At 31.8% G+C, this 72,089-nt stretch overlaps 4 protein-coding genes and 1 long non-coding RNA gene across 5 annotated transcripts; 2 read left to right on the top strand and 3 right to left on the bottom strand.

Moving 5' to 3' along the window:
* Positions 1-27,883: 27,883 nt before the first annotated feature.
* LOC131656078 (protein phosphatase PP2A regulatory subunit A-like) lies at positions 27,884-31,776 on the top strand. Its single transcript, XM_058925856.1, has 9 exons — positions 27,884-28,348; positions 28,746-28,843; positions 29,007-30,035; positions 30,180-30,321; positions 30,432-30,512; positions 30,646-30,750; positions 30,872-31,054; positions 31,131-31,223; positions 31,534-31,776. The coding sequence occupies exons 3-9, from the start codon at positions 29,950-29,952 to the stop codon at positions 31,633-31,635; spliced, it is 792 nt and encodes a 263-aa protein (XP_058781839.1). The 5' UTR covers positions 27,884-28,348; positions 28,746-28,843; positions 29,007-29,949; the 3' UTR covers positions 31,636-31,776.
* A 2,530-nt stretch (positions 31,777-34,306) lies between these two features.
* On the bottom strand, positions 34,307-35,651 carry LOC131656077 (uncharacterized). Its single transcript, XM_058925854.1, has one exon. It carries the CDS (start codon positions 35,597-35,599, stop codon positions 34,307-34,309), a length of 1,293 nt encoding a protein of 430 aa, XP_058781837.1. The 5' UTR covers positions 35,600-35,651.
* Positions 35,652-36,188: 537 nt separating this feature from the next.
* LOC131656076 (glutathione S-transferase T3-like) lies at positions 36,189-37,412 on the bottom strand. Its single transcript, XM_058925853.1, has one exon. The coding sequence runs from the start codon at positions 37,410-37,412 to the stop codon at positions 36,189-36,191; it is 1,224 nt and encodes a 407-aa protein (XP_058781836.1).
* Positions 37,413-45,965: 8,553 nt separating this feature from the next.
* On the top strand, positions 45,966-46,818 carry LOC131658306 (uncharacterized). The gene is made up of 3 exons (XM_058927614.1): positions 45,966-46,366; positions 46,435-46,495; positions 46,585-46,818. The coding sequence occupies exons 1-3, from the start codon at positions 45,966-45,968 to the stop codon at positions 46,816-46,818; spliced, it is 696 nt and encodes a 231-aa protein (XP_058783597.1).
* A 4,609-nt stretch (positions 46,819-51,427) lies between these two features.
* LOC131656075 (uncharacterized) lies at positions 51,428-55,782 on the bottom strand. The gene is made up of 8 exons (XR_009299963.1): positions 55,339-55,782; positions 54,329-54,394; positions 54,108-54,211; positions 53,586-53,615; positions 53,025-53,152; positions 52,302-52,394; positions 52,012-52,062; positions 51,428-51,644 (listed from the first exon to the last, which is right to left on the bottom strand). It is a non-coding gene; the product is annotated as an uncharacterized LOC131656075 (long non-coding RNA).
* Between the last annotated feature and the right edge of the window lie 16,307 nt (positions 55,783-72,089).

Raw genomic sequence — 72,089 nt, 5'->3', positions numbered from 1 at the left:
TCATCAGCACCTTTTTGAACTTCATCAGATCTTCTGGACAACTCCCTGTAAGCAATATGTCATCAACATAAAGACACAACAAAATCATATTGCTTCCAGAATGTTGTACATAAACTCCATATTCCATCTCATACTTCTGAAACTCTTGCTTCTTAAAAAATGAATCAGTCTTCATATTCCAAGCTCGGGGCGCTTGCTTCAATCCATATAGAGCTTTGTGTAGCTTGTAAACCATCCCTTCCTGATTCTTTTTCACAAAGCCAGGGGGTTGTGACACGTATACCTCCTCTTGTAATGGACCGTTCAGAAATGCAGACTTTACATCCAGATGCATCAAGGACCAACCTCTGTTTGCAGCTAAAATAATCACCAGTCTGATTGTTTCATGTCTAGCTACAGGAGCAAACACCTCAAAGTAATCTAGCCCAGGTTTTTGAAGAAAACCTCTTGCCACTAGCCTTGCTTTGTGTTTACCAATTGATCCATCTGGCTTCAGCTTTACCTTGAAAACCCATCTGACGCTGATGGCTTTCTTCTTTTCTGGAAGTTCTGTCAGCTTCCAAGTCTTGTTTCTTTCTATAGCCTCAAGTTCTTCTTTCATGGCATTCAGCCAGACTTTGTTCTTGAGCGCTTCTTCAATACCCACTGGTTTATAATCTACTAACATGGCACACTGAATGACATCTCCTTCTGAGTCAACTTCTGTGTCTTGCAACATGTCAAAATCTGCAAACCTTCTAGGTATAGTTCTGACTCTTTGTGGTCTTTGAGCTACTTCAGAGTCACCTACTCCAGAGTCACCACCTCCAAAGTCACCACCTCCAGAGTCATCCCTTCCAGAATCATGACTACCACCAGACTCTGGATCATCATCAGAGTCTGGATCAGAATCTGGATCAGAATCTGATTCACCATCTGACTTATCTTTAGAAGATTCTTCATCTTCTGACTCTAACTGTTCTTCAAAAGTTATCTCTATATCGGAAGTTGGTTGAGACTCTCTCCAATCCCAAACTTCTGATTCTTTCACAATGACGTCTTTGCTGACTTCAACTTTGTTAGTCTCTGGACAATAGAGCTTGTATGCACCTGTACTGTGGTACCCCACCAATAACATCACTCTGCTCTTATCATCTAACTTCCTCCTTCTAGCTTTTGGAACGTGTTTGTAACACACAGAACCAAAAACCTTCAGATGACTAACACTTTGCTTCTCTTTAGTCCACTTCTCCAAAGGAACAATTTCCTTCAGCCTCTTTGTTGGACACCTGTTGAGCACATATGCTGCAGTAGCAACAACTTCTCCTCAGAGGTTGTGAGGAAGCTTCTTCTCTTTTAGCATACCTCTCGTCATATCAAGCAAAGTAAGGTTTCTTCGTTCAGCCAGACCGTTGTGTTGAGGAGTATAAGGAGCAGTAACCTCATGCTCAATTCCCTTATCATCACAGAACTTCTGGAATTCTATAGAGTTATACTCACCTCCACCATCCGTTCTGAGAATCATTATCTTCTGACCATTCTGCTTCTCAGCCTTCACCTTGAACTTCTGGAATTCTGTGAACACCTCAGTCTTAAACTTGATAAGTGTTACCCACGTCATTCTTGTGAACTCATCCACAAAAGACACAAAATACCTATTTCCTCCGAGTGAAGGTTCTGGAAATGGTTCACACACATCATAGTGCACTACTCCCAGAGCATGCTTTGCTCTTGGAGCAACTTTTGATACAAATGGCAATCTGGGTTGTTTGCCTTTCATGCATACCTCACATGACTTCTCAGGCTTCACAATCTTAGGAATTCCACGTACGAGCTTCTTAGAACTTAGATGCCCCAGACTTCTATAGTTCAGATGCCCCAACCTCTTATGCCACAGCTTACTATCACCTTCTGAGCCTTTTGCTCCCAGACACTCTATTTCAGCTGTTTCTACATTCAGTTGAATGTTATGTTGCTTCCATGTTCAGATTGCATAATCAACTTCTGATTGGAATCATACAACTTCAAGAGGTTGTCCTTCATAACAACTGAGAAACCTTTCTCAATGAGCTGACGTACACTCATCAGATTGCTTCTGATTCCAGGAACATACCAAACATCCTTGATCAGAACAATCTTCCTATTCTTCACTTTGAATTTGACATTTCCCATACCTTCTGCATTAAGGTACTTATCATCAGCACATCTGATCTTTGTCCTCCTTTTGGAGTCAAAGTCTATCAGCCAAAGTTTGTTTCCAGTCAAGTGATTTGAACACCCAGTGCCCAAATACCACCAATCAGATGAATATCTTCCATCAGACTCAGAAGCCATCAATAACACAGGTTCATTATCTGAATCACCTCTAGTTATATTTGCTTCTTCTGATTTCCTTCCTTTGTTTGCCAAACAGTCTCTAGAAAAATGGCTAAATTGTTTGCAACATTAACATTGAACTTTCTTCTTCTCCTTTCCCTTCTGATATTTCTTCTCATCAGAAATTGAGGCTTCCTTCTGGAATCTATCACCACGTCTTTTCTTGGCCTCTGACCAAGAATGCTTCTGGTCCTTATTGACAAAAGAGGCTTTCAGAGCTTGCTTAACTTCCCTTTCAGAAGTTCTCTCAGCCAGACGCAACTCTTGTGCTTCTAGACTGCTTTGCAACTCTTCCATTTTCATGGTTTCCAGATCTTTAGAATGTTAAATAGATACAACAATATAATCAAATAGAGGAGTAAGTGACCTCCATACCTTCTCTATGATTACTTGTTCAGAAAGAGTTTCTCCACAAGCCTTCATCTCGTTAGTGATCAAAATCACTTTAGGGATATACTCTGAAACTTTCTCATTGTTCTTCATGTTGAGATTCTCATATTGCTTTCTCAGAGATTAAAGCTTCACCTTCTTCACTGATGCATCACCACTGTAACACCTGACCAGTATATCCCACGCCTCCTTTGACGTCATAGAATCAGCAATCTTCTCAAACACATTCACATCCACACACTGATGGATGAAGAACAACGCCTTCTGATCTCTCTTCCTCGTTTCTCTCTGCGCTTCTCTTTGTTCTTCCGTTGCATCCGCTGCAACCAGAACATATCCTTCAGTAACAAGATCTAGAACATCTTGAGCACCAAATAATACACGCATTTGAATCATCCATCTATTCCAGTTTTTACCATCAAGAACTGGAAGTTTGGTATTCAAGTTGCTTCCACTCATCTTCAAACTTGTGCAGAAAAACAGATCTCACTCACACTCACACAATGTTTCCCAACCCACAAACAACCAAGAAAAATGTGATTAAACACAACTTTGTTTCCCAGAAATAAAATCAATCACACAGTCACACAAACTCACGTTCACTCGTGTTTCCCTGTGTTTGGAATCGGAGCTCTAGATACCAAATGTTGGTGCACAAAAATCAATGATGATAGCAAAGAGAAAAGAATAACGGCGCAAAGAAAGAGGGAGAATAAATGTGTTGTTGTATTTAATGACAGCTACTACAAGGCTATTTATACAAAAGAAAATTGCCACCTCAGCCCTAATAAAGCTAACTTAGTGACCAAGATAAAAGATACAAATAGTACAAAACAAACAAATACTAAAATACCCTTAAATAAATAAACAGCTACGCTATCTGGAGCCAGAAGGTAGAACTTCTGGTCAACACTATCTTCTGAGTAACCATGCATCAGAAGATCAGCCCACATCAGAACTTCTGATGCTCATCTTCTGAATATTGAATTACTCTTCAATACTGCTCACTCAAGCCCTAGTAAAAATTATACATTGTTGCAAAGACCTTAAATCATCTCATAATTTAGGTCTTGAGATGAAATATAAATAAACTCTATATAGAGAAAAATTACCGGCATTGTGCCTATTAATAAACTATTTTGCATCAATAAAATAGCGAAAAGTTTTATTTAGAACGATAGTGATTTTGAAAGATGAAAGAGCGATCAGTTCTTAAAATAGTAATGATTTCGATTATGTAAACAGTAATGATTTCGATTCAGAATGATAATGATCTTAAACTAGCGATTCATAACCAGGGTTTTTGATTTCACAATTTCTAGTAGCTTGTTTTTCTTATAGAAGAGTTTTTTAATAAAAGAATATGTTTTTTTTTATAAAAAGCTAGACTAAAACTTTAAATGAGTCGTAAATTATTATAATTTATGAAATTAAAGTTAAATGGTTGTTCTAAAATTGAACTAAAAGAAGAGAATTTTTTTATAAATAAAAAATTAAAAAGGACTAAATATATATAGTTGATAGAAAAGAAAACTAGGACTCTGTTTGGTAAAATTAGCTGGTAGCTTATAGCTGATGATTGATAGCTGATAAGCTAACATGAGTGTTTGGTAAATTAGCTGTTTCATTAACTAATAGATATAAAATGACACAAAAGATCATTTTGATTAATAAGGGTAATAATATTTTGGTAAAAGTAAGGATATAAATGAAAGAAAAAAAGTCACAAGCTAAAAGCTACAAGCTCAAAAGCTACTTCAGATAGCTTTTGAAAAAAAAAACTAAAAGCTAATAAAAAGGCTATAAGTAAAAGCTAAAATAGTGTTACCAAACAGAGCTTTTTTAATTAATGTGAGCTGAAAAGCTAAAAGTTAAAAGCTCTTTTTTGAGTCTTACCTAACAGACCATAAATAAACAAAAAGATATAGAAAATTTATGTTTTGAGGTGCATGTTTTAAAATTAAAACTATAGAAAATTTATTAATACAACTAGAGTAATTTAAATTTTGTATTAAATAAACTTTTTAAATTTACACCCGTTTTTCAAAAATATGGTATCTATTATTATATAATTAAACATAAATTGATATTTTATTTACAACATTGTCCCTGCATTATCTTTTTACTCTTGTTTTTATAAAATACGATGTCTATTGTTATTCACCAAAACATGAATTGACATCTTATTTACAAGATTGTCACAACATTTTCTTTTTACTTCTGTTTTTTTAAAATAGAGTGTCTATTATTATTCACTAAAATATAAATGACATTTTATTTTGCAAAGTTGTCCGTATATTTTCTTTGTACTCCCAATTTTTTTAAAAATAGATTGTCTATTGTTATCTATCATATAAGAAAGTTAAATGTTATTGAAATACCATTTTTATCCTCTTTGCCAATACTACACAATGAAGCTATCCACGTGTCTGCCCTCATCAACCAAATTTCTACTTTCTTTGTTATTCTTCCCATCTTTCATTCTTTATACTTTCTTTTCAGATTCTTGGAAGAATACAATAATAATTTTTACTAACCTGTTTTCACATTAAATGTGTTATAGCAGACTACACACCCTACTTTGCTTGTAATGTTGGTTTTCCTACTTTCAATACAAACCTTATGTTTTGCTTCTCTCTTCAATGTCCTTTTTCAAAACAGAAAATGTGTTGCTTCTCTCTTTTGCCTCAACTCTCATTTTCCTCATTTCAACTACATATTCTTCCGTCACTCCTTCATGGCTAGACCTTTCCATTTACACAGTCATGTATAAATCATCTTGTGATTTGTTTTTATTTTATTGTCTTTTACTTTTTGTTTTACTTTTGGGATATTTTTGATTCAGAAGATGGAATCCTAAAAGGAAGATGTATAACATGAAATCGGACTTAATAAAGTCAAGGTTTAAGATGGAGAAGTTGTTAGAGAGAAACTTGTACTAAAGATGGTTATCACTTCAAAGATCCATGTTTATCAAGGTAAATATCTTACTCAACTTTTCATTTTTGAATCTGAAACATTAAAGCATTATATTTTTGAGAAATTAGATCAGAGTTCTTATTTTAATTTTTATAAACTAACTTTAATTAGAGAATTTCAAAAGTTACATGAAATAATTTTTATTTGTTAGTGTGTCTAACCTCTTAAGTTTTTAGTTGGTACAGGAATTAAGTTTTTATTTGTTTCAGGAGCTAAAGGTTGACTTCAATGAAAAAAGAGTAAGTTAAGTTTTTCTAATTCTCTGATAACTTTTGTTTTGTAAGATAAATTTGTTTTTAAGTTTTCATTCTCTTGATTAGTTTTCTTTTTGTGCAGTTAAGGAGTTATTGTTGCATAGCCCTTTTTCATTTAAATACTAATAAAGGTTGTGTTAAATTCAAATACATTTTTAGATAATTCTAAATTTGTATTGGTTTTGGTTTCGTATTCTATTAAATTTATTTTAACTTGTGATTTGTGTAATTAATGATTTTTATTTCATTCTTAATGTTATTTGATATGCAGTTAATGATTTATTTCAGTTGTAAACTTTTAATTAATTGAATTTATTTCATTTCTAATGTTATTTCACACATATTTCTTAAGAGTTCTATTTTTAATTATAAATCAGAAACAAGGGACTAAAAGCACAAAATTGAAGACCAAAATCATGAATCTGGCCATGGATTTGATTCTGAATCTTTAAGATAGGGTGTAGCAAGTCTCATAAATTATTATTTTGATAATATTTTATCTCTAAATTAGTCTATACTGTTTGAGTTTTAGTTTTTCACATTGATGTCTGTTCTTTAAATTAATTTAAACTTTCATCTTCAATTTTTTTATCTTCATATTCAAAATAGATTTCCTTCAAATTTATATTTATTATATTGTTTGATGCTTTTTATTATGATTTGTTATTATTTATGATAGATTTTTTTTTCTATTTTTAAAAATTCTAATTTATTGTCGACCCATGAGGTTTAATTTTACAAGTTTCCTAAGGCTAAACACAAAATGTATTTTTTTTTTAAATAACATTTCTTCTTTATTAATTGTAAAAAAAACAAATTCACATTTAATTATTTATAAAGTACATTGTACAAAAAAATACTAAGCCTTATTTAATAAAAATTCAGTATACTATAATATATTTACTTTAACATGTCAAATATGATAGTTCGAACTATTATTTTGACTTCTATATAATACTGTAATATTATTTTTTTCACATTTATTTCTATATTAATTTATCGTCAAACTATCATATATGACATGTTAAAGTAGATATATTATAGCATATTAAATTTTTATTAAATAAGGCTTATTATTTTTTATACAATATACTTTATAAATAATTACACCGGTATATTACAGTATTATAAAATATTTTATATAATACTATAATATACTGATGTAATTTTGCATAGGAAGTTGTATAATTTTGCATTTATTAAAGTAAAAAAAAAAATTAATAAATTGAGTTAGCAATAACATATTTATAAAGGCCAACTACTAGCTATAGCAGTCCCTATAGTTGTCATGTCAATATCAATTGCACAAGTTTTGAGCTCTGAATCAGTCTGCACTAATCAGTCTTATCTCTTATTTCTTCTTTTGTCATTTTAATTATACATATTTAACACTTTTCACTTTTTTATTTGAATTCAAATTTTTCCTTCCCCTCTTTACACTCTATTATTTTATACTATTTATAATACTCAATAATAATAATAATAATAATAATAATAATAATAATAATAAATAATAATAATATTCAATACGTTGTTTCATACCCAATAATATTTATATATAGCAAAAAAAAATTGTTAAATATGCAATAATTTCTAATTAAAAAATGAGAATAATTTAAATTGTAATTAAGCTATATTTCTGAGAAGAATAAAGAAAATTTATCATTTTAAATGTATATTTATGAATGATTGATTTCGTAGTGAATTTTTATTCATTTCTGGTTATTATTATTATTATTATTATTATTATTATTATTATTATTATTATTATTAATATTTTGAATTTGAACGGTTACATGTTTATTATTTTTCTTGAGTTTTAACCGGAAATGTTTGTTCTATTTTTTTATGTGTAATTTGAAGGGAAGAACAAACAAGTCTTATGGATGTTGTCCAATGTATGGATGCAAAGGAGTATACTATACTGTCTTGAAAATTGTATTATTATTTGTGAGTTCCAAGAGTAATAGATGCAAAGGAGTATACTATACTGTCTTGAAAATTGTATTATTTTTTGTGAGTTCCAAGAGTAATAGATGAGACGAGACATTATTATAATTATAATGTAAGTAAGTTTATCAACTTTTCATAATAAGTTTGCAGGAGTATAAAAGTGTTTACGTTTATTTTTTTTGGTTAAAAACATTAATGAGATATAAATGCAATTATTTTTCAATTACTCTTTTTTTGTGCATTTAAAATATTGATTTAATTATAATGTTAACTAAATCATTATTACTGTTAAAATATTGATTCAATTACTCATTTTCAAGTTTAACGTTTGTGCATACTTTTTAAAATTTTTTGGTTTTAAATTTCTTCCTATTTTCTATTGGTTAAAAAATTTAAATTTTTTAGATCTCATTTTTTAATTATTTTTTAAACTTTTTTTCTTTCTAAAATAATATTTTTTGTTGTTTTTAAAATGGTTTAAAAATTTTGATTTTGATTATTTTTTATTTACCTTATTTATTGCCTTTATTTTTCTTATGTTATTTCTATTTTTGTTTTCTACCGATCAAATCTTTTTAAATCTATTTATTTGTTTAATCACCTATATATTTTCATCATCTTTTCTTTTCTCTTTCCCAATGTCATACTGCAATTTTCAACCACTCTTCTGCTATCAAATCATTTCATTTATCCTCTTCTCTCTCCTACCATTTAATTATTTTGCAAACAAATTCAAATACCATTCTTCTATCATCAATTTTTTCATGAGACTCCATAATCTTCTTCCTAATATCTAACTTGATTTATTATTTTAATGGTCACTTAATTATGATCATTGCATTTTCTTTATTTGATGGCTTAAAGGGACAAATACAACATATTCATATAATTAAAAGATAAATTTATTAATAATTATATGTTTACAACAAATATTTACGATTTCAAAAGGGAGAAAACTACTTATGAATTATATATAATAAATATGCCTTTTCATATATTATATTTTTAAAAAATTAAAGTACTACATATAATTTATATATTTTACGTTTTGAATCAATTAAATATTACATTAATTATTCCATTATTCAGTATTATTATTAATTATGTTGTTCATTATTTATTACTATTGTTCACTACTATTTATGGAGATTTATGGTGGACTATTATTTTTAATTAGCTAATAAAATTTTGTGATTTGATTATTGATGAATAAAATATCATATATTATTAAACGAAAAATATTGTGTTATTTACTTACATACTTTTTTTTATTAGAAATATTACATATTATAAGACAAATGTATGCATAGTTGTTTTTGTTATAAATAAAAGATAATAATGATATTGGTTAATAAATAATTTGGCTAATTTGTTAGATAGAAAGTGTAGGATAAAAATGTAATAATAGGTAATCATGACATTGTCATGGTATAATCACATCAATATTTTATTTTTAATATCTTCTTAAACCTACTTATAACAACGACAGTCTATAATATAGCTTTTATGTCATATCTTTAACTTTTTTATCTTCGTAATAATATTTTAATATATTTTTTTATTATAATATTATTAAGAATAAAAAATTACTAAAATAACATAGATATACAATGTTAATTTCTTTAATTTACCCAAGACACAAACATAACCTCTAAAATTATATCCATTTCTTCAGTTACCATAATATGAAACAATCAAACCACAATAATCTATACTTTTTTTTAACAAGTCATATTTTTTTCCACCAAGGCAATTAAAATTGTTATAATCTTATCAATTAACGTTACATACCGGGTTAGCATTTTCAAACAAATTCATACATAACATCTCTCGTGCATTTCTTAAATTATAGGCATGTAATGCCATCAGCAATGTGTTTCCGGCACAGTTGAACAATTAAATGACTCCCACATACAAATATTATATAATTGTTTTATTAAATTTAAATTTTCGATGTTGGAAATAGTATTTTACTCCCTCCGTTCCTTTTTAAGTGTCGTTTTAGCAAAAAGCTCTTCAACCAAGATAGTGGATTATTAGAGTTACTTTTTCTATTATACCCTTATTTATTTTTCTCTTTCTAAATAAATTCAATCATACACTCTCTTTTTCCAATAACTAATTGAAAAATTTGAGGTGGAGTTATTGAAAAAATAAGGGTATAAATGACAAATTATAACATTAAATTATAAAACGAAACTTAAACAGGAACAAAAAAATTCTTCTAAAACGACACTTAAAAAGGAACGGAGGGAGTACTAAGATAATAATTTTTATTTTTATAACACCAAATTAAAATAATTATAACGGGAACGTGATATGACTGTTTAAAATATTGAATATTAATGGGACGCTCAAATTATTGATCAAAATATTAAACATTAATGGGAACATGAAGTTATTGATTAAAATTTTTTTTTCACGGGTACCAGATATTTTTCTATACATTCAATTATTATTTTTTCACGGATACCAGACATTTTTCTATACTTTTAATTATTATTTTTTCACGGGTACCAGACATTTTTCTCTACATTTAATTAATATTTTTTCACGGGTACGAGACATTTTTCTATATATTTAATTATTATATTTTTCTATTAAAAAATATACATCTGAAATAAATGTGCGTCCCGTACCAGAACCCGTGCGAACGCATAGGATTACATAATATGTGCTATATAGGATTACATAATATGCGCCACATAGAATATTCTGTATCTGTTAAGTACAAACTGAATCTTTCTTCCAGTTCTGCAGGCGCGATGTCATGAGTTGATGTCATGACATTCTATCATAATTTTTTTTAGCTTTTATTTTTTATTATATTTTTTTATCTTCTATTATTCACATATATTATATTAAAAAAATTTATTGATCTAAATGTTTTTACGGATACCAGACATTTTTCTATACATTTTATTAATTTTTTTACGAGTACCAGACATTTTTCTATTAAAAAATATACATTTAAAACAAATGCGCGTCCCGTACCAGAACCCGTGCGTCCGCACGGGTTTGTTACTAGTTCCCTAAAAAATAAATTGACATTTTATTTATAAGATTGCCAGTAAATTTTCTTTTTTAGTTTAGTTTTTCAAAAATAGGGTGTTTATTTGTACAAACTAAAATATAAATTGGCATTTTAATTAGAAGATTGCCACCAAATTTTCTTTTTACTCCTGTTTTTTAGTAACTAGGTGTCTATTTATACACATTAAAATATAAATTGACATTTGATTTACAAAACTGCCATCAAATTTACATTTTGCACACAATTTTAGTAAAAAGTGTGTAATATCTAAAATCCTATCATATTTTTCACTAGCGTCTCCTAAGATGACTGGTAAAGCAAAAAGAACGAATGGAACTTTTAATGAATTAGTCATTGCTATTATTTTAAATTTTGGTGGTGCATCTTACTGGTGGGGGAAATCTTATTGAATGTTTAATATGTTGTGAATAGAGCTCCCAAATGCAAAAATAATATCTTTCTTTATGTGATATTGAAGAAGAGACAAGAAAACTTGTCATATTGTAGAATAGGGTAAAATCTGATTTTAATGTCAGAATTTTGGTCCTGGAGCGAGTTAAACTTGCTAGTGGAGCATATGATATTCATTGAGCATACAATAAATAGTAAGGCACATAAATTTTATGACCTAAATGATAAAGTGATCATAGAAACAAATTATATTAAATTCTATGAAAACAAACTTCCTTTTAAATAGAGAAATAGCAAGAGCACTGAAACATATCACATTTTTGTGATAAGAAGTAGTGAAAGCAATGATGAAGTAGAAATATAACTTCAAAGAAGTACAATATTAATAGTTGCTATAGAATATGGGCCCAATTATGTGGCCTATACAGTAGAAGAAGATCCAAAAAAACATTAAAGAAATCTTGTCATTTCTCTATGCAAATTTATAGCAAAAAGCTATTCACGATGCAATAGATTCTCTATAAATAGTAGACTTGCCTCCTGGTTGCAAATTAATCAATTATAAATAGGCTTTGAAAAAGAAACTAAAAACTGATGGTACAATTGATAAATACAAGGCTCACCTGGTGGCCAAATGTTTTGGCAAAGAGAAAATATATATTTCTTCCATACTTTTCCTCTGATCACTAGGACTATATCCATTAGGGTACTTATTTCCATCGCTACTATTTATAAACTAACAATAAACCAAATGGATGTTAAAACCATTTTTTTTTTTTAAATAACAACTTAGAAGAAGAAGAAATCTATATGAACCAATTGGAAGGGTTTCTCATTTATAGGAAAAATGAATGTATGTAAGTTAGATAAGTCTCTATATGTCTCTATGTAGATGAATTCTCATATTAGGATCAAACATTAAGGTTATGAATGTTGTGAAATCACTTTTGTGTAACAAATTTGATATGAATGACCTCAGAGAATACTATGTGATTCTTGGAATTAATATCACTAAATTCGAGAAGGAATATCCTTGGATCAATCTCACTATGTGGAGAAGATCTTTAATAAATATAATTACTTTGACTGTAAACCTGCTTGCAAACCATACAATCCTAGTGTTAAACTATTTAAGAATATTGGTGACAATGTTAGACAAGTCAAGTATGCTAGCATCGTTGACAATCTTAGGTATATCATTGATTGTACTAGACCTAACATTTGATATGTCATGGGATTGTTGTGCAGGTTTACTAGTAGAACAAAATATGAGCATCGACAAGCTATTGAGCAGGTTATGTGATACCTTAAAAAGACCATAAATTTTTATCTACATTATCAAAGTTTGTCTAGCGTACTTGAAGGATATAACGATCCAGATTGAAACACCTTATCAAAGGATATATATATATATATATATATATATATATATATATATATATATATATATATATATATATATATATATATATATTCATTATAGCTGGAGGAACTGTATCTTGGAAATCAAATAAATAAATAATCTTGGTTCAGTTCACGGTGGAGTCTAAAATGATAACATTTACAACTGCCAGTGAAGAAGCGAGTTAATTTAAATGCATGCTACCTAAGATCCTTTTGTTGGAAAAACTTATGTCAAATGTGTTAATCCATTGTGAACCGTTGTTATAATGATAAGAGATGTCAAATAAAAAGAAAGCATATAAATGTTACAGAGTGTATCTTTAAAGGAGATGCAAGAGTGAATCATGTAAACGCTATTGAAAATTTAGGAGATCATTTGACGAAATGACTAAATAGAAAGTGCATAATACATTTAGTAGAATGAGACTAATTCCTATGGATAAGAGTTTCTTATGATGGTAACCCGACTCAAAATATCGTAGATCCCAAAAATTATGTTTAATGGAAAAGAACAAGTAATGTCGGAGCCGGGAACCTCAATTAGATGGTGCAAACTTTAAATTTTAAATAATAAATATGATAATATATATTCAAAAAATTATATTTTATTCATAAAATTATGCATACCTTACATTTGTGTTATATGTGTTTTTATGGTACAGTAATTAAATTCACACGATAACAAGTACTCCCTCCGTTTTTTATTATAAGTCGTTTTGGAAAAAAAATTGTATTTAAATATAAGTCGCTTTACAATTCCAATGAATAATTAATGCTATTTTTCCATTATATCCTTAAATATTTATTATTCTCTCTCATTTCAATTATATAAATTTATCTTCCACATGTCATTAATGAAGGATAATTTTGTAAAAACCTTCATAATTTTTCATTTTCTTACAACAATTATTATTTTTCTTAAACTGTGTGAAAAGTCTAAAACAACTTATAATAAAAAACGGAGGGAGTATCAGCTAATGTTAACTGAGTTTAAATCTCGCCAAAAATAACTTTTTAATGATTTAAATTTACAAATATTTAAGTAAAATTGTGTATTTAAATGACTTGTAAGTTCACAAGTAACTTTTTAATATTTTTTTTCCAAAATTTGACCCAGACAAAAAGAAAATTAAACAAAACCTTTTTGAACCTTATTTTCCTTTTTGAACCTTATTATTTATAAATTAAATAATCATGAACAATATACCACTAAACTCAAATTTTTTGATAGAATAAATAAATTTCATAATTTTTTGAAAGCATTTAGAAGTAGAGAGAACATGATATCTAAAAATAAGTAAAACAAAATTTATTTAAACTTTTTGAGTTAATGGTGTAAAATCCTTTTTAAGAGGGTTCAAAAAGCAAATAATATAGGAATGTTGGTCGGTTTTTATAAAAATCAAATGGTTCAATTGAACCCCCTCAACCTACTCCCCATCTACCACTGATAACAAGTTGTGAGCCATATGAGATGACCAAGTTAGTATAAATAGTATATGCATGTATTATGAAGCGATAAGAGGATGATATAATAGAAACTTTTAATAAGATCTATACACTGTATGAATGGAGTACTAAGCTACATAAGTACTCTTCATAGACTCACATGTGTGATTGTTGAACTTAGGTCGGTTTCTATAGAATTTTCGAGACCGAATTCTTAGAGCCTTCACTAACCTCGAGTAGTCGTGCAGGGTCATTAAAGCCTAAGTTTATAGAACACACTCTAAGAAAAAGTTGTGTAAGAGCTTGATGTCTGATATAGTGTTCAAGACAATGAGTCACTCTTCTAAAATAAGAATTTTAATTGGTATGCAAATTTCAAGTCGTAGACACCCTATTTATACGCAATCTTAAAAACGTTTGATATTATTTATAAAATATTTCTTTTTAAACTCAAGTGTAGGATTGTTGAAACATGTCTAAATTCCAATATGACGGTGAATTTGAAAAAAAATATTAAGTCTCACATTCTAATAAAACTATGTGTGTTAGTGTGTTACTTCTATGTCCCCCACCTTGCTTAGCCTACACATTAAAGTTAGTTTCCAACATTATATAAGAAAAAAAAAGAGAAATATCAAGTTTCGCAATGCTTAGATTACATACTTTGACTAACTTACTTAATTATATAATAAATGCATACGTTTCATTCAAAAAAACAAAAAAAAAACTACTTTTGGATTTTTCCTTCCCCATTCTCTTTACTCTGCGTTCTTGAATTGTCGAAGCGGAAACTTCTTCCATTTCCTTTCTACTAGTTGAATTTTCTAGAGTTCTCTTTGAAGAATTATTTGAGCATCTCCTCGTTTGAGAATTTTTTACAGTGGTTAAAACACTATTATTTAACTCTCATTAGAAAATTATTTGAATTTTCCCTTGTTTGAGAAGTTACTTAGAGTTGTCTTTAACCGTAGAGGGTGTATTTCTAGAACAATTACCTAATATGTAGTAGTAATCGTACTATTAAAAATTGAGATGTTTTATCTTAGAGGTGTCGTAGTTGATAGTGTGTCTTGCATAATTTAAGTTACTGTCGTGAAATGTCTTAAAGAGAACGACCTAATCTGCGACTCGACTCATTAATTTCTTTTATATATTTCAAAACTGATTTTTTAAGTTGAAAGTTACAGTATTCATGTAAGTACCGAAAAAATTAAAATCATTTTAAATTGCTAGAACATTGGTTTGAAGGCTATTTTTGAAAACAATTTGAGCGGAAAAAAATAATCTATATGTCAGAGATTTGAAGATATGATTTATTTTATATAACTTGGCCACTTTGCATGCTATACTGTTTAGATCAAGGTCGGACATAGACAAACTAAGATCATATTAAAAGAAGACTTTAAGTTCTTCGATAACCCCTCAACCACGTGTGTCTTTGTTAGTGTGTGAGACACTTTTGTGAGGAGAGGAAGAGATAGAGAGAATAAAATAAATAAGGATTATATTATTGAATTGAATTGTATAAACTGAATTATAAACTATGTCTATTTATATACAATTAACTTGTACCCTAAGTAGGCTAACAAATCCTAATTGGGTATGAGCTTGGATTACTCAACTTGGATTATATCTAATATCTCAACATACCCCCTTATAAGTGAAATCTAGCTAACAAATCCTTAAGAAGTGAAATCTAGCTTCGATATGTTTACTCCTTCCATGCTTAACTGGATTCTTTGCAAGATTAATAGCTTACTTGTTGTCGATCTGCAGATCTAGAGGTTTCTTCACTTCGACCTCGATCTCTTCCAGCACATATCTAATCCAAATTTCTTGACATGTAGCATAATATCGTGCTATATATTCATCCTCACACGATGATAATTCCGCCACAAGTTACTTTCTCGAGCACCATGATATTGGGGCACCAAAGAATTGAAATAAATAACTAGTCGTGCTTCTTTGATCTTCTTTATCTCCACACAAATTAGAATATGAATAACAAGTAATTAAGCTTCTTTACTTTCAGAGTCTCTTCAAAATATAATTCCAAAGTTTATCGATCCTTTTAAGTATCTCAGGATTCTTCTTGCAGCCTTTATATGTGACACCCTTGGTTCACTCATGCATCTGCTCACTAATCCGATTGTAAAACCTATGCCAGGTTGACTATTACACACATACCTTAGAGATCCAACAATTTGTTTGAACAAAGTAAAATCGACTTTGTCTTTCTCTCCATGCTTCTCCAATTTCAAATTTAGTTCGACATGTGAGGATGCATGATTCTAGTCTTTTGTCCTAAATCTCTTGAGTATCTCTTTGACATACTTTCTTTGATGTAGAACCATACCTTGTCTCGGCATTTGAAATTCCATGCTTAGGAAATATGACATGTTTCTCAGATCCGACATTTCAAATTCCCTCTTCATCAGCTATTTGAATTTCGACAGGTTTTTCAAATTATTTACAGTTACCAAGAAGTCATTAACATACAAGCAGATGATTGTTACATCTTGTGCTACAACCTGAACATAAATACCATACTCATATTTTCATATGACAAATCCCAATTCGACCAAGTATGAGTCGGTCTTCTTGTTTCATGCCCTAAGTTCCTGCTTAAGGCCATAATGCGCTTTGTGCAACTTATACACCTTACTCACTTCCTCCTGAATCACAAACCCTAGTGGTTGTGTGACATAGATCTCTTCGTCTAAGTTTCCATTCAAAATGGTGATTTTACATCTAAGTGAAATGTCGACCAACCTTGTTTGTATGCCAAGGTTACTCCTATTCAAACAGTCTCCAATCTTGATACTGGTGGAAATACTTCAGAATAGTCGATTCCTTCTCTCTGAAGAAATCTTCGAGCTACCAATCTCACCTTATGTCCTTATATCGACCCATCAACATTGTGTTTCGACTTAAACAGCCACTTCACTTCGATAGCTTTTGTGTGTGTTGGAAATTTGACTAACTCTCATGTGTTCTTTCTTTGGATAGCTTGCAACTCTTCGAACATAATAGAATTATAGTGTTTATTCTTTAAAACCTCACTATAGTCTATTGGTTCAGCACCTGCGAGTAAAGCAAAGTGAACAAATTCTCTATCTGATGTGACTTCATCATCACCAATCACTTTATAGTCTTGAAGTCTTGTTGGATGAACTCTAGTTCTTTGAGGTCTTTGGCTTGTACCAGCCACATCCTCTTCGGATTTGATTGTGTCAGGAATGTCAACAACTGCTTCAACTAGAATATCTGCATATGTAAGCAGAACTTTGATCTTCTTCTCACTCTGGTTTTCAACAAGTATTTTGAATCACTTAAAGATTTCGAATACTTCGTCCTTCCTCTTGATCACATAGATACAAAGCTTTCGACTAAATTCATCGACATATGAAACAAAATACTCTTTTCCACCAATGGTTTGTTCTTCGAATGGTCCACATACATCTAAATATACAACTTCGAGTATGCATGATGATCACATTGGCATAGTCAAAACGAAGGAATTTATGGACTGCTTTTCGATTAAACAACCTTCACAAAATTTGTCGGGCATCACAAGACTTGGTACACCATTTACCATATCTTGAGTAATCAACTATTTGAGTGACCTAAAATTTAGATAGCCAAACCTCAAATGCCACAACCAACTATCCTTGTGGTCGACAATTGTTTACAAGAATTGTACCTCTGTCGAACTGATCATAGTCTTAAATGTCCAATTCTTCGACAACATATAATTTAAGACTAAATTGTTTTGGGTGTCGAACAATTCTAAAACTCCATCTTTCATGACGAATAGAAAACCTTTTTCGAACAGTTGTCCAACACTTAGTAGATTCTACTTCATATCAGGTACATAAAGTACATCTTTGATAAAAGCATTTGCTCTGTTACTCCGTTGAATAACTATGTTGCTAGTACATTATACTTGCAATGAGTTATTATCAACAAGTTTGACCTTGCTCTTCTTTGAATCGTCGAAATCTACTAACCACTGTTTTCGGCCAGTCATATGATTCGAGTAGCCAGAGTCGAGGAACCAGATCTTTGATTCGACATGGTTGTCTACAACTGCAGCCATAACCATCATATCATCAAAATCGTCTGAATCTTGATGTGCAAAGTTCGCTCCTTCATCCTTGCCTTTTGTCATCCCTTGTCTTTCATGTACCAATAATGCTTGGCCAAGTGACCCCACTTTTCACAGTTATAACACTGCACACCTTTTTTCTCTTCTTTGTCTTTCTAATAGGAATTTTCTCCTTATCTTTTTGAGGATTCAAAATCCCTATCATCGACCTGATGATTATGAGGGTTCGACCAAGACTTTTTCCCCTGAGTCTTGTCTTCATTGCCTTTGAACTTGTTGGAACCAGCATGCTCCTTCCATGCCTGAGCCTGCAGTGCTTGTATCGAGTCTTGAACTCCTTTCCTTTCGACAATCCTAATCTCATGTGCTTCCAACGAACTAACCAAATCTTCCAATTTCAGGATTTGAGGATTGTTGGATTGTTGAATAACTACGATAATGTGATCAAAGTGACAAGTCAATGTACGCATTACCTTCTCAACTATCATCTTATTAGTTAATGTTTCACCACAACCCTTCAAGAGATGGATGAGTTTTTGCATGCACCTTCGATACATAGTCTGCAACCTTTTTCGTCTTCTCCCATCGACAACAATTCATATTGTCATTGCAAGGCTTGCAACTTGACAACCTTAACCTTCTCACCTCCTTCTTAGTACTTGACAAGAATATCTCATGCCTCCTTTGTCGATTCAGCATATGAGATTCTATCGAAATTTGCCGCATCAACCGCCGATTGGATGTAAAACACCGCCTTGTAATCCTTCTTCTTGGCATCCTTGTGGGAGAATCTCTGTGCGTCGGTTGCATCTTCACCAAGTGCAAAAACGCCATTAGTAACCACTTCTAGAGTTTCATGAGACCCAAATAAAGATTGCATCTGTTTTCTTCTTGCCGTCAAGAGTTGGAAGGGAGTTTGGCAAATTTTTGTTACCATTCATCTTCACAACAATAGATTAAGAAAAACCCACGATTCCGAAAACTCAATCTCTGACGTGTGATTCTTGAAAACACGGTCAAGAATCTAACCAGAGCTCTAGATACCAATTTATTGGTGCGCGAAACACTTCTGTAAAGGTAGGAAGAGAGAGAGTAAAGCAAATAACGATTCTCTTATTGAATTGAATTGTATAAACTAAATTAAAAACTTATTTATATACAATTAACTTGTACCTTAGTATGATAACAAATCGTAATTAGATTTAGGTTTGAGTTTTAATTACTCAACTTTGAATTATATCAAATATATTGTTCGTCTTAATAGACACCCTAACAATAAGAGATGACCCTCAAAAGAGACATTTGAAGAAGATAAGAATGTTGATGGTGAGTAAAAAAAAGTGAAGTTTTGATTTAATAAAAATGGTAAAAAGATGTGTGAATAAAGAAAAGGAACTTAGCTATTATTATACACCAATACATAGAGATGGAAAATATTTGGAAAAACATGAATTTGCCATACCATGACACGCTGTATTACTCTTTTGAATTACACACATTCATATTTAAAATTAAGCCTACATTAATCGTCCTTATTCAATTACGTTTGTGCTCAACATTTGAGATATCAATAATGCATTTGATCTATTAACGTTAACTTGGTGTAGTACTCCTAGTTTGTACACGATGAACATTTTGGTGCAAATCAATAAAAAAACTGTCCATGATGGGAAACCTGGTGTGGGTCTCCTTGTAAGCGTACAACAAACATTTGAATGCAAATAAAAAAAACAGTCTCTCCATGATGTGTTTGGTTGGATTGATGCATGAATTCAGTGAAGTGAATCAGAGATGAGTGCATATCTTGAAAAAGATTCCAATCAACTGACATGAACAATGTGGAATCCAATGGCTGTGTGTGTGGTTGAAAAACATGCACGCATTCAGTATGAGATTAGATAAGCTATCAAAGGTCTAATTGAAATGATATGATTTTTGGAACTGTTGATGTCTTGAAATAGATAGTGGGAATGCCTAATGACTTTTGCTAAAACTAGTAAAACAATCAAAGGTGGATGCTCTGTCTGTTTCAGTTCCTGACTCACAGTGAAACCTTTCCAATCCACTATGGGTTTTGCACATCTATCTCATGTCTAAAATTATTTGAAATCAATTATAAAAACAATTGTACTTGCCATCAGATCAATTTAAATAAGAATGAATTATTTAATTGTATGGTTATTTTATTGTGTTGTTGTGTTAAACATTTTCATGTGCTTTGTATATAAAATATTTCCATTAATTTAAATATGTTAGTGTATATTAATTTTTGATATATTTAAATGTATTTTTTTTGTTTATATATGAAGGGACAAATACTTGCCTAAAATGAACACACAACTGCAATGTTTTGATTTTGAACATGTGTAAATGTGTCCAATTTATCAATAGAACTAGAGTTTATGAACAATTAAATATATTATAATAATAAAAATAACATATTTCTTCGATTTTTAAGAATATCGATGAGAAAAATAAACCACGCTTTGAGTCTCAGCTTTTACAGATTATGTTTTTATTTATTTATAAGTGTAAACTAAATGAACTTATCATTCAGTTTTTCGATGTAATCGAGTGGTCAAATAATCAGATTTCACTATAAAAACACTCGTCAAACAGATTTTAACTTTATCCTTATTTATAAGAAGTCGCCTCAAACTCGCATGCATTATTCTTTGAGATGAATTGCAAGACATGAAAAATCTTCAATGTTTTTTTATCTACAACAAAATATTTTTTTTACCCTTACAATCTATTTCACATAATAGTGTTGATGTTGTTGTTGTTGTTGTTGTTGTATTTTTGCTCATTTGATAGATTGAAAGTGCATAAAATCAATCTTTTTTTAAAAATTTGTGTACTTCTCACTCTTCAAACAAACAGACTACTAAATGTGGTGAATTTGAATGCAAAATACATTCAAACATCATTATTTTAGAAGTTGGAACTTAAATAAAGAAGCGGATTTCAACTTATACAAAGATTGAAAAGATTTTTAGAAACATTTTATCTTAATATTCTGTGTAAACAATATAATATTTAAAAAAAAAGAATTATCCACCTCAATTTTAATCCAAAATCGAGTTGATAGTTTAAATGAGATAATAATTTACCTCGGTTTTATAGTTAAATCGAGGGATATAATAATCATATTTTACTATAAAAACACTCGTTAAACAGATTTTACCTTAATCCTTAATAATATGAAGTCGCCTCAAAGAGAGGAAATATTTATCACCGCTGCAACATATCTCTGGGATGGATTGCAAGTGCAGAAAATAAAAATTCTCATTGGTCCTGGAAACAGATCTCTAACATCTTGCATGGAACCTTTAACATCTAAATCTTGATATCATCGAAAATTTGTTGCATACGATATATTTTTAATATTTTGTGAAAATAATGTAATTAAAAAAATTGTGCATTCACCTCGATGATTTGTCATGATCGAGGTGATAGTTAAGCGCTTTTTTCTATCTTATATACATCGGCCATAACAAATCTTTGTCGTTCATTTAATAATTATCAATGCTCTAGATGCTGTCATTAGTGATTTGTGTGAAACCTAAGAACATCTGTTATAAAAGCATGTTGAATATTGAAAATCTAACCTAAATGAAACATATGAAGTGCTTGAAACCTAAAGACGCCTATAAAAGTTCTCTATGATAGATTGCAATAGCAGCAAATTTTCTAGGTTTAAGGTTTATTTTCTTAAATATTTATTTGAAACAAAAATGATTTGATATTTGATATTAGTTATCTTACCCTTTTTTCATCAGATTCAACAAAAGATCTTTCCCAAAATTCAATAATTCAAAGATCTAAAGTCTAAATCTCGAGGGAATTTGATTTTTTCTTGAACTCTAGGGAATTCGACTTTTATTTTAATTTCAATATTCTGTGTAAACAATGTAATATTGGGTAAACAATGTACTATTCTGGATAATCAATGTAACAACTTTAAAAAAATAATAATCATACTCTTCATTTTTTTAATAAACCGAGATAAAATATACATTAGATTTGAAAATAATAAAAATGCAGCTGTTAAGATTCGAACCCGTGTGCACATAACTATACCCCTCAATTTTATAATCACCGAGGTGTTAAAGTAGAAAATTTTTATGTTGCCCTTCGTTACCTCACTATTTTAACCGAAATAAAACACATTTTACATCTGAGATTAAAAACTTTATTTGTTATAGTGTAAGGAACATATGACTAACTCAAAATTTGCATGTGTGCCAATTTCAATAAAAGACTTTTGTTGTTTTTAGCATAAATAAATTCTATATAGTCGACTAACCTGAAGACTGAGATGATGCAATTGAACTAGTAATGAATGTTTATGAATAATGGTCATCATTGCATTGTAAAACATAAAACTAGTATAGTTAATAACCCCGATGGGCTGCCGGGGCTGTTTTTTCAGAAGTACTGGCATATAGTAGGGGAAGATGTCAAGAGGATGGTGCTGGAAATTCTGAATGGTGATAAAGATCCGACTGATATGAACAGAACCTTCATTGCTCTTATTCCGAAATGCAAGAACCCAACGTCCCCAAAGGATTTTAGGCCAATTAGCCTATGTAATGTGGTAATGAAACTTGTCTCGAAGACAATAGCAAATAGGGTGAAAATGGTGCTGCCGAACATTATTGATAAGGAACAGAGCGCTTTCGTCCAAGGAAGACTCATCACTGACAATGCCTTGGTCGCAATGGAATGTTTTCATTGGATGAAAAAGAAAACGAAAGGAAAGAAAGGGATAATGGCGGTTAAACTCGATATGTCTAAAGCGTATGACAGAATGGAGTGGAGATTTGTAGTGGGAGCCCTCGAAGCCATGGGATTTCTTGGAACTTGACTACGCTGATTGAGAAATGCATCTCCACGGTGTCGTTTCAGGTTTTTGTCAACGGGCAGCCCGGCAGAATTTTTTATCCAGAAAGGGGTCTCCGTCAAGGAGACCCCCTCTCACCTTACCTGTTTGTTATTTGTGCAGATGTTCTGTCCGGTTTATTGAAGAAAGGAGTTGCGGAAGGAAGCTTACATGGGATTCATGTTGCGAGAAGAGCCCCAAAGATCTCCCATCTTTTTTTCGCGGACGATAGTATTCTATTTTCAAGAGCTAACATCAATGAAGCAGAGAAAATTCTGGATGTTCTTTCAATCTATCAACAAGCTTCTGGCCAAATGGTGAACCTTGAGAAATCCGAAGCCTCCTTCAGTCGAAATGTGCGTGATGGGGTCAAACAAATAATCTATGATAGGATGGGAGTAAAGACGGTGGTTTCTCAATCGAGATACTTGGGGCTGCCTGTTGTCTTGGGCAGATCCAAAAAGGAGGTTTTCTCTCTTTTGGTGGAGCGAATTTGGAAGAAAGTGAAAGGGTGGAAAGAAGGTTTTCTCTCGAGGGCCGACAAGGAAGTGTTAATCAAAGCGGTGGCACAAGCTATCCCTAGTTACATAATGTCTTGCTACAAGATTCCTACTAGAGTTTGTGAGGAGATAGAGAGGATGCTAGCGAGGTTTTGGTGGGGAGCGAAAAATGGAGAAATAAAAATCCACTGGATGAGCTGGGAGAGGATGTCAAAAGCAAAAGGCATGGGGGGGATGGGCTTTAAAGGAATATCTGATTTCAATACTAGTCTCTTAGGCAAGCATTACTGGAGACTTATGAAGGAAGAAACATCGTTGCTGAGTGAAGTATGGAAGGGCCGTTATTACCCCAATTGTAAAGTGCAGGAGGCTGGAGTGGGGTTCTCCCCTAGCTACGCTTGGCGAAGTGTGCAAAGTTCAAAAGAGTTGGTCTTGGAAGGGTCACGGTGGCGGATTGGGAACGGGAGGAGTGTGAAAATTTGGGAGGATAAGTGGGTTCCTAATGGCAATGGCTACCGAATTTTAGGGCTGGTCAGAGGATTGGACAGAAGTGCAACGGTGGATAACCTCATCGATTCTGATATGTGCACTTGGAATAGAGATAGAGTGCTGCAATGCTTTGATCAAGCTGAAGCAAAACAAGTTCTTAGCATTCCGCTGTCTCTTAGAAGTTCCACGGATTCGCTAATATGGCATAGGGAAGTGAATGGGAATTTCCCCGTTAAATCAGCGTATCATCTATGCAAAAGGATGAAGGCGGCGAAGAAGGCAAGCTCGTCAAATCAACAGAGTGAGAATTTCTGGAAAAAAATCTGGAAAGTTCCCGTTTTGCCAAGAGTACAGAATTTCATTTGGAGGCTTAGTAAGGACATAATCCCAACCAAGACCAATTTACAAAAGAAAGGGTGCTGCTTAGAAACTCTTTGTCCCTTCTGTTCTTTAGTCCTTGAATCCCCTTCCCATATTTTCCTCCACTGCCAATTTGCTAAGCGGGTTTGGTTTGCTCTGCCGACAAGCATTAGAATTCCAGAGGGAGAAGATGTGATAAATTGGCTGAAACAAACGCTGGGTGGAAAAGAGAAAGATGTAGACAGAATCATTTGTATCACACTTTGGAAAATCTGGAAGGCGCGAAATCTAGTGGTTTTTGAAAAGAAAGGTGTGGAACCTTGGTGCATTGGAAAGGAAGTAATGGAAGCAGTGTGGGAGTCCAAGTCTGCCGTGCTGGATAGAAAGAGAACAACGGAGCCTGAGATGGATTGGAACCAAAATTTTGATGAGTTCCACTCTGTTTTTACTGATGCAGGATGCTTCCCGAATGGTTCCATTGTTTTAGGTTGCGTGATCAAGGACAGCAAGAGGGATGTAGTTCTGGCAGCAACAAGCAAACTGGAGAGTGTTGCCAGCCCAAAGGTGGCAGAAGCTCTTGCTCTTAGGTGGGGAATTCAGCAAGCCGCGAATCTGAATTTGCGAAGGGTAGTCTTCCACTCAGATGCTTTATCCGTGGTTGATTGTGTTAATGGAACTCGAGAAAATGCAGTTATCGATCCGGTGATAAAGGACTGTATCTTTTTTCTTAAAAAGTTTGTAGTTTCTGTTGTTGTTTTTATTAGTAGAAGTATCAATGTAGATGCTCACTCTTTGATTAGGATTGGAAATGTAGTAGGGTCAAAGACTTGGCTGGGAGTTATTCCCTCCCCTGATGTAATCTCTTCTGGTTTCTCTTCCTAATTGAATGCATTTGCCATAAAAAAAAAAAAAAACCATATCCTAGACTAAGAAAGAGCAACAATCGCGTAGGCTTGATTTATCCAACTGTCACTTAACTCTTCTAAACTCCTCGTGCAATTAATCTTCCTAATTATTTGGGTTTCCTATAAATAACTTTATTTGAAATCGTTTCTCCTTACTTTGTGTTATTTACCTTTATTTTTCCTACTTCTCTAAACAATGAGATTTTCCCATTCTCTCTGTTATTCCCTTGATTATCTTTATCAAAATAAACAATTCCTTCCAACAATGTCTTCAACTAATTCATTCATTTTTTACATTGTACAGCGCCTAGAAGAGGAGCGGAAATGATACAAAAATTGAACAAAAGATGGAAATTTTCTTAAATCTCCACACGTGTGAATATATATATATATATATATATATATATATATATATATATATATATATATATATATATATATATATATATATATATATATATATATATATATATATATATATATATATATATATATATATATATATATATGGGATATGATCAAATGACACCAAATCTCAACCGTTAAAAGAATTAATCTAACGGTGATACTAAATGACCTATTAATTTTTTAGGAGAAAAATATGCTATGTATTTTTTTATTATGATTTTATTTTATTTAGTATCAATTCTTTTAACGGTTGAGATTTTGGTTTTGAATTAAACTTTGACACCTTGGTGTCATTTGATCCTATATATATATATATATATATAGGGGTGGCCTTGAGCATGGGCTCACGGGGCGGGAGTCCAGGGCCCCATGATTTTAGGGGCACCAAATTTTTTTTTACCCATATATTATATATTAAAAGAAAATTTTCTATTATAAAAAAATTCTTTAGAATTTTTTTAAGAAAACAATGACTAATAAAACTATAGGGGCAATTCAAAGTCAAAATTAATAAAATAATGTAACTTTCCATTAATAAAATATAGAGTAGAATAAAATCAATTAATATATCCATAATTTTAGCAAATAAAGAATTTAATTGAGGCACTAAAATTAAACTAATGATATTTGATAGGTTAGAAATCTTTTGACCGTGTCAAATTTGGATTAAGCTATAGATCTTGATAGTGAAATTTTGTTTGAAGAATTGAAAGTTATTATAGAAGTTTTAACATCTGAATCAAAATTAAGCTATATGATATTGAGTTCTTTAAAGACTTTTAATTGTCTTTCTAATGCATGCATAACTTATACAATAATATGGATTATGCCTATCAGTGTTAGTGTTGCATCTGTTGAAAGAATTTTTTCTAAATTAAAATTATTAAAATCATATTTGAGATCTATAAGATAGATTAAATAGTTTTGCGATGATTTCAATTGAAAATAATTTTTTGAAAAACCTTGATTATGACCAAATTATTAATGATTTTGCAACAAAAAATGCTAAGAGGATGATATTTAAATAATTTTAAAGGTTTGCTAAATTTTTTTGTTGGAAAAAAAATCAGATCAAGAAGAAGAAGAAAAAGAAGAATAACCCTCTTTATAGTGGTTTATGTTTTGATGTAGTATAAACATTAATTCAAAGATTCATATTTGTATTCTTTTTGCACAATGTCAAATGAAAATTATGTCAAATGAAAATTAAAATTATTAGTTAAGATAATTATTAAAAATCTATTTACTTGTAGATGTCAAGTGGTTTCAGCCCCCTTCCGATCGTAGTTGCGGGGGATCGAACCGTGGTCCTCCCTACCAAGTTCAGCGTCAATCACCACTGAACCAACTAACGATTGGTTAGGTGAAATTTGTCTTATTTCTAATGAATGACGGTGTTTTCTACTCTACATTTATTATTTATATAATGAAATTTTATTCTATGTCGGTGTCTCCATTCTAATATCTCCGTTAATTTTATTTTAATTCTTTCTTATTGTTATGGTGAATCGGAATTTTTTTTTTTACTACTCCTTTTTCAATACATGGATCATTTTGGCACAAATAAAATTGGTTTGAAAAAATAATGAAATTTGGCACGTTTCTAAAATGCTTAACATTTTTTTTGTTATGTAAAATGCTTAACATTTGAATCAATATGGAACGAAACATTTTGTCTATTTTATTTATTGATAGAGTGTGAATACACTCTTTAATCACAATTTAATCTTATCTATTAATATTAATCTAATGGTTGTCAATTGATCATCTCATCTCTCATACTAACAACTTCCCTACTTGATATGCTTCCTATATATAAACATTGATTAAAATAAAATCTAAAGAAATTATATTTTTTATTCACACAAGCTTTTAAAACTTAATGCTATTGTATTTTCTTATTAGGTTGAGAGATGGTCAAATAAACAATAAAATTGATATCACAATCTATAAAATAAGAAAATACAAGTACCTGGTTAATACCAACTTGCCCTTTTGTTAAAAAATTCCACCTATTAGTTTTAGGGTTAAAATGTGTCCAAATAATACTTTTGGTGACTAAATTCTGACTTTGGCTATGATCTAACTGTTAGTTGCTTTTTTTGCTCTCTCTATTGGTCAACTTGTGTACTATTTGTCCTTATGTTTCTGATCTAACCTAACCGGGAGAGGCAAAATTGCTCCTCTAAACACAATCTGCACCCTTTTTCATGTTTTCCTTACTCCCAATGTTGCTTTCCAATCACAATCCCAAATGCAATCTTGGAGACTTTCTCCCTCTTCCTCTGCTGTCACTCAGCATTCTCTCAACCTCCACCTTTCAAAGTTCATAACCCTAAACCCTCTTCTTTCGTCTCCTTCTCTTTCACCACAACCGCCGCCACTATCACCACAATCGCCGCCACTGTCATGTCTCTTTATTGTCATCAACGCAACAAAAAGTTTCAACGATTCACATTATAAGGTAAAAAGATGCAAACTTTTATGTTGTATTTTCTATTTGCAATTTTCTTCTCAGATCTGTTTTTTTTTGTGTTACTGAGTAGTGGTTAAGCTATTCAGCTTTTCACATATATGGGTTTTTTCGTTGTTAAGGATGGTGATGAATAGAGTAGTGATGAAGAGGGCCCCTGGTTTTTGGTTAAACTTGCAGCTGTTCTTCTTAGATCTGGATTTTTGCTGTTGATATTTAGCGATGAAGATTGAATCATTTTTTTTAGATCTCTCATTATTTCTTTCATTTTTCAGCTTTTTTTGTTCAGGTGTTCGTGAATATTGCCTTCTAATTCCATGATTCATTAAATTTTTCTTCTTATGTGTTCTTTGGAATGATTAATTTATTAATTTCTATTTGATTGTAGATTTACCTCTACAGTCACGGTAGAATTGATGGTTGGCGTACGCGTATAGAGTGTCTTGCTAGCCTTTGAAGGAGCAGCGATAGAAAACCGAGTCAACGGTAGCCTAAATCTACGGTTTTGTATTATGCTAAAGATGATTATGTTTGTTTTCTGATCATATTGTGTTCAGGATCTGCCTATATATTTTATGGTGAATCGAAATTGTTTGATAATTTGTTGAGGGACATAACTTGGTTTACTTAAGATTTATGTTTTTGGCAGGTTATGTTTATATGTAGTGGGTTTATCGTCGTAGTTCGATCGCCGTGGCCGCCGATGATTATTTCGAAACAAATTAGTTTTCAATATTTTTGTTTTGAGATTTGTGGCTCACTTCATAATACTGAGTTGATTTGTTTGAAACTGATTTTATGTAATTTACAGAACTGGTTTTATGCTCTTGCAGAATGGCATCACTGTTTTATTTTACTTTTATTGCGTTTTTCATTTTCTGATGATTATTTCAAATATATTGAGTGTTGTAGAAATTTAACGGTGTTATGATGCCAAATACAAATCGGGTATTTCGTCTGAACCGGGCTACATTCAGCGGTGGTGGTGGTGAAAGGCGTTCTTATAAGGCTACTATTGATTTCTCTTAAAAGCAATTTAAATTGTTATTAGTGTTGATTACCTATTTGTTTCACCAGTTTCTTTTCAAATGGAATAACTCCTCAAAGGTTTAGACACACCTATTTATTTGAAGCTTCATATGAATTGGCAATTTGGAATTTGTTGAACCTGGTGTACAATACCACCACCGACAAACCAGAAGACGACATGAGTTACAATACCATCGCTGACAAGAAAATTCAATACTATCGCATGAATCACAATGTCGTCACCGCCACCGAAAGATAAGTTACTCTTACATATTCTATTAATTGATCGTAAATGAATATTGAGTGTTTATGAGTTTTGTGTCCGGGTTACCGCAAGGGAGTATGTAAACAAATGTTAGTGTGTATTTTTATTTTTTTTCAATCTTCTATATTTGTTATGTTGATTTGCATTATTTACTCAAAACGTCATATGAGTTGTTCTAATTCGAACTGATCTCTTTGCATTCTAGGGAAATTGGTTTATGCACGGTAGCTGTTTGTATTAAGGTCGCAGAGATGTCAAAAATGAAAACTATGATGGTAGTGCAGATTTTATATAGGATATGCAGTTGTATAGTTCTTCTTCAGTTGCTTCGTCATCGGTTGTTCAGAGTTTATATTGTTCGGCTGAATTGACTAGATTTCCGAGGTAACGGGTTTAGCAATTTTTAGACTTTGTGAATACTGTCATTTGATCATTTGACAGCAATGACATTGTAGTTATGCTTTTAAAAGTACTTGTTTCTATGATTCTAATTAACTGTATATTATGATGACGATGATGAATTTTTAGGACGGAATTGGTTCCTGCATATGTTCGGCTGCTGCGCGATAATGAGGCGGAAGTACGTATTGCTGCTGCTGGGAAAGTGACTAAGTTCTCCCGCATATTAAGTCCTGAACTAGCCATTCAACATATTCTGCCATGCGTAAAGGTATGGATTACCATAAAAAAACACTATTCTCCCAGGTTAACATTTTTATGATACTTTTGATGTTTATAGACATTAAATTGTAAATCACTGATCAAGTGTGCCTGTTGTAGGAGTTATCGACAGATTCATCTCAACATGTCCGCTCTGCATTGGCTTCGGTTATAATGGGAATGGCACCGGTCTTAGGGAAGGTATGAAACTCTATGGCTCTAAGCACATAGGTTGTACTGGCATTAATTAACATATTTGATAATGCATCAACCCAAATGAAGGAGAGCACGCATGCATGTTCTTGCTTTTAATATATTTTTGTGGTTATTGCAGGATGCAACAATTGAGCAACTTCTCCCTATTTTCCTCTCTCTTTTGAAAGATGAGTTTCCTGATGTCAAGCTAAATATTATCAGCAAGCTTGATCAAGTGAACCAGGTTTGTGCTTAAAATTGACATTCTTTGAGATTGGCAATTTACACCTCAAATGCTTTTTATTACCTTTCATACATTCCCTCTATTGAAGCTAAGGTCATGTATATGAACGTATTCCTTGCAGGTTATTGGTATTGATCTCTTATCTCAGTCACTTTTACCAGCTATTGTTGAGCTTGCTGAGGATCGGCAATGGAGAGTTAGACTTGCAATCATAAAATATATACCATTGTTAGCAAGTCAGTTGGGTGTAGGCTTTTTTGATGATAAGCTTGGAGCTCTTTGCATGCAATGGCTGAAGGACAAGGTTTGCGAAGATACCTAACTTTATATTTACATTAAAGGCGTCATATTGACTTCAACTATATTGGTTGTGGCTGTAGGTATACTCAATCCGTGATGCAGCTGCCAATAATGTGAAACGCTTAGCAGAAGAATTTGGACCAGAGTGGGCAATGCAGCATATTATTCCCCAAGTATTTTTACCATATGAACTTAATTTCTTCATGTTAATCAGCATTATACCTTAAGGCTTAAACTATGGAAAAGGACCCTCTCAACCAATGCTTTGAAATAGCTTTTGCTTAAACTTGTGGGGTTTGGATCACAATTTTTATTTGTGGCTCACTTCATAATACTGAGTTGATTTGTTTGAAACTGATTTTATGTAATTTACAGAACTGGTTTTATGCTCTTGCAGAATGACATCACTGTTTTATTTAACTTTTATTGCGTTTTTCATTTTCTGATGATTAACTATATTTGTATTTATTCTATATGTTGCAGGGATCAAATCTTGATATCAATTGGTATTTAAATGAAGTAATGACCAGAGTATATAAGTCTGAATTCAAGTTATGGTTCAGCTACAAATGTTGTAGATATTAAAATGCCTGGAAGTGGCATGGTAGGCGAGTCTAAATCTGAAGAGGGCATTCTACTTACAGGATAAATTAAATGGCTCAACAAGCCTGTTTGCAGAAAGTTTGAAAAATAAAGATAACTAAATACAGTTCGTCTCTGTTCTTTTGTATATAGAAATAAAATAAATTAAAATTTGATTTTGCATTGTTGGAAACCAGTTGTTGTTGTTGCAATTTTATTCCATTTTAAAAATGAGATTAATGCATTCTCTTTTATATTTTATTCCACTTACTGCCAATTGCTTTGATGAAAATTAAAACTTCCAACAAGAACACTTGAATCAATTTCGTCGACTGCAACAATCATGAATCGGTGAAGTTGTTGTTTTTTTGCAGCTCTTCGATGAAGTTGTGCTTTCACATCAGTTTGTTTATAGTGGCTTTAAGTCATGGTGTCGTCAGCTTAGATCAAGTGGTATTATGTGCTGGTTGGAACTTTGAACTGTCAAAGTTATGTTCGTTGTGAATTTGTAGGTTTAGTTTTGACCGGTTGTGTAATGTGGGTGTGTTTATCAGCTCTCTAAATTCGTCTTGAATGCAGATTGGTAGTAGAAATTATCGTAGAAGTGTTAAAAAGATATATTTTAGTGTTGGGATATCAGTGTAATCGTTTGATAAGGATCTGGCATGAGTTGTCTTTTGATTCGGTATTTTAAACAATTTTAAATCTGGTGCAAGTGAGTTTTGGTGAGTAAGGCGTAGGTAGTGGTGGGGAGTGTGTCTGTGCAACAGTGTTTAGAATTTCTTATCATAGAATTGAATGTGGTGATATCTGTGTTGTATATGTTTTTGGTTTTTCATATGTTTTTGGTGTCAATTGTTACTATCACTGCTGGTGTGTTCTTTGGTATCAATTGTTACTATCACTGGTGCGTTCTTTATGTTTTCTTACGACAAGATTGGTGTTATCTTAGCCTCTTATTACTAGGAATTTTTTCTCAAACATTGCTTTTAGTTCCAGGAATTTATAAAAGCATACTGATAACATTTTAAAAGTGCACATATAATTTAATCATGTTACTCTTCAACAAGAGCTATTGTATATAAAAAAGCTCTAATACTTATACTTTTATTTATTTATTATTTAACATTTATAAGTATGTTTTAAGTGTTCAATAAAATTTTTAAACTGTCATCACTAAGGGTGTGTTTGGTGCAAAAGAGAACTTGTGAAGAGAGAATTATGTGAGAGAGAGAGTATGGGAAGAGAGAAGTGGGAAAGAAATTAAATAGATTTGAAGTATTGTTTGTTATAAAAGAAAGATAAGAGAAATAAGGGAGAGAGAAGTTTTGATTAAGTATAAAAGTACTAAACTATCATTAATTTTAAAAATATTTATAAAAAATTAAATTATTTATTTATTAGTTAATATTAATATAAATGAGGGTTTAAATTATTACTTAAAATGAATAAATAATATTCATTTTTTTATTTAATAAATTAATAACTAAATCTTTTAACACACCACTATTTTAAATAAGTAATTACTTAAAAAAATAAAACGTAACAGTGCAAATAAATAATATATCAAACAAGATAAATAGAATATATAAATCCATAATTTTACTCTTTAAAACACTAAAATATCAATATTTAAAATTTTATTATTGATTCAAATATTTTCATATACATAAAAAAATTTATTGTTGATTCAAATATTTTTAAACAAAGTTTTTTTTATAAACGGGACTAAGTTTACTATTGATTCAAATACTTTTATAAATAATATCAAAACAAAAATAATATTTATTATTTTTATAGACAAAAAAAATTTATTGTTAATTCAAATATTTTTATAATTGAATAAAATTATAACCACCGATTTCTTATCTATTTAAAAATAATAAACACTTTTGATTCAACAATTTTGTCTTATTTCATCTTTTTTATATTTTAAAAACAAATGCGCGCACAACACCAGTACCCGTGCGGATGCACGGGTATCCCACTAGTTTATTAATATGAATTGATACCTAAAGTGTGTATATAAGATCATTGACACGTGGTTATAATAATTACAGTTTAACCCCAAAATTCCTTTTTTACTAATATCTCTATATTTTGCTTGTGTTTATTTTTAGATTATGAAACAAAACAACCATGAAACTCTTTTATGCCTAATGATTACCACACTTTTAGAGCACCCACATCCATCATACCCTCATTAGAGCACCCACATCCATCATACCCTCATTAGTTCTTTAAATGGGGCCCACTCAATTTTTTATATTATATCACACTTTTACATTTTCTAAACAACTCAACTACATCTTTTAAATATCCATACAACCCATCAAAAACTTTAAAATGGGTCCCACCAAATCTTACAATATATCTCTCTTTTATATTATAAAAAATATATAATTGAAACAATTTAATTCAAATATATTAAATTATGTTAAAAAATTATACATTTAAAATAAATAAAAGTTATATATATATATATATATATATATATATATATATATATATATATATTAAAAAATACAATACATCACACAAATAATTTACTAAAAAATACATAAAAAAACATAAACTTTAGAATAAATTACTTAAAAATTACATTAAAAAAACATAAACATTAAAATAAATTACTAGCATAAAATACAAGAAAATGATATATTTAAAATATTTTTCAATTGTTACTATTCTCCTGCCCGTAACGTTGCCATATATGTTCTATCAAGTCTTGTTGAAGGTGTCGATGAATTTGTCTATCACGAACATCAAATCTTCTACGCAGGAACTCTTGAAAATCAATATTAGAATCATTCGGCAATGTTGTTGCGTCATTGCTTAAATGATCATAAGAAAAATCAAAATTTCCACCATATGTAGAACGTTCATCTTCAACAATCATGTTGTGTAATATTATGCATGTATTCATTATGCGCTGGAGTGTGTCTAAGTGCCACGATCGTGCTGGGTTACGTATGATCGCAAATCGGGATTGGAGAACTCCAAATGCTCGTTCAATATCCTTTCTTGCCGCTTCTTGATGTTGGGCAAACAATTTTCTCTTATCCCCTTGTGGCATCGGGATACTTTTCACAAACGTGGCCCATTCAGGATAAATACCATCTGATAGGTAATAACCCTTGTTGTATTCAGTACGATTGATTGTATAGTGAACTTGAGGAGCTCGTCCTTGCAAAACATCGTTGAAGACATTGGATTGGTTCAACACATTAATATCGTTGTTTGAACCCGCTACCCCAAAGAATGCATGCCAAATCCACAAGTCTTGTGAAGCCAGTGCTTCAAGCATAACAGTTGGTTTCCCATGATCGCCTCGAACATACTGCCCTTTCAATGCAACTGGACAATTTTTCCATTCCCAATGCATACAATCAATGCTCCCTAACATACCTGGAAATCCTCGTGCCTCTCCCATTCGCATTAGGCGTTCAATGTCTTCAGCGTTTGGCCTTCGCAAATATTGTGCCCCAAAGATGTTGATCACTCCTCTTGTAAACTTATCAACACATTTTAGTGTTGTGGTTTCACCAATTCTCAAATAATCATCCACACTATCAGCAGATGTTCCATATGCCAACATACGGATAACAGCAGTGCATTTCTGTAATGGTGAAAGACTTGACCTACCAGTTGCATCAACCATCATTTGAAAATACTCATCGTGTTGACCCAGAGCTTCAACAATACGAAGGAACACATGTTTATGCATTCGGTACCTTCGACGAAATTGCTCATTCGTGTATACTGGAGTTTGTGAAAAATAATCATTGAACAATCGATTATGTCCCTCTTCACGATTCCTCTCTATATTCCTTCTTTGACGTCTAGGCCTTTTAGAGCTCGAGGCTTCTTCTTCTTCCATAAACAACCTCACAAGTTCTTCATCCATATCATCATTCATATAATCCATGAACATTTTTGCGATATGGGAAGGATTGGAAGGATCCATGTGAAAAGAAGTTTGATATTGAGTGGAAGTTGATAACAAATTGTATAGAATGAAAAAGGTTGAGAAATACAATGAAGTTTAATGTTCAAGTTAATACTATTTATAAGACTAGTTTGTAACGGCTAGTTTGACTTTGAATAACGGCTAGTTTGAATAACGGCTAGTTTGACTAACGGCTAGTTTAAATAACGGCTAGTTTGAATAACAGCTAGTTTGAATAACGGCTAGTTTGACTAACGGCTAGTTTCAATAACGGCTAGTTTGAATAACGGCTAGTTGGACTAACGACTAGTTTGAATAACGGCTAGTTTGAATAACGGCTAGTTTGACTAACGGCTAGTTTGACTAACGGCTAGTTTGAATAATAAAAATTTAAAAATACATAATCATACTAATTAAGTACATATCAATTAAGTTCAAAATACATAATCATACTAATTAAGCCCAAAATACATAATCATACTAATTAATTCCATATCAATTAAGTTCAAAATACATAATCATACTAATTAAGTTCAAAATACATAATCATACTAATTAAATTCAAAATACATAATCATACTAATTAAGCCCAAAATACATAATCATACTAATTAATTCCATATTTTTCTCTAATCATGTCGCACAATATTTCATGAGCTTGTAGTTGTCTTGTATCCATATTTGATGTATCTTTTGAAAGTATTTGCAAATCATTCATCTTCAATCTTTCCTCTGCACTCTCAACCTTTTTTCTTTCTATCTCAACTTTTTCACCCTCAATACGTGCATAGTCTCGTGCAAACGTTGACATCAAATCAAATTTTTTTTTGAAGTCATCTTTCAAAGAATCATATTTGACATTGGGAGTAGTAGACTTTTCCACAAACTTTTCCTTCTCCTTCCTTTTGGCTGCCTTTTGACCGATTGGTCGACGAGCCAAAGTAGGTGATGGTGGATTGTATTCGCTACTCGTTGGTGTCGGTGGATTAGAAGATGAATAATATGCCCTTGAAGCTGAATTCTTTGTTCTTTTTGTAGAAGCTTCCAATGAACCTGCGAGCCATTTAGGTTCATCTTTCAATAATCTCCATGCAGCCTCAAAAATAAACTTTTCACCTTCATCTTGGAAATAAATTTTATATGCAGCTTGCATGATATTGCTCTCGGAGCTCCCACTTTGTTGTGTAGACACGGCTTGTTTGTAGCATCCAACAAACTTTTGAACAGATGAATTAATTTTGTGCCATCGACCTTTAAGTGCCATTGGTTTCCTCTCTTTGTAATTGGCGTCACGATGCTTGTTGTAAGCTTCGCCAATCCTGTTCCAAAAACTATCTCCTTTTTGATCAACCCCAACAATTGAATCCTTTGAAACGTTGAGCCATGATTGAATGAGAACTTCATCCTCTTTTTGTTGGAACCTTTGTTTAGGCGTTTTTGCAACCGGTGCAGATACAACTTCTTCACCAAGGTTAATAGTTTCTACGCTATCTTGAGTGCAAAATTGTTGTGTTTCGTGTTCTTGATCATTTGATTGCATGCCACTACTACCTATTTGAGCCACATGAGGAATATTGGGGTTAGTTGGTTGAGATGTAAATTGTTGATATTGATATGGATAAGGTGGTGTATGATATGAGTAATTTCCAAAGTGTGGATTATTTGGTGAATTTGGGATAAAATGAGAGTTTTGAAAATTTGGGTTATGGTGTGAATTTGAGATAAGAGGTATATTTGTGATGCATGAGTTGCTTTGTTGATTTGGAATAGAAGGAGGAATGCCACCATTTTGCATAAAATTAGACCAAGAGTTGTGTTGATTGGGATCCATTAACAAATGAAAGTGCAAGAAAAAAAAATTAAAATGATATAAAAGAAATAGTTGAAAATTAAACTAGTTGTGAATCCAAATTGTAATAAAATGAGTGACTATTTATTGTGTTAAAAATTATTACCGTTATAAAAATATTACCGTTGCATTGTTATATATTCAAATACTCCCAGATTTCAATTTGAAACTAATCCATAGTGGCCTCTTTTTATTTCAAGCTGATGCATTAATAACATTACCATTAGCTTTTTCACAGGTGGCACTAAATTTAAGTTAAAGAGCGTTGTTTAATATGGGAGCGTGTTTACATGTAGAAACATTTACTTTCTCAATTATCCAAACATTTATAAAAAAATTTCTTAAAAACTGTGTAGACACGGCTTAATGTCAGCCGATATTCATGCTCTAAAACAGTAATCATTAGCTATAAGTTGTTCATCACGCCATCCCCTGAGAAAACAATAAAAACATACTCTTTTCATTGTGATTTTTGTTGATAAGAATACTACTACCAAGTTATTAACAGTCACCCTGATGTCTTAAGCTTAATGATATTTTTCATCCCGTTGTCAGCTCCCTTCACTAAAACAACCTCCCCGTTGAATTGCTATATACAAGACCATAGGGTTTCATCTTTATTTTTTCTTATTACCCTAAAATTTCCACCAATTTTAGTTGTTTCCTTGATGTAGTGAAATGGGCGCCAAATCGCCTACACATTTTTCTCCACGAATCGATAGACTAAGTTGTCAAACTATGCAACCATGTCATGGCTTCTAATTTCAAAGCAAGGATGAACATTTAGAACTTCTATATCTACTTGATTTGTAGAGATTCAAAAGAACGTCCACAAGCTCTATGTGTTCATTAGAGTTTGTCATCTTGTTATATATTCTCATTCTTTAAAGTGTGTTTGAATAAGGTGATTAGAAATTTTTTAGAAATTTAAAATTCTAAGCAATTTAAATAATTTAATTAAAATGTATTTATTCTTAAATTTTTTTATTTTGATGGAGTATTAAAATTATTCATTGTTAAATTTTTGGGGTCATTTTTATAAATTTTAAAATTTTTAGCCAAATTTTAAAAAGTGAGACCAAATTGCAATTTTTAAAAATTTAAAGAGACCAATTTGAAAATTTTAAATATTATTAAGGACCAATTTTTAATTTTTGTAAAATTTTAAGGGTCAATTTGGAAAATATGGGGATCAACTTGCAAATTTTAAAATAATATTAATATCCAATTTGACATTCACAATCTATGGAGAATGAGAGAAATTTCAAATCCTTTAATTTTACGTGTCATTTTAAAATCATTAAACTCAACTTGGACAAAATACTTCATAGATTTTCATTTCTACAACTCTTCCTATTTTACCTAAATAATGAATGTTGTTCAAATCATTTTAAATTTATTCAAAACATTGCATTCCCTCATTAAAATGCCCCATCTAAACACATTCTAAGAGTTTTTGGAATTTCATTCGCAATGGGTACTCGCTTATTCTCCAAGTGAAAGAGTTCGTGCTGAAAGTATTTTTTTCACAAGATTCATCGAAAAGTGATGATGGTGATGAATTTGCATGATGCAGGTTATAGTGACGGGTAAGGCCAAGAGAACGAGATCTAGACAATTAATGTGTTTATGGTGTTAGGTGATAAGTGTCAAAATGTCGTTATTTTGTATATGTAATTTGTGGCACTTATTGATACTTTTTTATTTATATCGTGTGAATAATCTCCGCTTTTTTATAAATATGTATACTTTGTGTATTATTAAGTTTTTGTGTATTTGTGAATCATTTGATAGTTTTCTATTCAATTTGTAGGCATTGATGCATATTTGGAGCATGAGCAATAAAGTGTCGAAGACACGGCTTCAAACGCATGATTTTGAGCAATTCATCAACGAATAAGGCTCGAAATAAAAGAATAAGAAATCAACAATTTGGTTGATATTTATTCATTAATGGATAGAAAATTTAATAAGCTTTCCAACGCTTCGAACCTAGCGTAAATCAGAGTTACGGTTCTCAAGTTATGGAAATTTTACTAAAGCTGATTTTTTGTTGACAGCCCAGACTACGTGATGGGCCCTCCCAGCGCGCAGCGCGCGCTCTGCGAAGAGACATCTTCAGTTGATGGTTTTGGGGTATTTATTCCCAACTCCATCAACCTTCATTTTTTGGTAGAGAGAGGCTTAGAAACAACAAATGGGGTTGCATCTTGATGATCAGAGGTCGAATTTCTCATTGATTGGTGGTGACAAACCAAGAAATGTTTGGTTCCTCTTCTTCTCTTCTCTTTGTATACTCTATTTTGTTAGGTATGTTTGTCTATTTACTTTGAACATATCTATATGTATGGATCATGGTGTTGTATAATATATTTGATTTACAAATCATTATTGATGTCTTCCTTAATCTTTTTGCATTCATGTTTGGATTTGGGTTGTTATAGACATATACCTCACAAATCTTCATTAAGGATGAATATCTATTATTTTCTAGATTCTAGAGATAGATTTAGAGCTAATAATCTTTATGGGTGTCGAAGCTTAATGCTTCCGTGTTAGTTGTGTCGGTTGAGAGATCGTCGGTACAAATGATATGGATGGCTGCTGTGTTGTTGAGGTTGGCTAAGATATCGTCGCCGAGATGATATAGTAGTTCTCTCTACTTTGGGTTAGAAATGACTTAGGGTGTGAGCGATGCTGGATGATTTTGACGAGTATTGTAGGTTGAGTGCAACTGGTCGATAGGTTTAAGTTGGTGATAAGTAGATTTTGTGCATGCTTGATAAATTTCTTCTCTTTAAAGAATGAATTCTTTTTGTTTTAATATTTACTTTTCCGTTTTTATCTTTAACAAATTCAATCCAAACTCATAACTACGGAAACTGTTGAATGGAAGTTCGGTGGCACTAATCTATATGGACACGATAAATTCCCAGATAAAGACTTCCAAAACTTTTGTTGCTTGCCGATTTATCGCTTCAACAAAATGGTTCCGTTGTCGGGGATTGATGTTTCTATTGGATCGCATTGTGATAGTTTCTTTGTTTTTGATTTTTGTAGATATTGTATATATTGATACTTGTATACTTGTATATAGTTAAACATACTTCAATTTTGTTTGGTGAACTGACTAAACAAGCTGAACTCAGATTAGCTCTTTAATTACAAATCTTCACTTTTCAACTTGTTTAATCATTTTTACCAAACCGTTTGTAAAAATTGTGTTTTTTCTTATTGTTCAAGTTTGTGCACATATGTGTTGTTTATGTATTGTTGTAAATGTTATTGTTTCGTAACGTTTGTTCAAGTGTGTGGTTAGGAATTTTTTTTAGGTGTGAGTTAATGTGAAATCATTGGCGTATCATGGAGGAAGTTACTACCTGTGCACAATAAAGGTGTCGAGCTTACGACATAAAACAAGCGCTTGCTGGGAGGCAACCCAACGGTTTTGACTTTTGTAAATTTTGTTAGTTGTGTAAAATGATATGTGTAGGTGTTAAGTGAAGGATACACCAGTTGTGCAGTCTTTTGGACTGATTTTTGATTTTCTGGTGTAGCACGCTTAGCGCTTCCTGCTACTTTCAGCCGGTGAATTCTTTTTATTTGTTCACTTGGCTCCCTTCTGTTTTCCCACTTTCACCTAGGATATTTAGTAGTAATTAACAGTATTATGTTTAATTCTTTTTGTTGTTGTTTGGATTCAAATTTTGGCCCGATCGCTTGATGTAGCATTTGGTGATTCCCCGATTTTGATTGTTTCAACATGCCAATTGTGTGGTAATGATATTGTTCAAAGTTGTACGTGCAAGGTTCTCGTTTATCGCTTTCTATAGCATAACATGATTAAGAAACTTATCATTTGTATATTTTTCATGTCATTCATTCTTTTTGAATTACTTGTTCATGATTGAATCACTTTAGTCCCTTTTTCAACCTTTTGTGGGGAAGCTTTCCATTGTTCATATAAGCAGGAGACTGACAATTCTTGTTTTAACTAGATATTATTATGTTTAATCTTTTGTTTGTATTTATTTTTTGAAAGTATGAAGGTGATCAAGGCATTTGTTTGATTTTGAGCACAACAACCCTAGCCAAATAGTCAATTCACCTTGTGAGTGTGTGATCTTTTGTATCCCTTTTGAGCCTTTTTATCAATGTCCATTTGTTTTTGCTAAATGCTTGTTTATAAGTGTTTAGTTTTCAATTTGTGCATGGAAATTGATTCTTTGTTTTCTTGAACCCTCGACTTTGTATTGATGTACGAGTTTTTACCTTTCCTTAGAAAGTAGGGAGTATTCACACATCAATGTTGGTTGAATTCAAGTTAGGGAGAGATTGATTACTTGCTTCTTTGGTTGGTTACTATGAGGTTGAGAAAAGAAAAGAAAAAAGAAGAGAAAAAAAAGAAGAAAAAAAGAAAAAAAATGGAATAAAAGTGTGCAGTAAGTATTGTGATTGGTGTGAAACTCAGAATGAAAGAAGAAGTTGATTGGAATTCCATTGTTTGAAACTTTGCGGAAGTAATTACTCTCTTAGGTAGGCAAATTTTTGTTTCGATTCGCTTTAGGACTTGTCCCTTGTTTGTTAACAAAACCACATTACAACCTTGAAAAACCCTTGTGATTCTTACTTTTGTAGTTTCAATATGATTTTTGGATGAATGCATAATTTTGTCTATTGTTTGCAAAATTGTTGGGTGAGTGAAAAACCCTCTTTGTTGTGTGTTCTTCATCTACCGATGAATTTTTGCTAGGTGTGATTCTTGATTGAGCTTGTTTTGTTTTAGAATGTTTTGCATAATTTTTGTACTTAAGATTCGTTTTGTCTTTATGTGTCATTATAGTATAGTGGTAAGCATTCTTATGCATTCACATTGTTGAATTTTGAACCATACAATTGTTTTGTTTTCCAAACCTTGTTGATACATGATTCTTTGGCTGATTACTTTTGATTCTTTAAGTTTGTATGGCCTTGTTTGAGGATAAACAAGTTCATGTTGGGGAGATTTTAATAAGTGTCAAAATGTCGTTATTTTGTATATGTAATTTGTGGCACTTATCGATACTTTTTGTTTATATTGTGTGAATAATCTCCACTTTTTGTGTAAATATGTATACTTTGTGTATTATTAAGTTTTCGTGTATTTGTGTACCATTTGATAATTTTCTATTCATTTTGTAGGCATTGATGCGTATTTGGAGCATGAGCAATAAAGTGTCGAAGACAAGGTTGTAAAAATCTCAATTTAAAACCTAAACTCTATAGCTTTCATGATTCTAGGTATGCATTTCGTGTTAAATCGCAGGGAAAAACCATTTTATGTAAAACCTTATAATGAAATGATTTTAAGTGATTTAAATCATTGTGAAATCGATGAAATCGTTTAAAATCATATAAAATCGTTGAATTTTACTCTTTGACCTGATTTTAATTTTTTTTGTCAAAATTTATAGATCACATTTTATATTTTGGCCCATAAAATTTTTTCTATGGATTTTTAATTTTATTCACATTCATATCTTGGTTATAATATTGAAGAATCTTTATCTTCTGGAGTTAGATATAATCAAGTCGAATATGAATGCCCCAATGAAGATGATGTTGTAGAAGGATTGAACTTTTGATTAAATTGAAGATGAAGATGAAAAGATTTATTTTTTTGAACTTGAAAAACTTACGAAACTATTTTTTTAATAATCTTTTGGATGTTACTTTTTATGATTTGGTGGGTAATTTATGTAGTTTGATACAAATTTGTGAATATTAAACTTTATTATGGTGATATAGTATATTTTTGCTTTATAATAAAGTTAAAGTTTTAAATAATTAATGCATTTAGAATATTATGTAAGTAAATGTGTCATATATAAATTTAATATAATTTTAATATAAGGTAAATTCTATGATTTTACGTTTCAATTTTATGTTTTGATTTACCTAGGTAAAATGAGTCAAGGTAAAAACTCGATTCTGATAACCTTGGTCGAAGACACGGCTTCAAACGCGCGATTTTGAGCAATTCATCAACGAATAAGATTCAAAATAAGTTAATAAGAAATCATCAATTTGGTTTATATTTATTCATTGATAGATAAAAAATTGAATAAGCTTTCCAACGCTTTGAACCAGGTGTAAATCGGAGTTATAGTTCTCAAGTTATGGCAATTTTACTAAAGCTGGTTTTTTGTTGACATCCCAGACCGCACGATGCACCCTCACAGCGCGCGGCGCGCGCTCTACGAATTTCAAAGTGTATAAATAAGGGAAAAACATATTTTTAGGTGATGGTTTTGGGGTATTTATTCCCAACTCCATCAACCTTCATTTTTTGGTAGAGAGAGGCTTAAAAACATCAAATGGGGTTGCATCTTGATGATTAGAGGTCGAATTTCTCATCGATTGGTGTTGACAAACCATGAAATGTTTGGTTCCTCTTCTTATCTTCACTTTCTAGACTCTATTTTGTTGGGTATGTTTGTATATTTACTTTGAACATATGTATATGTATTGATTATGGTGTTGTATAATATATTTGCTTTACAAATCATTATTGATGTCTTCCTTAATCTTTTTGCATTTATGTTTGGATTTGGGTTGTTATAGACATATACCTCACAAATCTTGATTAGGGATGGATATCTATTAGTTTCTAGATTCTAGATATAAATTTAGAGCTAATAATCTTTATGGGTGTCGAAGCTTAATGCTTCCGTGTTAGTTGTGTCGGTTGAGAGATCGTTAGTACAAATGATATGGATGTCTATTGTGTTGTTGAGGTTGGCTGAGAGATTGTCGCCAAGATGATATAGTAATTCTCTCTACTTTGGGTTAGAAATGACTTAGGGTGTGAGCGATATTTGATGATTTTGACGAGTATTGTAGGTTGAGTGCAACTGGTCAATAGGTTTAAGTTTGTGATAAGTAGATTATATGCATGCTTGATAAATTTCTTCTCTCTAAAGAATGAATTCTTTTTGTGTTAATATTTACTTTTTCGTTTTTATCTTTAACAAATCAATCCAAACTCATAACTGCGGAAACTGTTGAATGGTAGTTCGGTAGCACTAATCTCTGTGGACACAAAAAATTCTCGGATAAATACTTCTAAAAATTTTATTGCTTGCCGCTTTACCGCTTCAACATTACGGAGGGGGAGTGCGCCTTTAGTGATTGTGTGGTTGTGGAAATTGGTCAGAGATTAATCTAGATGATTCTTAAATGGAGTGGTGAACTCCATAAATTGGTTATGCATTTTGATGCTCCGGTATGACAGTAGGGGTACCTGCAAATACTTTGACGCCTAAATAAGTGAAAGCTAAAAGTGAGAAATATTTAGAGTTAGAATGGTTTATAGGATTACACCCTCGTTAGACTTTTTATTAAATTTTATGATTTTGTGGGGCCTAAAACCTTTTGCATTGGACATTTACGAGACGAGACAAATATAGTAATATCCTTCAAAGTATGATCTAACCACTATGTTTTCTTTAGTTGTTCTAATCAAATATCCTAAAGTAGACCCATCTTATGTTCCACAAATCTAAAACATTCTTGTAAATTTTGCTTTAGAAAAGTGATATCATTAATCTAAAGTCGGAGGGGTGATGTTAGTATTGTTTGATGTGCATATTTGATGATTTGTAGGCCTTCTATTGAAATGGCTCGATCCTTTATTAGGCCAAATTTAATCTAGTTGGCCTTGGCCCAAATTGAAATAGTTGGTCTCACTAATATTATTAGAGATTGAAGAGATTTTATCCTGCCAACCCCACCCCCCCCCCCCCCCCCCCTTCCCAGCTTGACTTGGCACCCCCATATATTTTAATAATGTCAAAAATATCCTTTGCATTATTTATCTTTAAAAAAATTATTTTTTGTAAAAACAAATTCACTCTGCAAAAAATCCAACAGTTATTTAGAAATATCTGATACGGAAAATTTTTGTCAAAGGAGAAATTTGTGCATTTTTACCAGAATTTTAAAAATCCGGTGTGAGTTTTTACCTATTTTTTGAAAAATTTAGTTTTTTTTTTTTGCATTTTTACCATTTTTTTAGAAATATTTGGTATTTTGTTGTAGTTTTACCAGTTTTTTGGAAAAATTTGCCATTTTCTGGGTAGTAGTTGTATTCTTACCGGAGGTTTCAAAAAGTTCGGTACATTTCTATCGGATATTTTAAAATATCCGTGAAATATTTAAAAGTACGAGATTTTTGGAAATAAAACCAAAAATTTGGTAGTTCTGAATGCTTCATTTGTGTGGTCCAAATCCTGATGGTTCCCCTGCAGATTTTACTCAATTTTTGTTACCACTAACGCTATTTTACGTACATGTTTAATTTTTAACTTGTTCAAAAATTAATAAGCTTATGATATCTCAGACATTGATAATTTATTCTGTATATGTTGTAAAAGATATATATTTCCTGACGTTTTGGCATGGGTAAAATTAGTTGGTAAATAACATGGTATTATTGTTGTTACTATTCACTATGATATCGCAAATGGTATCAGAGAGAGGAAAGATAAATTTATTATGGGTTGTGAGAGAGGAAGAAACTATAAAAGGAAGAATGAGTCTGAAGGCAGTTATAGTATGAAAGGTAAATATCCATTTATGCTGAGATATGTGCCAAGTGGAAGCGGTTGGAAGGTTACAGTTAAGTGTGAGTTTCACAATCATGTACTAGCCAGTGACTTAGATGGACATGATATATTAGTTCGTTTAAAAGATAATGAAAGAAAATTTGTGATTGAAATGACCAAATACAATATGGCTCCTAGATACATAATTGTTGCTTTAAAAGATATAGATCTAGAAAACATGAAGAGTGTTACACAGGTGGATAAGTCAAGATATACATACAAGATGAGCAAGAGAGGTTTGTTGACTGAAATGCAACATCACCCAAGTTTTATTCACGAAGAGAAATACATGTACTAGACCAGAAACAAGGACACTTCAAATGTTGTTGTTGATATCTTTTAAACGCATCCTGATTCAGTGAAGTTGTTCAACATGTTTCATTTGGTGTTGATTTTTTATTGTACATACAAAACAAACAGGTACTGCATGGTCCAATTGCTTCTAGTTTCATTTATATAATTCTGGGTTGCAAATTGTTGATTATTTATCGTACATAAAAAACAAACAGGTACGGCTATCACTACTTGAAATTGTTGGTGTTACATCCATGAGGTTAACATTTTCGGCTGGATTTGCCTATATGAAATATGAAAGGGAGGAAAATATCATATGGGCACTAGAGAAGCTAAAAGAGTTGTTCTCTTTCGAGAAGTTTCTACTAAAGGTTTTGGTTTTAGATCGTGAACTGACGTTGATGAATGTTGTGAAAGTTGTGTTTCTAAACTTAACTCATCTGTTCTGATTGTTCTTCATAATTTTGCAAAATATCCGGTATTTTTTCAAAAACAAAATCCAACATTTCTTCATCCAAACAAAAAAAAAATAGACAAAAAATCATGTACTTCAACAAAAAATCTGATAATTGCATAAATTTTAAAAAAATTCCATAAATGTTCTGGAAGAGTATAATCGTAATAAATGCCCTCATGTAGAGGTGCCAAGTAAAGATAGGAGGTTTGCAGGATAAAATTTCCATATTGAATCATTTGCTATATCTAGATTGAATCATTTGCTACTCGAGACAAAATTGGTCCAATAGCATGTAAGATGGGTTGTGCAAGTATTCGAGAGGAAAACTTTAAACTAATTAAACTTATTGATACTATTTTAAAAATTAAAATGCTATGTTAATTCTTAATCTATGTCTGCAAAATAAGAGAAAAATATAATTTGAGGATTTCTTACCCCATCACTTGGGGTGCTTAGGCACCATGTGCGCTTCCAAAAATACTCCCTACTTCCGCAGATGTGTCTGTGTATGCACTTTTTTTTACTTAACGTTGGTTTGTTTCGGAGGTGCATCTACGAAATGTTTCCCGTTATGTATCTCCGGAATCGTTTTTGATACATTCGCGCTAGATTCTCTTCTCCTCCCTCATTCTTCATTTTTCATCTTCACTCTTTTCAAACTCTCTCAAACCTCAAAAAATCGATTTCCACCAAACTTGATTTTTTTCTCTCGAGTTGGACAAAGAGCATCAACTTCAACGATCAACACACTCCAAATCAATCAAAGCTCAATATAATCGATATATTTTCGAGTTTTTCCCGTAAAAGAGTTAGAATATACTTTTAGGGGTAGAAACTCTTAGATCGTTTTAGAAACATTATAGACAATGTAGGTATTGTTTGTTGTCTTAAACGGACGGTCAGGACTTCAAAAATTTGATTTTCATGGGTTAGAGACGCCATTGTCGCGACTGTTGAGGTTGCAAAAGGTTCCAGAGGCTCATCTACGGAAGAAGCTAAAGTTAGGGTATTTTCGTAGTTCTTCACCTTCTCACACCTCTACATGGGCCTATTACAGAAGGATCATCACTCAGACCAGCTCATTAGGATATATTAGAGGAGCAACAGTCTCAACTGGATCACACTCAAGATATGCTGCCTCGCTGTCGTTAGATAGTTGAGATGGGGCGGGCAGGCATTGAGGCCAGTTTCTTCCCTGTGGGGTATGGTGGGAGGCATATAGTGGATGACATGATTGTGGTGGCACATGGGATACTTCTGTATCGCATACATCGGACCAGGACGGATAGGAGATGAGTCGGTAGAGGTAGAGGAGGCGGCATAGGCATCAGAGGTGGTAGAGGCAGAGGAGACGATAGAGACATAGACAGAAGGGGTAGAGGCAGAGGGGACAGAAGAGGCATAGACATAGAAGAGGATGAAGATATTGTCCGACACACACAATAGTGACTGAGGTGATTATTTTGGTGTACTATATTTTGATGGCATTGATGTACTATTTTTTTAGGAAATTTCTTTATTCACCTCCCTATAGGGGTCACCCCCAGCGAAAACCCTAAGATGCCCCTGCTTCGGAGATGTATCTCCGAAGTATTTTTTTTTCTAAATTTTTCCAGACTTCAGAAGTGCACTTCCGAAAAAATCACAAAAATTGAGATTTTGATTAATTCGGAGATCTCCGAAAAAACAAAAAAAAATTTAAAAATCCCAAAAATTAAAAGTTTTGGGATATTAATTAATTCACATATCATAAATTTGATATAATTTATGAGTAATGAATAATAATAATTATATATTTTGATATAATTTATGAGTTATGAATAATAATTATTATATATTTCTATTCTGATTCACCTTCATTTTATTGATGCACCTTGATTTTATACCTATTAATTGTATTTATTCACCTTGATTTTAATTTTTTAATAATTATTGAATTCTTTCGGAAGTGTATATCCGAAACATTCCAAGACCAATTTCGTCTTGGAATATTTCAGATATGCATCTCCAAGACACCCCTCTCCCAAAAAGGGGTGTTTTCGGAAATGCATCTCCGAAAACATATTTTTTTTCATGTTTTCGGAAATGCATTTCCAAAATAAGACAAATTTTGAAAGAAAAAAAAAGGCGTTTCACATATGCATTTCCAAAGTTAGGGGTATTTTGGGTTTTTCGCTAGAGGTGACCAATAAGACATGGGGGTGGATAAAGAAATTTCCTTTTTTTTATGATGTTTATGACATATGCCTATATTTTGATGACATTGATGTACTTGTTTATGACATATTTTGAAGAAGAAAAACAATAATGTGGAAGTGATCACGCTGGTTTAAAATATAGTAGAAACTTCTGGAGTTATATCTACGGAAAAGTCTGACGCTAAGACATTCCGGAGATGCATCTAAGAAAATTTTCTTGAACTGAATTATTTTGAAAATTTTCTCAACGTTTACCAGTTTAAATTACTTCCGTAGATGTAACTCCGAAAAAAATTATATCTTAATCAAAAGAGATGCGTCCGAATTGTATCTTCGAAAACAAATAACATAAATGAAATTACATTAGATGCCTAAGAATGGGTGCAGTTACCGTGCATAGATAAAAATCTATGCACCGTGCATAGATTATTATGGACCATTGGATCAAATTCTAGATATCAATTGTTATTAGGGGTGTTCATTGGTTCGGGTAAATCCGAACCAAACCGGAATCCAAACCAAACCATAGTGTTTGGGTTGGGCATTTTTTCAGTTCGGGCAAGAACCGAACCAAACCAATGAAATCCAATGTCAATTGGTTCGGGCATCGGATTTTCAAATTTCTACCCGCAAACCCAACCCAAACCAACCATAAGTAACTATCATAAAAATTACTACCAAACATTTAACTTCAACAAGAAAAAAGTGAAATCTAGTATATGGATAAGTTATGTTATTTTAATTTGTTATTAGAAAATTGTTAGTGTATTGTGGTAACTAAACATAAACATAGTGCTATGAAACACATTCATTACCATACTAATTCAAATAACTAATTATATATTCAAAACCTTTTATGTTAGATATTTTGAATCTAATACGAAAAAAATTGTTAGTCTAATATTTATATTTGAACACTATTAATACTATTATATATTCAAAACCTTTTATGTTAGATATTTTGAATCTAATACGAAAAAATTGTTAGTCGAATATTTACATTTGAACACTATTAATACTATATTTATAATATTATTATGGAAAATTAATTTTCATAAATAAATTATATTTTCAAATATTTTTGTATTTTTTATCTACCCGATCAATCCAATCCAAACCAACCCGCTATTTCTCGGTTCGGTTCGGTTTGAGTTTTATCGAAAAAATTTGTAAATCCAATCCAAACCAATCCATGTAATTTTAATCGGTTTGGGTATCGGATTTTCTCAAAACCGAACCAAACCGGCCCGCGAACACCCCTAATTGTTATTACTCAATACTCAATACTCACCACTCAATACTCAATACTCAATACTCAATACTCACCACTCAATACTCAATACTCAATACTCAATACTGGATTAAAAACATGATCCAATGACTTATGTAGGCTTATGCACGGTACATAAGGAAAATCGTTATGCATATTAGCCAAAGCCCCTAAGAATATAAAAAAGATAAATTAAAAAATTGCTGTCCCCACATATTTTCTCCGTACATGCGCACAGGTTCAAATTCTAATTACTAACAAGTAATCGTTTTTTTTTTTTTGATTGGAAATACGAACTTCATTAAACGGAGTAATCGTTAAATATTCGTCAACTTAATAATTTTAAGAAAGAGTAGAGTGTATTTGAATTAGAGGATTTTATAAGTTAATGTAATTTTAAAATAATTTAATTTATTTAGGTCAATTTTATTGTTTGGATGATAAACATGAAGAAATTTTAAAATAAAAATAGTTTATAGTCAAACCTAAAGTTATGGAATTTTAAATACACATACAAATTATGAATTTGACATTTCTCCAATACTCTATACAATTTGAATTTCAATCTGGTGCTTATAGTTCATTTATATTTTTAGAAATTGGTTCATTCTGCTTTTTAAATTAACCTTATAACTACTAACTTCTAGACAACAACTCATGTCTAGTGCAGAAAGTATTTTTTACATCGGGCAAAAAGTACTTTTTACATCGGGTCTGAGCCCGATGTAAAGCCAGGCGATGTAATAAGTCAGAGACATTTTACATCGGGCCTTAGCCCGATGTGAAAAAATAACATACGACATCGGTTGAATTCAGAGGTCTGATGTGAAAAATAATGTAATTTTTTTATAAAAAAATATATACGCCATATTTTACATCGGTCGTCTTGTCAGCCCGATGTAATAGATAGTTTTTACATCGGTTTTCCATTTTGCCCGATGTAATAGATGAGTTCTTACATCGATTTTCCATTTTGCCCGATGTAATATGTGTTCTGCTTGTAAGCGTATAATAGCTGTTTTTCTTATTTTAACCTATAATTTTTGTGACCAAAGTTAGGTTGTTATTTTGCACATTTTTCACACATACCACATTTAGGTCACTATTTTCATATTTTTCTAACCAGTGAAGGATATAATTTCATTGCACCAAATAGTTAATATATATTCTTCAAATTTTACAAAAGTATTAATCTAGGATACACAAGTGTACAAAATTATTAGAAAGTTTACACACAATGGACTACTACAAAATAACAAAGCAACAAATATCCAACCATTTAAGTCCTTTAGCGCACTTAAAATACCAACATGCATCCACGAGAAGAATTCATGCCTGTCATTGGGAAGCCTGTGAAGTCAATTGACAGAAGTCAAATTACAGGAAAAAAGTACATGCATAATGAATTCAATAATTTCAAATATGGAAGAATATGAAGCCGAAACTGCCATCACTAAAAAAACCAAAACATATAAGAAATGAAAGCCCCAATATATGTTGAAGAACACATGTAAATGACTAGATTTAATGTGAGACGTTAGATAGTTGGAATCATTTGGTTATTGTTAGTTTGGAGAGCTGAAGGTTAAGATAAATTTACACATGTAAATGACTAGATTTAATGACTAGAGTTAAAGTCCTACAAAAATTGTTAGTAACAACAACTCAAAGGTGTTCTTCAACAAAGCAAGTGGAAGGGAAAGCAAGAGTAACTTACAAGATTTGTTCAAGCCTTCATCACAAGAAGCTCTCATTCTTCAAGCAACACCTGCAGCAACAATTCAATCGCTTCAGCACACGACTCGGCAACGGTAACAAGTGCAAAATCAAAGTTGTAACAACAATGATTCGAAGATATTCAACAAAAACATAATCTAATCAACATTCAGCAACAACATCAATTACAACAACAGAATTGCAACTCAGTCATAACAACAAATTACAGCTCTTGTGACAACAATTCGTGACAAATTTATAGAAACGAAAGCAGTAATAAAAAACGCATACCTCAACAATAAACTGGCGATAACCCCCTTGCCGTAGGTAAGTCATTTCACTCTTGCTCTCAATATTTTTGTCTATTATTATAAACTTAGTTCCCTGTAGAACAAAAATCACCAGAAAACGAAATAGAGTAAGCTATGTTGAGCTATCGTTGTAAAAAAGAAACGAATAAATTCAAAAAAAAACTGAGAAAAAACCGATTCTTGGAAATGAGATATCTAACATAATCTGGGGGAAAAATTGCGGTGCTCGGAAATGAGATATCTAACATAATCTGGGAGAGAAAATTGACGAGATCTTGCTAAATAAAGGACTAAATAATAATTGTTGACAAAATCATTGCCGCCAACAGTGATTAGTACAAGTGCTATGTTAACTAAGTTTCTTGCTCCTTCTGAACCAATGTGTGCACTTACTCTTTTGTGATACACTTGAAATCTATGTAGCACCGACACCTCTGAAAACAGGCGTGTCTTTGTCCGTGTCACTATCAGACACTTCCATCGACACTTGTGATTACGTTTAATTTATTTATTTTTTAAAATTTTTATCGGTGTCGCCGTGTCAGTGTCGGGGTCAAATTCGGGGTGTCCGTGCTTCATAGCTTGAAATAGCCTAAGCTGTTTGTAGATTCTAATTATATTCAACTGCAAAACAATCTTAATTAATGAGAGTTTAATGTTATGGTACACTTTTTTTAGAAGTATAGTTTAATGTGACACTTACAAACTGAAATTCAGTATCATTGAGAATTCCAATTCCTGCAGATGCAAGATTTGCACCAATTAGAAACTTCTCTCCAACTAGTAGCGGACTCAAATATGGAAGTGTAGGTTCTAAGCCAAGCTCCAAACCTATAATTTACAAAATAGTTACACATTAATTATGTCATACATATCAAAAATGGTCACTTGAGAAAGAATATGAACAAGATGGAACATGAGAGGCATAAGAAAGACATTTATATATAGTTATGGTACACTTTTTTTAATGATTATCACTCATGGTCATGAAGATTGCTATTAACATAACCAACTAATAATCAGTATGTGCGAGGAACATGGCTAAAAAATTCCACACTTAAGAGATACAATGAAACTACAGGAAGCATAAAAACCTTATATACAAGTTAAAGCTAAAGAAGATAAAGAAGTTTTCAGAATTTAGAACTTTCAATTCGAGTTTTACTCTAATACCGAAGTGAGAAAAAAAAAGACAATAAATGACAATAAAATGTCACATCATATTTAACCAACAAAAGAAGCCATAAGTGAGAGGGATTGCTACCTTGGAAGGAAGAATCTTCCATATATATCTCTGCATCAAAGGAAAAGAATATTAGGAGTAACAAATAATCACTAAAGAATATTATGCATCCAATCTCTTTTAGAATTATGTCAACTGATACTTCAATATAAGTGATGAGAGATGTGGCTCACCCACTGAAGTGAGTTGCTGTTGAAGTGAACAAATTGATATTTCAACACACTCTGATTTATTATCTATATGCAAATAGTATCAAAAATTGATTTGTCTATAAATGATTTGTCTGTAAATGATTAATATTACTCATTTTAGAGGAGTCATATCTGGTGATGAGAACCTATGTTTACTCCACATTAAAGTAAGGACAAAACAGAAAAGAAAAGAACAAAAGATGTATATGAAAGTTGAAAACAGATCAGTGAATGGTTATGCATTAAACAGAGAAACACAATGACAATTAATGATTCATCAAAGCTTAGTATCTCGAAGTCACATCCTCCCATCGCTCCAAAATCTTACCTATGGCACAAAGCTCTTTTATACCTGTAAGAGTGTTTGTTTGTTGACATAAATTCTGACTGAGACGAAATTTCGGAACCAAAGTCAATATTTAAAGGTTTAGGGTCCTTGTCATCTTTTAGGATCACCTGGGAAGGAGCAAAAAAATCAAGAATCGACAATGAAATAAAATAGTTTTATAAGCGCAACCACTGGTTCTAAATATTTTTGTGGCAATTTATTATATTATGAGAAGCAACTGTTACCTTCAAAGCAGCAATGAATGATTGTACTTCATAGATTGATGGAAACCGTGTAGTAAACTTTTGAATCTGCCAAATAGGAAAGGTAGCATCACAATTATAGTACTCTGTTGGAATAAGGTAGTGTATATGTGGGACTAGATTTATTGTTAACTCAATAAATAAGTCATATTATTACGATCACAGAGTTACATTCACAAAGGCGAGAATCAACACTGTATTTTCAGTTTGTTATTGAAGTTACAAGTTACACCAAAAAGGTATTAAGTTAGTTATCAACAAATTCTCTCCAAAACCAACAAATGACCAAATGACTTAAAAAAGGAAATTAACTGACATATTGCTATACAATCAACCATGAAAGAAGTGCTCTATCAAACAAATTCAATCAATTAAGTTCATAAGTCACATGAAAATCTAATAAATATAGTTAAACTGAACCTTCAAAAATCTAAAGTTGCTACAAAGCAATAAACTCCTTGTTTAAATTAGTCCTCTCATCTAAGTTTTAAACTGTGATCCTCAATTATACTATTAACAGGTTTACAACCATAATCACAACTGCATAGCCTACATTTACTCATATTTTACTGCCATATCAAGCTTGAGAGCGTAACACAAACCGCAATTCAAGATCTCAGCTTAACATCATAGCATGACCATCAAATGCACATTCATAACTAATTTAACTAATAAATACATATTATCGGGGGAAAAATCAGGAACTTATCTATTCAATAGGTGAAAATCAATGTGTGGGTATCTATGAAGCACGAACACCGAAAAAATCAGGAACTTATCTAATTATTCAATAGGTGAAAATCAATGTGTGGGTATCTAATTATTCAATAGGTGAAAATCAATGTGTGGGTATAATATACACATATTATCTTAACTACACATTACATGTTAAAAGCATAACAGAGCAAAATTAGAATGAAAAAACATAACACAACGTAGAGAAAAACGCGAGGATATTGGGAAAAGCGTAAACACCAAAGCGCAAGGCTGACCTGTAGCGGCGACTCCGGCGAGTTATCAACTCGCGGGAGGTCCGGTGAAGTGGGTTTTCCGGTGGTTGCGGATTCAAGGAAAGGCGTACGATCCGTTTTCTTACTTTTTTTGAACTGTTATGGAACTGTATGTTGTTATTAATGGAGTTTGGTAGAAGATGAAGGTTGATAAAATGGTGTGGATAATTTATGGAATGTTATGTGACTGAGTTTGAAGAGAAGAAGGGTGGTGACGGCAGGATGGTGGTCGTCGGCGGAGGTAGGGTCGTCAGAGAAGGGAGGGTCGTCGGAGAAGGGAGGAGGTTGCGGGTTTGTTTGGTTCGTTTCGGCAGAAGAAGAAAAACGAAATATTGTGTTGGAAAGGAGGCTAGGGTTTTAGGGGAAATAATGGGAGAGATTTCCCATCGGTTTCTAGATGGACCGAAGTAAAGGCCCATGCTGTTGGACATTTCCCATCGGTTTTATTAAGGAACCGATATAAAGACCCATGAAGCAAAACATTTCCCATCGGTTGCTTAATGGACCGATGTAAAATCCCTTATAACACAATTTCATTTTAATTACGAAACTGCCACCGCATTATTTTTCCTATCAGTGGAATTAAATGTTTGATGTAAAATCACTAAATCAAAATTTTTTCACATCAAATGTTATAAAATCAGATGTAAAATCCTTTGACAAATATTTTTCACATCAATTATCTTCATACCTGATGTAAAATCTTATAACCAAATGTCTTATTTTTAGTAGTGATGTTCATCTGTCCACATTTTTTTTAGTATGCATGTGCATGAAGATATTAATGAATATTTTTTCCGATTAATTTTTATTTTTATTTAAATTATTAATATAAGAATACAATTAACTTTTAATTCAAAAATAATGTAACTGGCTTCAAATTACAAATATTTTTTAAAATAATTTTATAATAAATAAAGGGTAAAATAAAAAAATAAAATTGGGTACATTAAAAAAATTATTATTACTAGGAACACTCGCGTGCGGATCTATCTTTTTTTTAAAGTACATACGTAAAAATATAAAATATTTTATTTATTTATATTGATTTTAATTTAAATTAATTATGAAATAAAATATATAACTAAAGAAATGATAATAATATGAGAAAAGGGGTGATGCACTGACAGTGTAAAATATTTTTACACTGTCAACCAATCACCACCCATGTATCCAATTAAACCATTTTTTATTTAAAAAAAACTTAATGACATGGCACATTTATGATTTTCTATTGGATGACAGTGTAAAATTATTTTACACTGTCAGTGCACTAGCTTTTAACTCTAATAATATATAAATTATTCTTAAATGGTTACTAAAACTTGATTTTAATTTAAATTAATTATGAAATAAAATATATAACTGATAGAAGATAAAGAAATGATAATAATACATAAATTATTCTAAAATGGTTACTAAAACTAAAATTTAAAATAAAAACTGAAAACATATATGTGAAAAAAATAAGTCTCACCAAAACAGTGTCTTGCTTTAATATTATTATATTATATAAATTGTGTGATAAAATAAATAAATGGCAATGAAGATAATAGACTAAAAAATATATAAATTACTCTAAAACGTAGTGAGAAATTAAAGTTTTAAAATGATATATTTGAAAGGAAAAAAATAGCCTACACTAAAATAATGCTGTGTCTCTATATACAGTATAGATTTAAAATATGCAAATTGGTTCTTGTTTTTATATTTTAAATTAATCCTAAAACATTTAGACTTTCATAAAAATTGTCCAACAAATTTTTAAAAAATAAAAATAAATATATTACTCTATCTAAATAAAAAAGATTAGACATGAAAAGACAACTTGATGCATTTAAATTGTCTAAAATTTAGTTTTGTGTCAAGTTTCCAATTACTCTCTCCGTCTCATAATAAATGTCTTATTTACATTTTTTTTATGGCTCAAAATAAATGTCTGTTTAAAATATTAATACAATATTTATTATTTTTTTCCACTACTATACCCCTATTTATTAACTTTTATCTTTTTTAACAACTCTATTACCTATAATAAATAAGAATATTTTTGTAAATGACATTAATTTTATTATTAAAACCAACACAACTAATTATTTTCTTTATAACAGCATGAAACTCAAATAAAATATTTATTATGAGACGGATGGAATATCATTCAAACACCTTTAAGTGTTAATTCAAGTAATGTTTTTGAGAAATTCAATTTGACTTAAAATAGTCACCATTGTCAAGTAGCTATATCACAGCTATTACAATATTCAAAACCCAATCAAAAGACTGTTAAAACTTTGGTATTAGAGCATTATGTCGACGATGAAACAAACCTAAACTTTTATCATGTGAAATTAATCAACCTAGCATGCAACATGGAAATAATTTGAACACCATTTTCATAATTGGGACCATGCATAATAATAGGTTTGGAAAGATCTCTCTCTCTCTCCCATGTGAATAATCAATACTAAGTCACATGTTCCATTTATACATTCTCTATGTACAAACCACCGGCAAGAGGCCCTCCCTTATATCTTGAATAATTTGTGAGTTTTGGGTCCCAAGATATGCTACTATTGTCGAAGCAACTTTACACTAAACAAAGTGAAATTGAATGATAGGAAAGTATCAATGTATACTTTATTATAGCAGGCTATTGCCTATCGTAAATTAAGCCCCACATGCATGCTCATCCATGTGACTTTCGACATCTTTGGGTTCTTGTTTCTAATTATGTCTATTAAAAGTTTTTGTGCAGGTCTTAAGCCAAATTATCTTGACATAATGATTTTTCTTTAAACAAGAAGAAATAATAATTTTCCCCCTTTTTCTTTGATTGATGGGAAAGATTTTGTTCAGGTCTCAAGTCAAATTACCTTGACTTAATGATCTTTTTTAGTAGAAAATTTCATAAGAGCATGTTTCTTCGGTGTCTGTTCTTTTTGACAGTAGTGGAACAAATTCTATTTTTTAAATCGTGTATTCCCTTTTACTTACATTTTTTTTTATCTTTGTGTGTACAAATTTCAATTCTTATCTGAAATCATAGTCGGTGTAGGTCAAATTTTTTAAATTAATTTGACATTGGAGTTTTTCTTTTTGCTATCCAACATGTGAAGTATAACATCTATATAATTTTTCTCAACTTGGTTTTTTTATAAACCAAACTACAAGAACGTCTGATTTTTGGACGGTGCTAAAATTACTTTTCCTTGAAAAAATCACATGATTCATTGTATAGTGAATCAATCCACTGTTAAGGCGTATAAGGTCGGCATTGAATGGAGATGGAATCCCTGAAGAAGGATTAATTAGAAGGTTGTGAGCATAGATGTCAAAATTAAATTCATTACCTTCAAGATCATAATCTTGTTCAATGAAGGGTAGGTTACAAACTCGTGCAAAGTCTTCAAGAGATAGAGCGATATGGTGTTTCTTGACTTCAGACTTTATGATACCATCTTTTGTAAGTGAGATTTGTATAAAACATTCTTACCAATTCAGGGTACCTCTCTTGAGGTTTTTCAAAGACGATGTCCTTCATGTCGGCAAAGTTGAAGGCTTCCATGAAAGAGAAATCCTTGAAGAGTTTTTCATCCAAGTAGTGGGAGACATGCAATTCTCTATCGGCATAATACTGATTGAAAGTGTTCTCTTGAGCTTGAGTGGGGAATTCTTTGGAGAAGTAGGATGGTGATGATTGGGAGGATCAGGTTATTTTTTATGTCTTTGGAAGTTATGATGAATGATTGAGATAGCTAAAATGTTTCTAATGTAATGCACAAGAAAGAGAGAGAGAGAGAGAGAGAGAGAGAGAGAGAGAGAGAGAGAGAGAGGGAGAGTAAGATGAAATGAAATGAATGAGAAGGTTATGTCCAATTGATTGGACGGATGTGCCAATCGATTGGAAGCTTCAAACTTTGCGAATTAGTCGTTGCAAATAGATGTTGCATTAATTGCTCATCCAACTAGTCCTCGTGGTGTACTCCAATGTTTGAATTTATGAATTTTGAGATGATCAAATCGATTGGATGATAATGCCAATAGATTGGTTGACCCATTTTCAGCATGTTTCGTTTTGGGCTTTTGTGTTGCACCTCTGGTTAGTTTTATTTGCACCATTTTTCTAGAAAACACTTAGAAACTCATATTTTTGTTACTAAATATAATTTATCGAGATGAGAAAAATTTAACGCATTATTTTAAAGGATTAATCAGAGTTTTTCAATCATTTCTATCTTCAAATAGTGTACTACCTTAAGTATCAAAAGGCATTGATAAATATTCCCCTAAAGGAAACATCAATTATGTTTATGGTATGTCCTTATCTACATATCGTTGGATGCAAGAGGTTGTATAAACCACGAGATAGATAAGTCCATTACAGATATATCCACTCAACCTGCTATGAGGTTAACTATTCATTAAGGATCATAAACGTTGAGATATTCTCGACAACTTTCACCATCATCGTACATTTTTTGATCAGAGACTTAAGAGTATACCCCTTGCTTTGCACATCCCCATTAATTATCATTTAAGCTTCGAGCTGCAAAGCATACCTGCAAAACATTAAGGTTTCACTTTTGGTACCCAAATTTTCTTGGGTCCCGGTGCATTAGTTTTTCCAAAAGTTCTAGGATTATCAGTTTTAGAGCTTTTCAATTTGTCAAATCAAAATTTCTTTAAGTTGTCAAATCTTTTGAAGTGTGTGCATTTATAAGCTAGACGATTCTTTTACTTATCATTTATTCCTTTACTAGGTTTTCTATCTTTTTGTAATCCTAGTCCGTTCTTATTTAATGAAGGCTTTTGATTTGATAGGATCAAATCAAGATTATTTTTCCTTTAGTTAAACTTACCAAGTGTTTCATGCAATTAACTTACTTCCTTTTTCGGGGAGACACAACACAAGCCTCGCAAGTTTCTTTTGAGTTTCTAATTTAGTTATTTCTAACATAAATGATTTATTGCTTTCTTCAAGAGATCCAAAATACTCCTTAATGTATAATTTGTGTTCTTAGCACTAATTCTAAACAATTTTTTGTATAAAATGGTTTATTAACCTCAATATCATATTCCTCATATGATGACTTTAAGCAGACTTCATCTTCTATGTTGGAAGAAGGTTTTCTATGTTTCTCCATGAGGTTGATGTTTCTTCTCCTTTACTTTATTTGAAGATTTCACTTAAGATACTTCTTCTTCTCATATTCTTACACATGAGGTTTCTTCTTTTGATGTTGAATATTTCGAATATCATTTAACTATTGAGTATGTTCTTTTGAAGGAAATTATTGGAGTTGTTTGATAGGAGTTTGATGAAGTTGATGACTCTTCAGTTTTTGAACTTACTCATCCATCTTTGAGTAATTGAACTAGTTCATTCAATTTCTCTATGATTTCCTTCTTTCTTGATTTTTCGTGAAATTCACGAAGCCTCCCATCTTTTGATTTGAGGATTGAATTAAAATTCCAATTCTTAACTCTTAGATATTGGTTAGTGACAACGTTCCAATATAATTTCTAATATTTTTAAACTTTGAAAAACATTTAAAGGCGGTATCTTCATTTTCTTTGCCTCGTGTGTTCATCTCCTCTTTCTCAATACTTGGAGGAACGTTTATATATTATTTCAAGAGTATCCCATATTTTCTTGGCGGTTTTTCAATTTTTAACATAAAATAATTGAATAATAATCTAGAGACATTAATATAAATCTTTTGGTTTAAAAATCTATTTCAAACTTTCTTTTTTCTTCTTTGGTCCAAAATGAGTCGGGTTTATCTACTAATTTTCCATTTACTTGATAAGTAGGGATAAACTGACCACTCATTATAGTTTCCCATAATACATAATTAATACTTTGAATAAATATTCTAAACCTAGATTGCCATAGCTCAGACCTACTACTATTAAAAGGTAGTGGTGTATAAAGAAGAGATCCCCTTAAAGGTTTGTTGGACGTCATCTTCCTCCTGAGACGATTAGTCCTTCAACATGAGTTAGGCACTATTGTCACTTGTTGGACATGCGACTTCACACACAAGAGGGGTGAATTGTGTTTTAGAAAAAATTGATTTTGAAAGTTTTTTAGAATTAATTTCAGAGTTTAAAAGCATTTTAGAAATGTTTTGAATGTAAGAATCGGAAAATAAAATTCAAAAAGTAAAATGCAGAATATATAACTTAAGGGAAGAAGGAAGACACAAAAAATTATATAGGTTCAGTAAAAAATGACTTAGTCTTGTCCCCAAGAATTGATCTTGAGAGTATGCAATACTGCATAAGAGCTTTTAGTAGGTTGAACCCTTGAACCCCCTTATACAATGAAAATGAAGTTTGTGGCTAACTTCAACCAAACAACGAATAGAGAAAGAAGCGGTGAGCCTTCCTTCCAAAACGATGGATTGATACGGCTAGTCTTCTTTCTATCAGAAACTTGAAGCGTTTAGTCATCAAGCTTCAAACTAAGATTTTGCCAGGCTGATCTTGAACCTAGGAGAGCTTTTAACACCAGGCTGAGCTCACCAACTGAACTATGGTTACATACCGGGGTAACCAAGAACCTAAGAGATTTTAATATTGAGTTGATCTCAAACCATCATAAACATTTAATACCAGGATAAGCTTTAACCGAATAAAACTTTTAAATGGGTTAAATCATCAAACTGAACCAATGACTTAGTAATTAAATCCCAAAAACCAAGCTTTTAACAGGTTTAGCTTGGAACCTAAAAAAACTAATCCATAAATGGATTTGACCAAGGTAAAAACAAAACTTTCTTTGCAAACTTATAAACCTACCCTTCCAGAATTATAACTGTCTCACTTGCAAAATGACTTTCTCGAAAGCGCTACGACTAAACTTTATGGAGAGAATGTAAACATAAATATTTTTCAAAATATGGAGAGAGTGAGGAGTGAGGAATGAAAACTCATGTTTCTGGATGTGAAAATATGTGAGAAGGGAGCTCTATTTATAGGTTAGACGTTGGCACATAAAAGGAAAACATTTGTGGCCAGAATTAATGAGCCAAACGATTGGAATAATGCTTTAATTGAATGGTTGGCCTAAAAATAATCTATTAGTAGATTTAAAAAGGAAAGAAAAGATATATGGTTGTTACCTATCATTAATATGTTATCTTAATCGCTTATGGCACATTTTTTAATTGACCCATTTGATTGGGTATATGTGCCAATCGATTGGCAAGAACAAAAAAAAATTCAGACCTTTTCAAACAGCTTCTAACTCATCTGGCACAAATTCAAGGCATTTTAGAACTGTTTTATTTATAAAAATAAGTTTGAAAACATTTGTGTGTGTGTGTGGGGGGGGGGAGTGATTAGCCAATATAACTTTACAAAAACACCCTTATGCTTTTACAGTATATTCACTAAGACACATTAGGGCGAGCTTTAACACACTTCAAGTCTTTTCATATGCCCCACTTTTGTAATCACTTTTCTGAGTTATTCTTTGAGATAAGGCTTTAATTTGTATTCCATCATCATTTGAGAATCAAGTTCTATTGATTTGGTTGCATCTTTAATTTCTTTTCACGTGAATTTAGATATCATCAAAGACTGGTTGTAAAAAGCATGCTTATCTTTGATAATTGTCATTATGAAAATCATATGCATCTTGAATGGAACTCCTTTGATTAATAACCTGTAAAATAGATTCCATATATCTCACCATGCATTTTCTCCTTTAACCTCTAATCTGTTAGCTCTTCAATCTATTTTTTGTGCATTTTGTCACTCTTTGACTATTTTTCAAAAAATAACTTTAAGTCGATGTGTTGTCCAACACCACGAACACGCCCCCCATGCTCATTTATTCTAATCGCTTCTTCCAATATGTCACGGCATCATTGTGGAACAAAGACACAATCATTGGTTTTTTCAACTAGTGAATCCTACAACACAAATAAGAGTTTATTACCAAATTAAATTAACTACAATTAATAATGTTGAAAAAAGGATATACTTACAATCTTTTCAACAACTGTATGTGTAGTCTCTGATGTGAACTCGCCTCCTGGTCACGTGCTCTCTTCCATTTCTTATGATGTTATAATGGAGATGGACTACGGCTAAGTCTTAGAGAAGGATCTCCCAACTCTTATTTTCTTTTTTCTTTTATCATTGTCTCTTTCAACTTTATCATATTCTCTATGACGAAATCCATGAGGATAGGAACTTAGGAGTATTGTGAGACTCGACAAAGCTTTACCAAGTGTCCTTATAAACAAAACTTTAAGTAACGTATGAAGGCTTTAATCTAGTACTCTTTGGGTTTGTAATATAATATATTGTGAGTTTTATCTTAAAGCCTCTCTAATGTTCACTAGCATATGATATCTATTTTTTTGTCATCTTATCATCTTTTGGAAGAATAAAAATATTCTACATTTACATAATAAAGTTGAAATTAGTATTAAAAAATTATATACTTGTAAAACAAATCATAAAAGTTAAAATAAATACTCAAGATCCTTCCATATACTTACTTTCAAGTCACCATCAACCTGACTAGAATCATCTAACAAAATGATCGCTTTGCTTTACTAAGTAATGCCACAAAACTCTTAAAATACATAACATTTTTCACCATAACATTTACCAATTGGTGAACAAAAATTAACTGATAATCTAACAACAGTGTTACGGGATTTTGCCAACCTGACCATCATCGTGGAACATCTATAAGTTCTTTTACTTTTAGTATTATTATATGTGGTTGTAGGAGAGGTGATGGTTGTATGAAAGGTGGTGGTTAAATCGTCCATCTCTGTTTATACAACAACAACAATAATAAACATTTTAATTAAAAAAACATCAACACTTTCTAAAAGTACTTCATAAGTATAGCCTATAATTAGTTTAGGCTTGAATTGTTTTTTGTTCCCAGTAAGTTGACGTGTTTTTTGTTTTTGTCCCTGTATCTTTTTTTTACGGAAATAATTCCTGAATGTTAAAGTTTTTTTGGTTTTAGTTCCTAAAGTTAAAATCCGCAGGAAAATTCAGAGAAAAATTCGTAGAAAACCTACAAATTTTCCTGTGGATTTTAATTATTGTGCTAAAATCAAACAAAATCCAACATATAAGGACTTTATCCAAGAAAAAAAGATACAAAGATAAAAAAACAAAAATTCGCTAACTTACAGGGACCAAAAGACTATTTAAGCCATCATATTACTTAACACAACATTGACAAAGAAACCTAAGAATTGCATCATAAAAGACACATAATGTGAGATTCATGTTACATATGCATGGTATATATTACTTAACTTCTAACAACGGGTGTAAACTTGTAAATTATATTCTTACTTTTCCACTAGTGATGGTATATGTTACCTAACATATTCTTAACAACACTTCATTATAATAGCATCATAAACATTTTACATAAAACAACATCAATAAAATCAACATTAAAAAGGAAATAAATATTTAACTTAACTCATGGTACATGTGACTTTACGTAACTCATGGTACGAATTGAATTTTGTCAACATCAACATTAAAAATAAAAAATATATTTATATTTTTACCAACATATAATCACAATAACAAAATCTATAAGAAATGAGCAATGCACACAATAAAAACTAACCTTTCTAAGTCCCGTGCATGGATAAAGTGAATGAGTTTGCGTAATGAATGCATGATGAAGAAGATAAACAATTGTAGAGGGAGCTTCATTGATTTTAGTTGTATTTCTTTCGTTTAAATCTACGTTTGAGCTTTAATGGTGTTATGGTGTTCGATGGGAGAAAACATATGTGTGTTGGAAGGGATGAAGTTTCAAAAACGATGATGGAATATGAGTTTAGATGTTAGGGAATTTATATGGAGAAGATCATGAAGATGAAATCGCCTATGGTATAATTTTTCGTAAAAAACTGTTCGGTTTTGTAGAAAAATGAAAATGAACTGAGTGTTGAAAAGTAAATGAATAGTTAGAATCTAGTTTTGAGAAATAGATGAAAAAAATATTTTCTCTCGGTTGGACAATCCAACTCAGAGAATAGATACATTTCAAATAAAAATAAAAAAGAAATGCCCAAATTAAACCATTTTCCTTGAGTCTCACCTCACCCGCCTCACATATGAGGCAGAAACGAATTGTCTCAATTGTAATTCGGGATTCAAATTCAAATTAACGTAAATAAAAATTGTTGATTAAAAAAACTATAAACCATACAAAAATTGAATATTTTTGGACGTGTTTGGATTCCTTTTTATGAAAATCGCTTAGATCGAATTGTATTTTGGATTGACTTTTTAAAACCGATTCAAATAATATATTTTAATAATTATTTATGTTTATTAGTATGATATATAATGTCAAGTTATTATTTATTGATTTTTAATTTTTTTAATTTTTTTTGGAAAAGAAATACTTTATTTCAAAAACCAAAAACAATGCCACCCTATGCGATCTAAAGATCTAGCCACCTGTCAACAACATACAAATCTATGGCATCATAAGTTTAACAACATAATGTCCCAATCTATGTTTCATCCCGCATCTATACATCACATTTCCTATGATCTTAGGGCCTACTACACTATTGTCAATAGCTTTCCCAAAACAATGTTGATTTCTGAACTTCAATGCTTCATGGACAGTTTCTATGAATGAACACTTAGGGTCTGTTTGGTTCAAATGAGGGGGAGGGGAGGGATTTTAATGGAGGGAATGGAAGGGGAGGGGAGGGGAGGGATTTTTTGTAATTATATATATGTTTGGTTCAAACGAGGGGAGGGGAGGGGAGGGAAGGGATTTCGTTTAAAAATATGTTTGGTTCACGAGGGGAGGGAAGGGATTTTCATAATAATTTACAATTTTATCCTTGTAATTTTATATAAGTGATATGATATTCAATTGTAAAAATTTCATAAATATTTTCTTGGAAATAATATTTGTATAACTGAGTGATTAAAAAGTCATAACTTATCGCATAATATTAAAAAAAACTTGAGTACACTTGATTCGTATTATAACTCTCGACACAAAATAAACTATGCGTTGATAGCAACTTTTGAATATATAAAATAAATTATAATAAAAAATAAAAAATTATAGTAATAAAAAATTTTATTAAATAAAAAAAATTGAAGGTGAAAAATAATTATAATAAGTTGATGGAAGTAATAGAGAAAAATCACAAAAAGAAAAGTAGGAACATGAAAGAAAATAGTATTTTTAAAATAATAAAATAAAACTGAGGATATTTTAGTAAATATATTAATTAAATTAATATTAAAACTCAGATCCCCTCCCCTCCGAATCCCCCTGATTCGGGGGAACGCAAAAAGTGTCATTTGGAGGGATTTTGCTCCCCTCCCCTCCACTCCCCTCCTAAAAATTGAATCAAACACATTTTATTTTAAATATTCCCTCCCCTCCCCTCCCCTCCCCTCGCTCTACCTCGAACCAAACACACCCTTAAACACCCTTAAGGATATCTACTTTGCATCCTATCCCGTTGCTGCTATCCATAACCCACTGTAATTCTTCTTCCCACCTAGTAGGTTTGTGGTCTAACTGGAGCCAAAGAAGAACAAATTTCTATATCTCAAATGATCGGTTACATAGAAAAAACAAGTGCCTCATTATTTCTTGCTCCCTATAAAAACAACAAATATTGTTATTGATGAGACCAAAACGATGGAGCTCTCCTTTGTAGCAAGTTTTTTATGGCAAGCCACCCAGGGAATAAATCTAGCATTTGGCCTTGCTATGTTGTTAAAAAATACTTTCTTCCACTGCACATCAGGTTGTCTATTTTTCAGATCATGGTAGACTACCTTTGACATGAACTTTTCCTGCTGAAGCATACCATTCCAACTTTGAATTGAACATCAATTTGTCTTTTATTCAATATAGATTTTAGAATCCAAGAGCAAGCAGATTTCACTGGAACACCTATGATATCATATGTTTTCACATAGTAACAGTGGATCCATTTGATTCACAAGCTATCAAATTTTTTACAAAGATTCCAGAGCATTTTTCAAACATATCAATTTATTTAAAGGCTATAATGTTAAGAAAATCAATTTATTTAAAGCATAATTTTCAAAAATAAAAATTCAATATAATTTTTTTAAAATTTGAATTATGTTATATAAAATTAGATTTTTTTCATAAAAAATGAATGTTAAAAATAATTAAAATCTTTTAATTCAATTTTTTAATTTTTTAATTTGGTTTTAAACCACGTTGCTTATGCACCATAAAAGTAACTAGTCGTACACCCGTGCGATGCCCGATTACATTTATTTAAATGAATGTTTTATATAATATAGTGCTTCAAATGAAAATAAATTTATGTAAATAAAAAATATAATTAATATTATAATTGTAAGGTTAGTTAAAATGATTTGTAAAAATTTTGTTACATGGTGTTTTATATAATATAATGCTTTCAAAGAAAATACTAAAATACTAACTTTTATATATAAGATATTAAAACAATTAGCTTTGATTAAATATTTTTAAAAAATTAAAAGGGCTAGTCAGTGGAATAAATAATAATAAATTTATTAATTAAAAATTTATTAAAAAACGTTAGTGGAGTGAATTTCATAAATAAATAAATAAAAATATATAATAAATTATAATATTATCTTTAATTTTGACTTCAAAAATTAATTAAATGACTTAACAATTTTTTTATATTAGATAACGTTAAATAGTTAGAATAAAAAAGTACTATTATATATTAGTTAGTTAGAATAAAAAAGTACTATTATATATTAGATAGTTAGAATAAAAAAGTACTCTCGTTCAATATTCATTCCATAAATGTGTGTTTTTTTTCTAGATAGATATCTCATGACATATGAGATAAGGAAATTACGCCAACCACGACTAGATTAGAATATAAGTAAAAAAATAACACATATGAGATAAGCTTTTGTTAAAAAAGAAGAAGAAACAAACAAGCTTTATAAAAGAAAGCAAAATTAAAAGGCTAGCACAACAACTTCCCAAAGAGAAACGATAAAGAAAAAACTAGCTAAAAAGAATTGAATTGAAATAAAAATAAAAATAAAGAAATAGAATTATTAGGATGAAAAAAAAATACTCTCTTCTGTGTGATTGCTTCTACTTATTTCCAAGAGCTTTTCACTGCTAACACAGGGGTGTATGATCCGGTCACTAGAAACATTCAAGGTGTTGTTACTGCGGATGATAATCGTCGGTTGTTACGGCCGTTTTCGAAGGATGAGTTTTTCTTAGCTCTGGATGAAATGCATCCTAACAAATCACCTGGGCCGGACGGGTTTAACCCGGCTTTCTTTCAAGAATTTTGGGAGCTATGCGGTAGCGATATTTATACAGCAGCTATGACTTGGTTAGACAGGGGCTTCTTCCCAGACTCGCTGAATGCAACTAATATTTGTTTAATTCCTAAATGTTCAAATCCAGTTTCTATGAAGGACTACCGGCCTATTTCGCTTTGTAATGTTGTCTATAAAGTGGTTTCTAAGGTGTTAGCTAACCGTCTTAAACCGTTGTTGGATAAATGTGTGTCGGAGGAGCAATCGGCCTTCGTGGAAGGCCGCTCTATTTTGAATAACGCTATGATTGCCCAAGAGATTATTCATGCTCTCAAGAGAAGGACGAAGGGGAGAAAAGCACATTTGGCTCTTAAGATAGATATTAGCAAAGCGTACGACCGCGTGGATTGGGGTTTTCTTAAAGAGATGCTTGGAAAGATGGGTTTTGCGGAGAAATGGATTCACTGGCTTATGATGTGTGTTACATCGACACATTATTCTGTACTAGTTAACTCTGAGAGGGTCGGACCTATTGTCCCTGGGAGAGGGTTGCGTCAAGGCGATCCACTGTCACCGTACCTGTTTATTCTTCTGTCTGAAGGTCTTACGGCACTCATCAAATGTGCAGTGGCTAGCGGAGACATTCATGGAGTTCAAATCTGTAGGGGGGCACCTAGTGTGTCTCACCTTCTTTTTGCTGACGATTGTTTTTTATTTTGCAGGGCCAACCTCACGGAAGTTCAAAACCTTATGGAGTTACTTAATGTTTATGCGAAAGCTTCAGGTCAGGATATCAATCTGACCAAATCTGAGGTCTTTTTCAGTAATAATCTAAGCAACCCAGCAAAGGAAGACTTAGCAAGTATCATGGGAGTTCGTCACGTTCTAGGTACCGGAAGGTATTTGGGCTTACCATCGATGATTGGAAGAGGCAAGAAAGCGATTTTCTCTTATGTTAAAGATCGTATCTGGAGGAAAATCAATTCTTGGAGTGGGAGATCCTTATCTAGAGCAGGGAAGGATGTTATGATCAAATCAGTTTTACAGGCCATTCCGGCTTATGTCATGAGTTTATTTATCCTTCCGGAGACACTTATCTCAGAAATTGAAAAGATGTTGAATTCGTTCTGGTGGGGTGGTGGTTCAAATCACAAAGGTATTAGGTGGATGGCGTGGGATAAGCTGGCTTGTCCGAAGGAGGAAGGTGGGTTGGGATTTCGTGATTTCCGTTCTTTTAATAAGGCTATGGTTGCTAAACAATGTTGGTTCATGTTGGCAAATCCGCTTGCTTTAGTTTCTCGTATCTTCAAAGCTAGGTACTTTCCGAGATCTTCTTTCTTTGATGCTAAGATTGGTTATAATCCTAGTTTTGTTTGGAAAAGTATCTGGTCGGCTAGAGAGATTCTCACCATGGTCTGTAGGTGGAGTATTGGTACCGGTACTCAAATTAATGTTATGTGTGACCCTTGGATCCGAGGAAAGCGTGATGGTTGTGTGCAGGGGCCGCAAATGCAAGGTGCGTACAACATTACCGTAAATAATCTTATGCTCCCTAATTCCAAACAGTGGGATATGAGAAAATTAACGGAGGTGTTTGATTGTGCAACAGTGGAGGATATTATTCATGTTCCTTTGTTGGAGGAGGTTACGGATGATAGATTAATTTGGAGTGAGGAGCAAAGTGGTGACTATTTTGTCCGTTCCGGGTATAGATTATGGAGGAAGGCTAAATCGAGCATGAATGTTGAGGAGGGGGGAACTAATTGGTCTAACTTGTGGAAGATTAGTGCGGCACCTAGATATAAACATTTGTTATGGAGAATTTGCAAAAATTGCTTACCCACTCGGAAAAGACTTCGGCAACATCATGTTCCTTGTGTGGAAGAGTGTTCAATTTGTGAATTGTCCATAGAAGATGATTGGCATATTTTCTTTGGGTGTGCGGAGTCGATCACTAGTTGGAGGGCGGCAGGTTTGGGTTCTGTTATAGAATCTAAGCTCAAGAGGTGTCGGATGTTCGGTCGGTTATCTTTGATATTTGTTCCAGGGAGGATAGGAGGGTTGCAGGTCGCGTAGCGGTTTTGGTAGAGGCTCTGTGGAAAAATAGGAACGATATGGTTTGGAACAATGAGAAGGAGGAAGCTTCCCGTCTAGGTTGGCTTGCTTTCCATCGTTGGCAGGAATGGTTTAATATCCAGCAGGTTCCGAGTAACAATAATAATCTTCATCATGCTTTAACTTGGTCTCCTCCTGAGGAGGGTTGGGTTAAATGTAACGTCGACGCAGGATTTAACTCACTTTTGGGAACGACTAATAGAGGTTGGTGTGTTCGAGGAACTGGTGGTAACTTTATCCATGCAGGTGTGGCTTGGGATTCTAGAAAGCTCTCTATTCTCGAAGCTGAGGTTATGGCTCTTAAAGAGGCTATCCAAGATTCTATTGCTCTTCATCTCGATCGCATTATTTTTGAAAGTGATTCTCTTAATGTGGTTACGGCTTTGCATTCCAATGTTTCAGGTAGTTCCGAGTTTCATCATGTTATCAGTTCTATTAGATTGCTTTTATCTTCTTTTCAAAACTTTGAGGTTAAGTTTGTTAAACGCCAAGCGAATATGGTTGCCCACTCTCTTGTAAAGGCGGCCAATTCTTGGGCTAGGCGTAGTTCTATGCATAATGTTCCTCCTTGTATTGCGTTTCTTATCAATAATGAAATGAGCTAGTTCTGTTTTTGTCAAAAAAAAAAAAGAAATTTTATTTAAATGTTCTCCTTAAAAAATTAGAAGAATAGAGAGTAATAAATAATAAAAACTATAAAAAGAATTTATTAATATTGTATTAAAATTAAAAAATTATTTTTAATTTCAAATAAATTATTATTTAAGATAGAACGAGGATTCGATGTTACGAATTTCGAAATAAATTGAATCATCAAAATCATCACCTATAAACTTGAGAAAATAATGTGCCATGTGTATTTTTTTTGTTTATTGGTTGTATTATTTTTTTAATAATATATAAATATAGAGAAAAATAATTCAGCAAAACATTGTAATTGGGTTCAGATTTTAAAAACTGGGTGTAAAAAGCAAAACATACTTAAAGATGATGCTTCAATATGACTAGAGTAGCACTATGAACCGTTAAGCTTTCAATTACATTCACCAAAAAAGAAGAATAGCATCGTAACAAAGAAATGTAGTATAAATTAGTGGGTTACTTCTTACACCCTTAAACATACTCATACACCCTAGTAAAAAATAAAAAATATTTTTTAAATATAGAGATGCACCCGTTCGGACTCATCAAAAGTACACATCACAGAACTTTGTATGTGAGTCATCTTTATTTTATCGTAAATTAGTGTGGAGATGTATTTCGATAATTTATAGAAGTATACCTTCAGACGTGTTTCGAGTGATATTATCGCG

Source organism: Vicia villosa, linkage group LG3, assembly GCF_029867415.1.
Source record: "Vicia villosa cultivar HV-30 ecotype Madison, WI linkage group LG3, Vvil1.0, whole genome shotgun sequence".
NCBI lineage: Eukaryota > Viridiplantae > Streptophyta > Magnoliopsida > Fabales > Fabaceae > Vicia > Vicia villosa.
Note: the sequence above shows the minus strand (reverse complement) of the source record. Positions and strands in the feature narration are given on the sequence as shown.

Coding starts and splice junctions, on each gene's coding strand:
- LOC131656078 (XM_058925856.1), top strand. CDS start 29,950: ATGCAGTTGTATAGTTCTTCTTCAGTTGCTTCGTCATCGGTTGTTCAG. Junction 30,513..30,645: donor TGGCACCGGTCTTAGGGAAG/GTATGAAACTCT, acceptor TGGTTATTGCAG/GATGCAACAATTGAGCAACT. Junction 31,055..31,130: donor TGCAATGGCTGAAGGACAAG/GTTTGCGAAGAT, acceptor TTGTGGCTGTAG/GTATACTCAATCCGTGATGC.
- LOC131656077 (XM_058925854.1), bottom strand. CDS start 35,599: ATGGATCCTTCCAATCCTTCCCATATCGCAAAAATGTTCATGGATTAT.
- LOC131656076 (XM_058925853.1), bottom strand. CDS start 37,412: ATGGATCCCAATCAACACAACTCTTGGTCTAATTTTATGCAAAATGGT.
- LOC131658306 (XM_058927614.1), top strand. CDS start 45,966: ATGGGTTGTGAGAGAGGAAGAAACTATAAAAGGAAGAATGAGTCTGAA. Junction 46,367..46,434: donor ATTCACGAAGAGAAATACAT/GTACTAGACCAG, acceptor ATCCTGATTCAG/TGAAGTTGTTCAACATGTTT. Junction 46,496..46,584: donor TGTACATACAAAACAAACAG/GTACTGCATGGT, acceptor AAAAACAAACAG/GTACGGCTATCACTACTTGA.